General features: G+C 50.2%; 1 protein-coding gene and 1 non-coding gene across 2 annotated transcripts; both read right to left on the bottom strand.

Annotated features, from left to right (window-relative positions):
- Positions 1-8,592: 8,592 nt before the first annotated feature.
- PAQR5 (progestin and adipoQ receptor family member 5) lies at positions 8,593-47,333 on the bottom strand. The gene is made up of 8 exons (XM_029064644.1): positions 47,293-47,333; positions 28,501-28,700; positions 22,348-22,475; positions 21,058-21,263; positions 17,651-17,777; positions 13,034-13,130; positions 11,769-11,910; positions 8,593-9,271 (listed from the first exon to the last, which is right to left on the bottom strand). Exons 2-8 carry the CDS (start codon positions 28,552-28,554, stop codon positions 9,021-9,023), a joined length of 1,005 nt encoding a protein of 334 aa, XP_028920477.1. The 5' UTR covers positions 28,555-28,700; positions 47,293-47,333; the 3' UTR covers positions 8,593-9,020.
- MIR1409 (microRNA mir-1409) lies at positions 27,132-27,215 on the bottom strand. The gene has a single exon (NR_034883.1). It is a non-coding gene; the product is annotated as a microRNA mir-1409 (primary transcript).
- Positions 47,334-54,171: the final 6,838 nt, after the last annotated feature.

The following is a 54,171-nucleotide window of genomic DNA, read 5'->3' as shown; positions in this document are numbered from 1 at the left end:
ACTCAATCTCCATTTACAGATGCGGTAACTGTGGCACAGAGAAGTGGAGCGACTTGCCCAAGGTCACACAGTAGACGAGGCGGATGTGGGATTAGAACCCATGACCTACTCACTCCAAGGTCCATGCTCTATCCACTACACTATGCTGCTTCTCTGGATGTGTACATAAGTGCACCCCAGTGCTTAGAAAAGTGCTGGGCACATAGTAAGCGCTTAACAAGTACCAAAATTATTATTAGGATCCCAAGCCCTGAGTACAGTGCTCTGCACGATAAGCAATCCATAAATACCATTGATTGATTGATAAGGACTTATAGTGGACGGGGAACTTGTCTACCAACTCTGTTACATCGAATAGTCCCAAGAGCTTAGCACATTGCTCAGCAAACAGTATGCGATCAATAAATACCATTGATTGATAAATTGATAAGGACCATAAACTCCTAGACAGGGAACACATCTACCAAGCTTGTTACAGGGGACTCCCCGACGTTTTTAGTACTGAACTCTGTACACAGTAAGCCCTCGATAAATATCATTGATTGATAAGGACTGTAATCGCTCTGTGGGCAGGGAATGTGTCTACCAGCCCTGTTATATTGTACAATCCCAAGCGTTCAGTACAGTGCTCTGCGCACAGAAAGCGGTTGATCAATACCATCGATTGACTGACTGATAAGGATGCTGGGGCAGAAGGGAACAAAAGTTGTTACTTGATCCCATGCAAGGACCCTGAATCACTCACTCTGATGACTTTCCCCTTGGGTCCCAACTGGGGAAATTTGATCCTAAAAACAGAGTTCTATTTTGAATGTAGAAAGATCACAAAATAAATATATTTCAAGTCACCCTACATTTTTTTCCCCTAAAGCAGGAAGGAGGGGCTGAGGCCGTAGACACAAAGTGTCAAACAGGTTTAAAACCGGTTCTCCCTCCTTCTTAAACTGTGAACCCCATGTGGGGCGGAGACTCTGCCCCACCTCATTATCTTCTATCTATCCCAGGATTTAGTACAGTGCTTGACTCATGCTAAGTGCTTCCCAAATTATTTTGGTATTTATTATTATTATGCTTTTTGTTAAGCACTTATGGGTCAAGAACTGTACTAAGCCCGGTAGGTACAAGTTAATCACAGTTGGACACGGTCCCTGTCCCACATGGGACTCGGGGTCAAGTAGGAGGGAGGAGGTTTAATCCCCATCCTACAGTTGAGGAAACTGAGGCCCAGAAAAGTTAAGGAACTTGCCCAAGATCACGCAGCGAGAAATGAATTGGCAGAGCTGAGAATAGAACCCAGTTTGACTCCTTAGTCCCATGCTCCTTCCATTAGGCCATGCTGTTTCTCAAATAAATAGCACATCACAAATATCACTGTGGCCTAGTGGATAAGCGCAGGGGCTTGGGAGTTCGAAGGACCTGGGTTCTAATCCCAGCTCTGCCACTTATCTGCTGTGTGACTTTGGGCAAGTCACTTCACTTCTCTTATGCCTCAGTTCCCTCAACTGTAAAATGGGGATTGAGCCTGTGAGCCCCATGTGGAACAGGGACTGTGTCCACTCCGATTTTCTTATATCCACCTCAGCACCTAGAGCAGTGCCTGGTACATAGTGAGTGCTTAACAATTGCCACTACTATTATTGTCATTATTATTATTTTTAAGGCCATAAAATAGCTCTATTATGCCCTCCGATGTACAGGTGTTCCCCAGTGTAAGTGTTCAATAAATACTTCTCATTGACTGATCAGAAAGTATCCGGAAAAACATACCGAAGGGCCAAAATTTACAACTGCAAATTGTAGTTTGCAAATTTACTAATTACAAAATTACAACTTACAAATTTACAAAATTTACAGCTGTATGGAGTCAAGGGGACAATTTTAGTCTGACTTCCGTCCAACCCGAGTAGTTACGATATGTACGCTTGTCAGTCCCCTTTGCGGTTTGACTAAAAATAAAATGAGATACATTTAAACCATCAAGAAATATTCCCGTTCAGAATTTCCAGGAAAACATGGGCTCATTTTCCCTTACTGAACACTGCTAGGATGTTCGCAAGGGAATCTGTGAAGGAAAGTCAGTGGGTTTATATAAGAAAGATGTCAAACAAATTAATTATAATAAATAAAAAGTTTTAATTTTTCTATATACAGAAGAGTATACACAAAAACATGATTTAAACTGGAGGGTTATGTTTTTCCTCTCCAACGAGTATGAATCTTTAGGCCAGAAAAGAGTGGATTGAAGTTTGATTAATTTACGCATATAGGAGGTAATTGTTTGACCCAATTCATTTAACTAGGGTTCTAAGAATCTCAAAACATTCTTCCACCGATTGTAATTTCTTCATATCTTCAGAAAGTTGAATCGCTGGAGGTGAGAAACCTAAAAGAACCATTGTTCCTTCCTAATTTATCATTATTAATTTCGCCTACAGTAATACTCAATGAGCTCTGACTAAATGTACAGTGTATCACTGAAATGAACTCTCAAATGAGAGAAGTTGGATGGTTCCGTCAATCAATGGTATTTAATGAGCACTTACAGGGAGCACAGCACTGTACTAAGCGCTTGGGAGTTGGTTCCCTTGTCTGCAGTGAGCTTACAGTCTAGAGGGGTTGGATGGAAGGTGAATGACCCCCTGAAATCAAATTGAAGTTTTTTTTTTCAGCTCCGATACGGTAAATTGGAAAAAAGTCTTCACCAGCCATCTGCCCTCCTTTTCAGCTCTTTTTGAAACCTAGGTATAATAGCATCTTTACTGTATGCGTGGTATTTCTTCTTTAATACTCAAAAGTTCACTAATATGTATATTTTGGAGGAATAAACTCTAGACTGTGAGCTCGTGGTGGGCAGGGAACGGATCGACCAACTCCATTTTATTGTCCCCACCCAAGCTCATTGAGCGAGATAAGTGTTCAAAAAATTCCATTGACTGATCGATGTTAATTCCTATTGAACTTCTTTGTAAAAGAAATGCTTCCCAAAACTGTGTTCCGCAAAATATTTTTCAACCTTATTCTTTTAACCTTTATTCTAATATCTTCAAAAAGTTTATTTTGCACCTCAATGAGGTTACCATTTACCAAGATTGCCAAATCACAGAGACAGTCATGAAACACCTGGTATTTCTTATTGTTGATTTTTTTTCACAAGTTCATGCGCAAGATGAAAAGAAAATCACACCGTCCAACATCATATAGCTCAACAATCAATCAAACAAATCACCGATGATCTTTTGGCTAATTCCTGAGCTAAATAACTGTTAAAATCCGCAACAGTTGCTGTTGCATCTTTGGCATATTCTTGGTATTATTTCTACTACTGAACTTTTTTTCTCCGCAGGCTTCGAATTGGAGTAACTGTGAACAGAGATGGAACTTCTTTAAGACTGTTCCCCTCCTGAGGCAATACTGCTACCTATAAGAGAGCCTTGTCAATAAGCTGACCAACCCACCAAAAGTGACCAAAGGCTATTTGCAAGAGTACAGTACCTGACCCACCCCCAAAGCACCCGTTTTAAAATAATTTTTTTTTTAAAAAAAAGGTCACAGTGATCAGAAAGGAACAGATTCCAGCGTGATCTGACGTTCAGTGAGCAATTAACACAGTGAGGGGCTCTAAATTTCTACACTGCCTACAAACGCTGAGCCCAAGGCCCCCAAGGGTTTGGCAACACACTTTCTGTCCACTTTCCTTCCCTCCCTCATTCTTGCTTCCCTCTTTTAGAACATTCTCACTTGACTGCTCTCCCCCTCTAGATTGTAAGCTTGTTGTGGGCAAGGAATGTGTCTATTGTTATAAAGTACGCTCCCAAGTGCTTAGTATCGTGCTCCGCACACAGTAAGTGCACAATAAATACGATTGACGGCCTGACTACAAGTCTACTCACTGTGCCTCGATCTCCTCTATCACCTTCCTCCTGCCTGAAACTCCCTCCTCCTTCACATCCGGCAGACCACCGCTCTCTCCATCTTTAAACACATCTCCTCCAAGAGGCCTTCCCTGATTAAATCCTCCTTTCATCGTCTCCCACTCCCTTCTGTGTCGGCCTGACTTGCTCCCTTTATTCATCCCCACTCCCAACCCCACAGCGCCTATGTCCATATCTGTCATTTATTTATTTCTGTAAATGTCTCTGTCTCCCTCTCTAGCCTGTAGCCTCCTCGTGGGCAGGGAATGTCTCTCTCTATTGCTATATTGTCTTCTCCCAAACGCTTATTACAGTGCCCTGCACACAGTGAGCTCTAAATAAATATGATTGACTGATCCTACTAAAGTCCCACCTCCTCCAGGGAATCTTCCCTGACCAACCTCTCATCTCCCTGACAGGATTCCAGCCCAACTGTATCCCCTATGCCCTAGAATCCGTAGCCTCCTAAACACTTCCATAGTCATCACACCCACTCCCCTCACAGCACTTATGTACAGCTCTTTCAACACGGTTCATTTCCCTCCATTCATCTTATCAATCAATCGGACTTACTGAGCGCTTACTGTGAGAAGAGCACTGTTCTAAGCTCTTGGGAGAGCACGACGCCGAATCAGCAGGCGCGTTCCCTGATTACAACCAGCTTAACGTCTGTCTGCTTCTCCTGCTATACTATAAGCTCTTTGAGGGAGAGACGGAGTCCACGAACTCCACTGTATTTTCCCAAGTGCTTTGTATAGTGTTCTGCACCACGTCAGCACTCACTAAATACCGTGGATTGATTCTCCAAAGGAAGCCGGCGTAAACCATCCCTGCTTCCAGTGGCAATTCACCCCCTGGGGTGGTGGATATTGGTATTTCTGTCCCTCTGCTCTCTTCCCAGGCAGTCTACGGTCATGTGAAGAGGAGATAATAATAACTGTGGTATTTGTTAAGCACTTACTAGGTGCCAGGTACTGTACTAAGCACTAGGGTAGATACGCGATAATGAGGTTGGACCCAGTCCCTGTCTCACATAGGCTCCCAGTCTAAGAAGGAAGGAGAACAGGTTTTGAATTCCCACTTTACAGACAAGAAAATTAAGGCACAGAGAAGGGAAATTACATCCCACAGCAAGCAAGTGGTAGAGCTGGGATTAGAATCCAGGTCCTCTGACCTCCAGGCCCATGCGCTTTTTTTTTTTTTAATACGGTATTCGTTAAGTACTTACTATGTTCTAGGCACTTTATTAAGCACCTGGGTAGTTACAAGCTAATCAGGTTGGACACAGTCCATGTCCCACATAGGGCTCACATTCTTCATCCCCATTTTACAGATGAGGGAACTGAGGTACAGAGAAGTACAGGGACTTTTCACAGACAGCAGACAAGTGGCGGGGGCAGGTTGAGAACCCGGGTCCTTCTACCAGGCCCGTGTTCTACTCACTAGGCCATGCTCCTGCTCACACCACTAGGCCACACTGCTTCCTGTGCCCAGAGGAGCTGCCCAGCAACAGATGCATCATCCTTGTCCTGCTACCCTGGGTCTGACCCACTTCATAATGGTGATTTTTCTTAAATGCTACTGTGTGCCAAGCACTGTACTAAGCACTGGGGTAGATACAAGCTAATCAGGCTGGACACAGTCCCTGTCCCACATGGGGTTTACAATCCAAATAGGAGGGAGTAGGATTTAATCCCCATTTTACAGATGAGGAAACTGAGGCACAGAGAAGTTAAGAGACTTGCTCAATAATAATAACAACTGAGGTATTTGTTAAGTGCTTACTATGTGCCAGGCCCCGTACTAAGCACTGGGGTGGATACGAGCAAATCGAGTTGGGCACAGTCCCTGTCTCTCAAGGGGCTCTCAGTCTTAATCCCTATGTTACAGATGAGGTAACTGAGGCCCAGAGAAGTGAAGTGAATTGCCCAACGTCACACAGCCGATATATGTGGCAGAGCCGGGATTAGAACCCAGGTCCTCTGACTCCCAGGCCTGTGTTCTTTCCACCAGGCCACGCTACTTGTCAAGGTAAAGGGTGGGACTGGTTCCAGGAGGGACCCTCCTCCCTACAGAGCTCTGGGGCAGGGGGTTCCCATATCCCACTCTCCTGGGGCAAGGTCCCACCTGCCAGGCCCAATAATATACAAATCAATCAATCATATTTACTGAGCACTAACTGTGTGCAGAGCCGTGTGCTAAGCGCTTGGGAGAGTCCATTCCAACAGAGTTGGTAGAAACGCTCCTTGCCCATGACGAGTTTACCATCTAGATCTTTAAACTCCATTGCTTCCCCCTCCCTGTATTTCACTTTAATGTCTTTTTTCCCTGCTGGAATGTAAACTCTTGAAAGGCAGGGACCATGCCCACTGACTCCATTTCGCTCTCCCAAGCGCTTAGTCCAGGGCTTTGCGCAGAATAAGTGCTCCATGAATATTTGTGACTGAATGGAAAACTTTCTGATGTTCCGCTGGCCTTGGGGAAAAGCTAATTAAATTACAGGACTAACATCCTGTCTACCTCAACTCTAAGCCAAGATCAGGGTGTTTGTTTGTTTTTTAAAGAAAATACTTTCATAAGTCACTCTGTTTAACCTCTGGATGTCACTGGACTCACATGGCAAGCTTCTATCTGGGGAGTTGGGGCGATTGTAAGCTCATTGTGGACAAGGGACATTCCACCAACTCTCCCAAGGGCTCTGTACAGAGCTCTGTACATGGTAAGCACTTAATAAAAACCACTGATTGATTGATTGACTGAATAAAGACCAGGTCTTTCCACAAGTGTGGGAAGAAATGGGGGTCTTTGGCTTCTCTATCCCTTAATCCCGAGGGCCATTCCTTCTAGGGATCTTTTAAGATGCATAACTGAACTCACATCTTCCACCTCCCCACTCTGCCCCAACAGACAGGATTGTTCCAAGCTGTGACTTCTGCCCAAGACAGGGTCCTGCCATTTGGCATCCAAAGATGCCCAGAGGCAAGATGGGAATATATTTAAACCTTACAGGAGAAAAGACACAAAAAATTATTCTAAATAAATTAAAATAGATAGGTAGATCAGTGTGGCCTAGAGGAGAGAGCACGGACCAACGAGTCAGAGGGTCCTGGTTTCTAATTCCAGCTCCGCCACTTGTCTGTCGGGTGACCTTGGGCAAATCACTTCACTTCAACTTCTCTGGGCCTCATTCACTTCATTTCAACTTCTCTTACCTCATCTGTAAAATGGGAGTTTAGGTCTGTGAGTCTCTTGGGGGACAGGGGCTTTGTCCAACGTGATTAGCTTGCATCTACCCCAGCGCTTATTACAGTGCCTGGCACGTAGTGTGCTCTTAACAAATACCATATTGTGTGTGTGTGTGTGTGTGTGCATACATATACATATATAGATAGAATCTCTCTCTATCTATATATATCAGCAATTTATCCTGACAACCATTTTCTTCTACTTGTCTCCACCCTTAAATTCATATATTAAAAAACCAGTGCAATAGAGAAATCTTTCCACTCCTAACCCCTTCACTGAAAAATCCCCATCCAAAAGCAGATTCACCACTCCAACAAGGTTAGCGTGAGAGAGACAAACGGCATTTCAGGGGGCATTTTCCATGAAGAGCACTGCCATTTGTTAAGAGTGCTGCTCTGAAACCAAAATGAGGATTCCTCTCCTCCCCCTTCCTTCCTCCTGCCACCTTTATTTCGGTATCTATCCCTGTCCTTGTCTCCTATGTTGACTTTGTGGGAGTTTTTTGTTTGTTTTTCTGTGGCATTTGATTAGCCCTTATATGTGCCAGGCACTATACTGAGCACTGAGGTAGATACAAGTTTAACAGGTTGGACACAGTCCCTATCCCACAAGAGATTCACAGTCTTACTCCCCATTTTTACAGATGAGATAACTGAGGCACAGAGAAGTGAAGCGACTCGTCCAAGGTCACACAGCAGACGAGTAGCGGGCTGGGATTAGAACCCAGGTCCTTCTGACTCCCAGGCCCGTGCTCTCTGTCGCCGTTCCCTTGTCCCATTTATTCTTAGACTGTGAGCCCCTTGGGGCCAGGGAAACTGTTGAATTCTCATTTACGTAGTCTTTTCCACCGCTAAGTGAAGCGCTTAATAAATACGATTACTTTTTCTAGTACTACAAGTAATTGTGGTATTTGTTAGGCGTTCACTACGAGCCAATCACCGTACAAGGCACTGGGGTCATAATAATAATAGTAGTAATAATAATAATGATGATGGCATTTGTTAAGCGCTTACTATGTGTCAAGCACTGTCCTAAGCGCTGGAGTAGATACAAGCTAGTCGGGTTGGACACAGTCCCTGTCCCACATGCGGCTCGCGATCTTAATCCTCATTTTACAGATGAGGGAACTGAGGCCCAGAGAAGTGAAGTGACTTGCCCAAGGTCTCACAGCAGGCAAGCGGGGGAGTCGGGATTAGAAGCCAGGTCTTTTCCGACTCCCAGGCCCGTGCTCCGTCCACTAGGCCACACTGCTTCATGGACCTTCTTGTACCTAATGGGTAGGAACAAGATAATCAAATCGGACATAATCCCTGTCCCAGAGGGGACTCACAGTCTAAGGGGAGGGAGAAGAGGAATTGAATCTCCAGTTTACAGATGAGGGAACCAAGGCCCAGAGAAGCGAAGTGGCTTGGCCAAGGTCACCCAGAAGGCAAGTGGCGGAGCTGGGATTAGAACCCGGATCCTCTGACTCCCAGGCCCCTGCTCTTTCCACTAGGCCACGCCGCTTCTTCACTTCTCTACTACTCTAATGGGGATGACGCGACAGAATCGGCTTGAAGACCGGTAACTAAAAAAAACATTCTACCGCTTCTCAAAACCGCCAGATCGTATGTAGGAAATGATTTTAAAATGTAGGGGGGCTCTGCTTGGATGATTATTTTTTCTCTTTTGAAGCCAAAGATTTGAGGGTACCTCCTTACTTTCAAAGCAGTACGGCAGATTAAGGCATCATCAACTCCACCAACTCTGTTTTATCATCCTCTCCCAAGTGCTTAGTCCAGTGCTCTGCACACAACAAGCGCTCAGTATAGAGACCGCTGATTGACTGACTCATTGATCAAGTCGTCGTAAGTGTCCGGAAGCTCACTGCTTGGATTTCGGCTCTTTCCCCTGGGATTTTGGAGGCCGGTAGAGAACCTTTCTTGAGAAGAAACCGATGTTAACGACGCCAAGGAGGAAGCAGAGCCCCAAGGCGCCGACGGTGTGGGCGAAGGAGGGAGGGATGGAGCTGGCCAACAGCCACTCTTTCCTCAGCGTCATGTCCAGAAATAAGGCCTCCATCTGGATGTGCGTCCCGACGATACCACACACGTGAAACAGCTGGTGGCTGTGTCCTGCAACATACAAACACACAAACGGGAGACCCTTTCTGTAAGATCCGACCCCAAAAGGAGCCCCCGAAGCAGCGTGGCCTAGTGGCAAGACCCCAGGCCCCGGAGTCAGAAGGAGCCGGGTTCTAATCCCGTCTCCGCCACCTGCCTGCTGTGTGACCTTGGGCGAGTCACTTCAGTTCTCTGGCCCTCAGTTTCCTCTCCCAGAAAATGGGGAGTCAATATCTGTTCTCCCTCCTCCTTAGACCGTGACCCCCACGTGGGCGAGAGACTGCGTCCGACCTAATTACCTTGTCTCTATCCCAGCACTTAGAACAGTGCTTGGCACATAGTAAGAGCTTAATAAACACCACTATTATTAGTTGTATTTTTTTAATGGTATCTGTTAAGCGCTTACAATGTGCCAGGTACTGTTCTAAGTGCTGGGGTAGACGCATGGCAATCAGGTCAGACACGGTCCCGGTCTTACAAGGGGCTCTCGGTCTTAATCCCCATTTGATGGATGAGGGAGCTGAGGCCCAGAGAAGTGAAGTGACTTGCCCGAGGTTACACAGCAGTCAAGAGGCGGAGCTGGGATTAGAACCCGGGTCCTTCTGACTCCCAGGCCCGGACTCTATCCGCTAGGCCATGCTGCTTCTCAAGGAGTTCAAGAACTAACACTGCTCTGTCCAGCAGGAAAGCCTTCCGAATCTCCCTTGAGCTCTCATCACTAGTGAATTTCTCAGCACTAGTTTAGGTGGCTCAGACAGAGGGAAAATAGTTGTGTGACTCTTCTTCTGCGACTGTTTCTCCTCTCGATTCCTGAGAGCCGTAGGTTAGTGATACCCAGTGACTTCTGTGGAGGCAACCGTTTGAGGAAAAAGACTATATTACTATATACTTGGGGGAACTCATGTTTGACTCTGGAGTTTATAAACAACCAAATTTCAATTGTTCAGTTGTATATGTATTGTCCAGATGGCTTGCATTTTTCTCTCTCTCCTCCTCTCTCCTCATCTCTTCTTTTCTTTCTTCCTCCTCCTTCTTTTCTCTTCTTCCTGCACCTGTCTCTACTCTTCCTCCCCCTCTCCTCATCTCTTCTCTTCCCTCCTTTTCCATCTTCCTCCTTTCTCCTCTTCCTGCATCTCTCTCTGCTCCTCCTCCTCCTCTCAACTCTTCTCTTCCCTCCTTTTCCGTCTTCCTCCTTTTTCCTCTTCCTGCATCTCTCTGCTCTTCCTCCTCCTCTCTCATCTCTTCTTTTCCCTCCTTTTCTGTCTTCCTCCTTCTTTCTCCTTTCTGCACCTCTCTCTGTTCTTCCTCCTCCTCTTCTCTCCCCATCTCCTCTCTTCCTTCCTTTTCTGTCTTCCTCCTTCTTTCTCCTCTTCCTGCACCTCTCTCTGCTCTTCTTCCTCTTCTTCCTCCTCCTCCTTCTCTCTGAAGTCTCCTTTCACTCATTTCCAGGCTCAGTTGCTCTCGCTCCGTCCTCTAGGAAGCTATAAGAGGAGGTGAAACTCAAATCAGTCCAGTCAATCGGTTCAATATTGTCGATGGCAGATAGCCCTGGCAAGGGATCAGTGGGAGAAGAGGAAAACGGGGGGGTAGAATGATCACCTGGGGATTTTGTCCTGTCACCCCTCACTCATTCATTCAATAGTATTTATTGAGTGCTTACTATGTGTAGAGCACTGTACTAAGCACTTCAGATGACCCAGTAATAGTAGCAGTGATGTTATTTGTTAAATGCTTACTATGTGTGAAGCACTGTATTAAGCGCTGGGGGAGATACAAGGTCATCATGTTGGACACGGTCCCTGTCCTACACAGAGCTCACAGTCTAAGAAGGAAGGAGAAGAGATATTTAACCCTTATTTTACAGATGAGAAAATTGAGGCCCAGAGAGTAACTTGCCCCAGGCCACATAGCAGGCAAGTGGCAGATTCAAATCCAGGTTCCCTGACTCTCAGGCCCGTCCTTCTTTCCATTAGGCCACAGGGCTTCAGTTAATAAGGAGAAATAGGGTGGCCTAGTGGAAGGACCCCTGGCCTGGGAGTCAGAGGACCTAGATTCTAATCCTTGGCTCCTCCATTTGTGTGCCGGGTGACCTTGGGCCAACCACTTCACTTCTTTGTGCCTCCCTTCCCTCATCTAGAAAATGGATATTGAGACTGTGAGCCCCACATGGACAGAGACTCTGTCCAACTCGATTTGCTTGTGTCCACCCCTGCGCTTAGTACAGTGCCGGGCACAGAGTAAATGCTTAACGAATACCATCATCATTATTAACATTAGTATTTAGACACGCGGGCCAGGGATTGTGTGCAGCCTAATTAACTTGTACCTACCCTATCGCTAGACACATAGTCAGCATTTAACAATTATCATTAAAAAAAAAACAACTTCGACCACTCCGCCTGGGAGCCTTGGAGATGGACAGATTTTGGAACTCTCCTTCGGTGACTCTCAGACGTCAGACTTGCGATCCTAGACCTCCTCCCCCCACCTCGCCCAGCCAGGGGCTCACCGATGTAGTCAAAACGGCCGGGGGCGAGTCTCTCAGGCAGGTGGGAGGCGTAAAGGAAGCAGGTGAGGAGAGCCACCGCCGTGTGCTTCAGGTGGAAGTCGTTGGCCGCGTTCCTGGCGCTCTCGCCTGAGGACACCAGCAGCTGAGGAAGGAAGAGAGACAGGCGGCCCTCAGGTGGACGGGAAAAGGACGAGCCCCGACTGACCCCCCTCTTGCCCCTCCTCCTAATAAAGCTCATCGAGAAGCGTGGAATGTAGATCCGCTGCGTGGAATCCATCCATCCATCCACCCATCCATCCATCAATCAGTGGGATTGCTGGAGAAGAAAGTAGCCATGGTAATAGAAATGGTATTATCGAGCCACCGTCCGAATGCAGTGCACTGTGCTGAGCGCTGACTGAACAGGGAACACTATAGTAAGCTCTTGGGACTGAATTCGGCGCGTTATACTACTACTAATAATAATGTTGGTATTTGTTAAATGCTTACTATGTGCCGAGCACGTTCTAAGCGCTGGGGTAGACACAGGGGAATCAGGTTGTCCCACATGGGGCTCACAGTCTTAATCCCCATTTTACAGATGAGGTAACTGAGGCACCGAGAAGTTAAGTGACTTGCCCAAAGTCACACAGCTGACAAGTGGCAGAGCCGGGATTCGAACCCATGACCTCTGACTCCAAAGCCCGTGCTCTTTCCACTGAGCCACGCTGCTTCTCTAGCCACGCTGCTGGGACTGCGTGCAGAGCACTGCATTAAGTACTTGGGGCTGGGGAGAGAGAGTCTGTACAAAGCGCTTGGGAATGAGAGTGGCACACTGTACTAAGCACTTGGGACCACACGCGGCGCCCTATACTAAGCGCTTGGGGCTGAGTGCAACTCACCGAGCTAAGCGCTTGGGACTGTGTATGGCACACTGTATTAAGCACGTGGGACTGTGGGCAGCGAACTGTACTGGGCACTTGGGAGTGAATGCAGCATACTGTATTAAGCGTTTGGGACTGCGTGCGGCACACTGTACTAAGCCCTCGGGACCGAGTGGAGTCCCCAGAACTAAACGCTTGGGAAAGTCCAACGGGAGCAGGCCTGCAACTTTTGTTTGTCGGCTCCTTTCGAGGCAAGGGTCCGAAACCTTATCTGGGAATGAGCAGCGGCCCGTTCCTCCCCTCCTCCCCCCGAACGCGTGACCCCCCCCTCCTCTTGCCCACCCCCCCCTTCGGCCCCCGGAGCCCCCGGGCAAGCCCGGGGGTGCGGTAGAAGCGGCGTACCCTGTAGAAGACGGGGAGACTGTCCCACGTGTAGGGGTAGACGAAGGCCAGCGTGCGGAGAGCCTTACTGAGCCGGGGCCGCTCCATCTCAAGAAACCTGCACGCGGCCAGGGAACAGAGAGAAGCGATCGCCGTCAGGAGCCCCCCACCCCAAAAAGGGGCTCGCAAAGTCAAAGCTGCAGGGCGGGGACCTGAGGGAGGGCGGGGGGCTTCAACCCCATCGCCTTCGCTCCTGACAACCAATCCATCCTTGGCATCAGTCATTTATTCGATCATATTTATTGAGCGCTTACTATAATGTTGGTATTTGTTAAGCGCTTACTATGTGCAGAGCACTGTTCTAAGCGCTGGGGTAGACACAGGGGAATCAGCTTGTCCCACGTGAGGCTCACAATCTTCATCCCCATTTTACAGATGAGGGAACTGAGGCACAGAGAAGTGAAGTGACTTGCCCACAGTCACACAGCTGACAAGTCCCAGCTCTGCCACTTGTCGGCTGTGTGACTGTGGGCAAGTCACTTAACTTCTCTGTGCCTCAGTTCCCTCATCTGTAAAATGGGGATTAAGACTGTGAGCCCCACGTGGGACAACCTGATTCCCCTGTGTCTACCCCAGCGCTTAGAACAGTGCTTGGCACATAGTAAGCGCTTAACAAATACCAACATTAAGTGGCAGAGCTGGGATTCGAACTCATGACCTCTGACTCCCAAGCCCGTGCTCTTTCCACTGAGCCACGCTGCTTCTCTATGTGCAGAGCTCTGTACTAAGACCTTGGGAGAGTATAATAACAATAAACCAGACACATTCCCTGCCCACAATGAGCTTACAGTCTAAAGGGACGGTATCGATTGGGCCTGGAAGTCAGAAGGACCAGGGTTCTAATCCCAGCTCTGCCACTCGTCTGCTGGGTGACCTTGGGTAAGTCACTTCACTTCTCTGGGCCTCAGTTACCTCATCTGTAAAAGGAGGATTAAGACTGTGAGCCCCATGTGGGACAGGGACTCGGTCCAACCTGATTATCTTGGATCTACCCCAGTGCTTAGTACAGTGCCTGACACACTTAACAAATGTTTACTAAGCCCCCCTCGTCCTCAACCTCCCGCCCATCACCCCGACTCGCTCCTTTTGCTCTACCCGTCTCCCCCACACAGCACTCGTGTATAGATGTAAATATCTATAATTCTATTTATTTGGATCAGTGCCTCTTTACTTGTTTTGATATGTATATATCTATAATTCTATTTATTTATATTGAGGCTACTGATGCCTGTTTGCTTGTTTTGAAGTCAGTCTCCCCCCTTCTAGACTGTGAGCCCACTGTGGGCAAAGATTGTCTCTCTCGGTTGCCGAACTGCACTTTCCGAGTACTTAGTGCAGTGCAGCGTGGCTCAGTGGAAAGAGCCTGGGCTTCGGAGTCAGAGGTCATGGGTTCGACTCCCGGCTCTGCCACTTGTCAGCTGTGTGACTGTGGGCAAGTCACTTCACTTCTCTGTGCCTCAGTTCCCTCATCTGTAAAATGGAGATTAACTGTGAGCCTCACGTGGGACCACCTGATTCCCCTGTGCTTAGAACAGTGCCCTGCACATAGTAAGCGCTTAACAAATACCAACATTATTAGTGCTCTGCACACAGTAAGTGCTCAGTAAATCCGATTAAATGAATGAATGAAATGCCATTTAAAAAAAAAAAAGAAAAAGTGAGGTGACTTGCCCAAGGTCACACTGCAGACAAATGGTGGTTTTAAAACCACCTGTCTCCAGTTCTCTAGAGGAAACCACCACCCCCCACCGTGGCCCCAGCCCCCGACGCCCAAAACACACACACACCCTCTCTTGCTCTCTCTCGTCTCACTTCCTTTTTTCCCCGCCTCCACAAAACCTCAGGAGAACTGAGAAGGCTACTGCTCCAACGGACACGGTGGCCACAGTTGGGAGTGGACTCAGAGCGGCGAGGAGTCTGAAATCCCTGCCCCTCTTGCCACAGAAATCTGCTGACCGTTGTTTTGGTCTCTAAGTTGCCTTAGCGTTTCTGCTTCCTCTCTCCTTCCGCGTCTGTCATCTAGCCCTTCTTCCCCTTTTTATTATTGGACGGTGCCCCCCCCCCCCCCCAGCCCCGAGGGGCAGGGATCGTGCCTAATTCCCACCTGGGTCTGCTTTTCCCGGCGCTCAGTACAGTGCTCTGCAAACACTTAACAAATCCTACTTTTACCACGACCACCACTGCACGTCCTGTTCCTGCCTAACCTCTCTCTCTCTAGCCATCTCCTGGCCCTGCATTAGGCCTTTTCTTTCAGTGACAAAGAAAGAGTAAAAGGGGCAAGGTTCTGTCTCACCTTCTTTTCCTCCTCTCAGAAGAGGATGAGCAGAGACCGAGCCGCGATGTGAGCGTCGAGAAGGTGAAGAAAGAGGAGAGGATTCTGGATAATCTGTAAACTGGCTCATCCCTCTCCTCCATCCTCCCAGTAATCCAGGGATGATTCATTGTCCCTCGTCTCTCATTATTATGATTATTAAAAGCTTGGCTTGGTGGATAGGGCATGGGCCTGGGAGTCAGAAGCGGGTAAGTGGCGGGAGCCAGGACTGTAATAATAATAATGTTGGTATTTGTTAAGCACTTATTACGTGCAGAGCACTGTTCTAAGCACTGGGGTAGATACAGGGTCATCAGATTGCCCCACGTGAGGCTCACAGTATTCATCTCCGTTTTACAGATGAGGTCACTGAGGCACAGAGAAGTGAAGTGACTCGCCCACAGTCACACAGCTGACAAGAGGCAGAGCCGGGCATTCGAACCCATGACCTCTGACTCCCAAGCCCGGGATCTTCGAACTGAGCCACGCTGCTTCCAACACAGCCTGGATTTTAGCTATTTGTTTCTATCTGGTCCCTTCACCTTCTCTCCCTACTCCCTTAATACTCTGAAGATTAAAATAAGAAGTGTGAACCCAAGTCTTCTCACTCCCGGCCCCGGCTCCTTCCACTAGGCCACACTCGGGGAAGAGACACGTCCCTGATTAGCGTCTTTGAGGACGGTGGTCAGTTCTGCTGGGGTCGGCAGGGAAGGTGGCCTAAATGAACCGTCGAGCGCTTAGTAGAGTGTTCTGCACCCAGCAAGCGCTCAGTAAATATGAATGAATGACTGTTTCTGCCCGGGGGGGTGGGGAGAAGGGGCTCTTCAGCTGCCAGGGTGGGCCTATAAAAAATAAAGGGGAGAGGGGACGGGGAGAAAGGAAAGGGGAGAGGGGAGAGGGAGAGACACTGCTGCTAATGAAAGGGCTCAAGAGGCAAGTCACACCACTAGGGGGCTCCCGGCCAATTAGTAGTTATTAATAATAATAATAATAATAATGTTGGTATTTGTTAAGCTCTTACTATGTGCCGAGCACTGTTCTAAGCGCTGGGGTAGATACAGGGTAATCAGGTTGTCCCATGTGAGTCTCACAGTTAATCCCCACTTTGCAGAAGAGGTAACAGGCACAGAAAAGTGAAGTGGCTTGCCCACAGTCACACAGCTGACAAGTGGCAGAGTGGGGATTCGAACTCATGACCTCTGACTCCCAAGCCCGGGCTCTTTCCACTGAGCTACGCTGAGCGCTTACTATGGGCAGAGCACTGTACTAACCGCTTGGAAGAGTACAATATAACAATAAACTGAAACAGTCCCCGCCCACAACGAGCTTCCAGTCTAGAGGAGGAGACGGATATTAATATAAATAAGGCACGGCGTAGTGGATAGAGCACGGGCCTGAGAGTGGGAAGGTCACGGGTTCCAATCCCGCCTCCGCCACTTGTCTGCTGTGTGGCCTTGGGCAAGTGACTTCATTTCTCTGTCCCTCAGTTACCTCATCTGTAAAATGGGGATCGTGACTGGAGCCTGCTGGGTGACCTTGGGCAAACTGATTCACTTCTCTACTGAGAAATTACCTATTTATTCACATTAATGTCCTTCTCCCCCTCTAAACCGTAAGCTTGTTATGGGTCGGGGGGAGACGGACATTAATGTGAATAAATAATTTATAATTACCCCGAGCTCGTGTCTGATAATTCAGCTGCACTCTATTCTTCCAAGCGTTTAGTACAGTGCTCCGCACACGTAAGCACTCAATAAATACCATTGATTGATTGATCATAATCAGATAATAATCATAATGTGGTAATCGTTAAGTGCTTAAAAGATGCCAAACAATGTATTAACCACGGGGCATCTAGACTGTGAGCTTGTTGTGGGCAGGGTCTGTCACTCCTTTCTGTTGTACGGCACTTCCCCAAGCGCTCAGTACAGTGCTCTGCACATAGTAAGCGCTTAATAAATATGACTGTAAGATAATCAGGTCAGAAATAGTCCATGTTCCACATGGAGGCTCACAGTCTAAGCAGGAGGATTTAATCCCCATTTTACAGATGGAGGATTTGGGGCACGGAGAAGTGAAGTGACTTGTCCAAGGCCATACAACAGACAACATACAACAGCCCACCGGACCCGTGCGCTCTCCATTAGACCACACTGCTTCTCAACTGGACACGGCCTCTGTCCACATGGAGATGTAGCCCTGAGGAGGGGTCCGAGGCCCCCCAGCCCCCTGCCCCCTCTCCCCGGCTGCCTGGGTCCGGGCGGTACCTGGAGTAGCAGGCGAGGCCGACGCTGACCACGGAGTTGAACAGGGCCAGGGGCACGTAGCAGCGGTGGAAGGCGGACCGGACCCAGGAGTCCGGGAAGGCGTAGGCGCTGTAGGCGACGGCGGAACCTGGGGGCAGAGGCGGGAGGGTGTCACACGGGTGAGGGAGGAGCTCAGGCCCAAGGCTTCCACTCGCCTGGGAACCAGAGGCCGGCCGGCAGGACACCGAGAAAATCTCCGTGGCGTTCGGGGGTCGTGGCCATTGGGCTCTTTGGAGGCGCTTCCCCCTAAATGGAAAGGTTGGAGCAGCGCAGAAAGTCAAGGCTAAGAGAGGCAGCACGGCGCAGTGGACAGAGCACAGGCCTAGGGGCCCTAATCCCAGCTCCACCCCTTGACTGCTGCATGACCTTGAGCAAGTCACTTCACTTCTCTGGGCCTCGGTTCCCGCATCTGTCAAATGGGGATTGAGACTAGGAGCCCCGTGTGGGAAGGGACTGTGTCCAACCCCATTTGCTCGTGTCCACCACAGTGCTTAGTATGGTACCTGACACGTAGTAAGCACTTAACAAATACCATAGTTTTTATTATTATAATTATTATCCTGAGCGATGACGCACAGGTGACATCTCGCATGGTACGGGGCGGTGCCATGACATTATCATACTCGCCATTTTAAGGAAAGCCGCTGAATCGGCCCAGACTTGGAAAGTTTTGGCCCGGTCCCTCCCTCCCTCCCGGGCGGTCTTTATGTCCCTCTCCGGTCCCCGCAAATGTGGGCGTCGCTTCCGAGCCGCGGCACTCGGCGGCCAGAGTCGAGGAGGGAGGAGGCTGAGCGCTGAGAATAAAAATTCCGGATCCAGTGGAGACCACTACCTTATCCGTATGGGACGGGGAACGGAGTGGCCGATACCGAGAAGGTCCAGAAAGCCTCAGTTACCTCATCTGTAAAATGGGGATTAAGACTGTGAGCCCCACGTGGGACAACCTGATTCCCCTGTGTCTACCCCAGCGCTTAGAACAGTGCTCGGCACATAGTAAGCGCTTAACAAATACCAACATTATTATTATAACGCCGGATGCTAAGCCAGACTCATCCCGGTGCTCGCTGGAGAGACGCCAGCATGCGTGACCGAGGGAGGGTGTGACAGCCGGAGGGGTCAGGGACGAGAGCTGCCCACCACATGTCTGGGATCCAAGGGGAGAAATCCTTCTTGAAGGCGGGGGGCGGACCAGATGACCTCTTAAAGTTCCGCCCAGCACAAGGATTCTGCCTCCCTGGGACATGAAATAATAAATGGCTTAGTGGCTAGAGCACGGGCCTGGAAGTCAGAAAGTCCTGGGCTCTAATCCTGGCTCCATCGCATGTCTGCTGTGTAATCTTGGGTAAGTCATTTCACTTCTCTGGGCCTCAGTTACATCATCTATAAAATGGGGATTAAGAACGTGAACCCCATGTGGGACAGGGACTGTGTCCAACCCGCTTAACTTGTACCTACCCCAGCGCGTAGAGAAGTGTTTGACGCAGAGTGTTTAACGAGTTCCATTATTATTATTATAACTGTGGTATTTTTAAGCACTTATTATGTCTATAGTTATACTGTACTCTCACAAGCGCTCAGTTCAGAGCTTTGCACACAGTACGTGCTCAATAAAAATGACTGAACGAACAAATGTGCCAAGCACTGTTCTAAATACTAGGATAGATACAAGCTAATCAGGTTGGATGCAAGATCTGTCCCATATGGGCCTCACTGTCTTAATCTCCATTTGCCAGATGCTGTAACTGAGACCCAGGGAAGTGAAGTAACTCACCCAAGGTCACAGAGCAGACACCTGGCAGAGCCAGGATCAGAATCCACATCCTCTGACTCCCAGGCCTGGGTTCTATGAGAAATTTCTGACCAATTTTGGCAGAAATCCAATTCCTCATCCGGAAGAGGGAGGCAAAACCGGGCAGCTCGCTTAGAACAGAGGTTCCGGTTTGTTCCGAGACCGGCAGGTTCTCAGCCACGGTTCTCGGGGTTCTCCCACGCCCAGATCTCGGGGCCAGTTACCATTATCATTACTATTATTAATAAACACCATACCATAATAATTATTAATAATAATTGATTTCTGGTGACCATAATAACAACGGTATTTGTTAAACGGTTTCTATGTGCCAAGCAGTGGGATTGATACAAGATAATCAGGTTGTCCCATGTGGGGCGCACAGTCTTAATCTCAAATTTATAGATGAGGTTTTAGGCACAGAGAAAGTCCCAAGGTCACACAGCAGACAAGTGGGGGAGTCCTCTGACTCCCAAGCCCATGCTCTTTCCCCTAAGCCACATTGCTTCGATTATTAATAATAACAACAACTGTGATATTTGTTGAGTGCTTACTATGTGCCAGACACTCTACTAAGCACTGGGAAAGATACGAGTAAATCAGGTTGGACACAGGCCCTGTCCCACATGGTGCTCATGGACTTTATCCCCATTTTGCAGATGAGGGAACTGAGGCCCAAAGAAGTGACTTGCCCAGGGCCACACAGCAGACAAGTGGCGGGGTCGGGATTAGAAAGAGATTCTTCTGAGTCCCAGCCCCGGGCTCTATCGACTAGGCCACGCCGGTTCTCTACAGAGAGTTAGTAGTCCTTGAAAGGGTGGGGCCGGGCCACCCCTCAAGTGCCTACTGAGGCCCAGCAATGACACCTCTGAGAAAGGATCCTCACCGCAAGGTGGGCGGCCAGCGGGACCCGGTTTCCAGCTCCTCCGTCTTTCCGTCCGGGCCGCCTTTCCGTCCAGCATTTTGACTTTCGGCATCCCGCCTCCCTTCACCTGGCCTCCTGCCCCCGAGTGCCACGGCTCGGAAGAGGCGCCTGCATTTACGTGTCTGCAGGGAGAAGACCCCGACTCTGGAGAGAGGGCGGGGCGGGGGACAGGGCAGGGACAAACATTTGCGTTTCGAGCAGACGTATTTATTAAGCGCTTACTGGGTACAGATCACTGTACTAAGCATTTGGGAGAGTATAATAGAACAGTTCAAAATACTATTGAACAGTAAACAGTGACGTTCCCTAATTAATATGATTGACTGAAACTGTTTACTTGTTTTGATGTCTGTCTCCCCCACTTCTAGACCGTGAGCCCGCTGCGGGCAGGGATTGTCTCTCTCTGTTGCTGAATTGTACTTTCCAAGCGCTTAGTACGGTGCTCTGCACACAGTAAGTGCTCAATAAATCAATTGAATGAACGAGTGAATGAATGAATGAAATGACGAGAGCCGAGGCGGGAGATGTTCCAGCCCCGGGCTGGGACAGGAAGTGGAGAGAGTCAGTCCTGGCCCTCCTAGGCCCGGGCTTCAAGGTGGACGGGGTGATGGGAAGGTTGGGGGGCGGGGTGGATGGGGTCCACGTGACTCTTACCTAAGCCGAACAGATTGACGGCGCCGTAGTCAAAGAAGTAGCAGATGTGTCGGGCCCTGAGGGACATGGAGCTGAAGGTGTGAGCGCAGCTGGAGACGAAGGGGTACACGCAGCTGGTCACCATGTAGACCAGCAGGGGCCAAGAGTAGGGGTCATTCCAAAAGTCCAGCCGACACCAGGTGGATAGCAGCTTCCACAGGAAGTACCTGAGAGACGGCGGTGGTCTTCAGGAAATGGCCGAGCGGAGCGGGCCGCCCCTCCGGTCCCCTGCCTCGGGGGAGGACGGAAGGCTTTGTTTCCGGGCCCGTTTCACCTCAGGGCCCCGTCCGCCTCTCTCCCGGGGAGGCTGCCCCGGGTCTGCCCTAAGATCTCAACCGTCTGCACCTGCCCCACCCGAGCGCGCTACTCAGACGCGGTTCAGGCCGGGGTAGAATATGGAAGTCGGTAGATCTCTGACCGTCGCCTCCACTCTCTCCCTTATTCCGCCTGACGTCACGCCTTCCTTTTCCATTCCCGGCCCGCGGCTTGGGGTCCGCTCGGATCCCAGATCATTTTCTGCCCACAATCTGCCCCCATCTTGAGAGGATTACTTGTTTTCCTCTCTAGGAGAAGGCCCAGTCTGAGATCCTTCGGTCCCTGCGCTGTTCATCTCCACCCCCTCTCCCTCCAACTTTGCGCGGTCACTTTGTCCTCCGGTCTGATTCTCCAGGTCGTTCGCCGGTCCACCCGTCCAATCCGATGACCCTGGAAAATTGCACCAGCAGGGCTCTACTCTAGCACCTCGGGCATTATAATTATATGCTCTCCAGCAAGAAGCAAGCTCCCTGGAATTCCACTTGCTAGGCCCTCTCCTCACTCCATCTTCTCTCTCTTTTCTCCTCCTCAATCGGCTTGGTCCTTTTATAACTAACTACCTTTTGGGAACAGAGAGTAATAATAATAATAACAATAATAATAATCTATATTGGTTAAGGGCTTACTACGTGCCAATCACTGTTCTAACAGCTGGGATAGACCCAGGATAATCAGGTCAGAAACACAAGGGGCTCACAGCCTACGGGTATTGAATCCCCGTTTGACAGACGAGGAAACGGAGACGCAGAGAAGTGAATCACCTTGGTCCCCCAGGAAGGAGATGGTGGGGCTGGAATTAGAACCCGAGGCCGCTGCCTCCCAGGCCTACGTTCTTTCTACTAGGGTGAGTTTCTTCTCACTTCTAGGTACCACCCCCCCGTCTCCTCTCCGTTGATCTCTGTTAGACAGGACCTTGGGGGGCAAAATGGGACATACCAGGCAGGCAGGAAGTGGGTCCAGATGTTTAGCGTTTCATTTGTCAGCTGGAAAACGCTGAGGAGGCAGTCGGTAGCCGAACTCTGCGGGTGTCGGTAGCCAAAGATGATGCCTCGTTCGTGGAACACCTTCAGGAAAAGAATAACCAGACTAGTAGAAGGAGCACAGGACTGACAGTGGGTTTTTTTCTTTGGGGTTTTTTTTTATGGTATTTGTTAAGCCCTTAAATTCACTGTGGGCAGGGAATGTGCGTGTTTTTATGTAAATTGTTTTTACGAGATGTTCTTCCCCTTGACGCTGTTTAGTGCCATTGTTCTTGTCTGTCCGTATCCCCCGATTAAGCCCGTCAAACGGCAGGGACTGCCTCTATCTGTTGCCGACTTGTTCATCCCAAGCGCTTAGTAGATAGAGACGGTCCCTGCCGTTTGACGGGCTTACAGTCTAATCGGGGGAGACGGACAGACAAGAACGATGGCAATAAATAGAGTCAAGGGGAAGAACATCTCGAAAAACAATAGCAACTAAATAGAATCGAGGCGATGTACAATTCATTAACAAAATAAATAGGGTAACGAAAATATATACAGTTGATCGGACGAGTACAGTGCTGTGGGGATGGGAAGGGAGAGGTGGAGGAGCAGAGGGAAAAGGGGAAAAAGAGGGTTTAGCTGCGGAGAGGTAAAGGGGGGTGGCAGAGGGAGTAGAGGGAGAAGAGGAGCTCAGTCTGGGAAGGCCTCTTGGAGGAGGTGAGTTTTAAGTAGGGTTTTGAAGAGGGAAAGAGAATCAGTTTGGCGGAGGTGAGGAGGGAGGGCGTTCCAGGACCGCGGGAGGAAGATCACACAGCAGACACGTGGCAGAGCCGGGATTAGAACCCAGGTCCTCTGACTCCCAGGCCAGGCTCTTTACACTAGACGACGCTGGTTCTCGGAGGCAGTCGGGAGATTCGGGTTCTAATCCTAGCCACTGGCCTGTTGTGTGACCTGGGTCAGGTTACTTAACCACTCTGGGCCTCAACATCCTCCTCTAAAAAATGGGGATGAGATTATTATTTTTATAGTAGTTAAGCCCTCATTATGCCTCAAGGATTGTTCTAAGCCCTAAGGTAGATAAAAGTTCATCAGTCCCTGCTCTGCGTGGGGCTCACCGTTTAAGTAAGAGGGAGAACAGGTGCTGAATCCCCATTTTACAGAAGAGGAAACTGAAGCACGGTGAAGTGAAGTGACTCACCCTAGGTCATGCAATAGGGAACTGGTGGAGCAGGGATTAATAATAATAATAATAATAATAATAATGGTATTTATTAAGCACTTACAGGCACTGTACCCAGGTCCTCTGACTCCCAGGCCCTTGATCTCTCCACTAGGCCACGCTACTCCCCCACTCTCCCCTCCACCCCCACTTTCCGACCCCTGCCATTTGGGGACAGGAATCCCCAAATCCCCAAATCCCCAAATCAATCCAATCTGATTATTTTATCAGCCCAGCGCTTAGCACAATGCTTAAGACCTAGTATATGCTGAATAAATACCTCCCCTGTCATTCATCCCTCTGCCGCTGCCCATTCCCCATAGATCCCCAAGCTGGTTGTGAGCAGGGAATGTGTCTGCTTATTGTCATACTGTCCTCTCCCAGATGCAGAGTGCAGTGTTCTGCGCTCAATAAATACGACTGACTGACTGACAGAGGCCGCACTAGCCCCCACCCAACCACCCATCGATGAATACAGACCCAGTGCTCATTTTCCTGCCCACAGACATTTTTCACGAGCACTGGAGAAAACGGATAAGTGCCTCCACTAGCCATTAGCCATTAGCTTTCACCACACTTCGCCTCTGCCTCCTTTCGCCGAAGCGGCCAGCCAGAAACCAAACTGACTGACCGGCGTTTCTCCCCGTCCCCGTGGGCCTGGACTGGGCTCCCGCTAGCACCTGGATATTATGTCCCGTCTCCCAGAGGCCCTTAGGGCTGGGTTTATGCCCCATCCCTGGCCAAGGGTGTGGCCAGTTTAGTTTCGCGGTGTGGCATTAAATTGAGCTTTGTCGGGTTGGCTTCCTACTGCCTCTCGGGTTCCTCGGGAGCAGAGAACACGTCACTCCTTGACTCCAATTTCCCACGGCACCGAACCGCGGGGGCGCTCCGTAAATTCTAATACTACTGCCTCCCCCCCTTTTTTAATGGCATTTGGTAAGCGCTTACTATATGCCAAGCACTGTACTAAGCACTGGGGTAGACACAAGCCAGTGAGGTTGGACACAGTCCATATCCCCCTTGGGGCTCTCAGTCAATCCGCATTTTACAGATGAGGGAACTGAGGCTCAGAGAAGTGAAGTGACTTACCCAAGGTCACACAGCAGACAAGTGGCAGAGCCGGGATTAGAACCCGGGACCTTCTGACTCCCAGGCCTGTGTTTTATCCATTAGACCACGCTGTTGTAATTATTATTATTCTAATAATTACTTCTTTTTATTATTATTAGTCTGTGATTTGTTTGGGATTCTGCCCCAAGGCAATGTGCTGGATCTGATTCTTTGATTCCAATTAAAAACTGGAACGAGGAAAACCAAGCTTTGAATTTTGTCAAGGAACCATTTCATCCAACTCAAAGCATTCTCCGAGGAGCCCTCTTTCGGAACCGAAATGTCACGGAAGAGCTGTAACTGCCTCTTCTCTACGTGTCGGGCAAGTTTCTGAATCCTATTTCCTATCGGTTTCCGACGAGGGCGGCCGACATAAACTGAGATGCCGCAGAGCCGCACACGAGTTAAAGTGACGGTCGAACCGCTGCGATATCTAAATGCAATTACATTTTAATTGGAACCCTGGATTGTGTTTTAATTAGCTCATTATCTAGAGTGATTCTGATACAGTCCCTCCCTGCATTCTGGCACAAATCAGCTTCCCCATCTTATGATTCTTGAAAACATCACCTTATCCAGATCAACGAGTTTTCTAGGCTTTTAGGGAAGCTGATGACTTCATATCCTGGCTGCGGGGGACGAGTGGTTCAGTTTGAAGGAGAAAGGCACCAGTATTCTTCCTGGCAGGTAATTCTTCTCCCCTCTACCTGGATCTTTCTTCCAGGAGAAGCCTGGGCAGAAGCAGTGTGACTAGGTGGAAAGAGTATGGGCCTGGGAGTCAGAGGACCTGGGTTCTAATTCTGGCTCCACCACTTGCCTGTGGCATGACCCTGGGTGAGTCACTTCACTTTTCTGTGCTTCAGTTCTTGTCATGTGAAAATGGGAATAAAATACCTGTTTTCCCTCCCTAATAATAGTAATAATAATTGTGATAATTGTTAAACGTCTACTATGTGGCAGGCACTGTATTAACCACCGGGGTGAATTCAAGCAAATCGGGTTGAACACAGTCCCTGTCGCACTTGAAGCTCAGTCTTAATCCCCATTTTACAGCTGAGGTAACTGAAGCACAGAGAAGTGAAGCGATTTGTCCAAGGTCATACAGCAGACAAGTGGCATGGCCGGGATTAGAATCCAGATCCTTCGGACTCCCATTCATTCATTCATTCATTCAATAGTATTGATTGAGCGCTTACTATGTGCAGAGCACTGTACTAAGCGCTTGGAATGGACAATTCGGCAACAGATAGATGACGGGCTCACGATCTAACTGGGGGAGACAGACGGCAGAGCAAAACAGAACGAAACAAAAGCAAGACAACATTATCACGATAAATAGAATCAAGGGGATGAACAGCTCATTAACAAAATAAATAGAGTAATAAATAATATATACAAATGAGCACAGTGCTGAGGGGAGGGGGAGCAGAGGGAAAGTGGGCTCAGCTGAGGGTAGGGGAAGGGGGAGGCGCAGAGGGTGGAGGAGGAGCAGAGGAAAAAGGGGGTAGCTCGGTCTGGGAAGGCCTCTTGGAGGAGGTGAGCTCTCAGTAGGGCTTTGAAGAGGGGAAGAGAGTTGGTTTGGCAGAGGTGAGGAGGGAGGGCATTCCAGGACAGCGTTAGGACGTGGGCCAGGGATCGACGGCGGGATAGGCGTGAACGGGGGACGGTGAGGAGGTGAGCGGCAGAGGAGAGGAGTGTACGGGGTGAGCAGCAGTAAGACAGAAGGGAGGGTGAGGTAGGAGGGGGCAAGGTGATGGAGAGCTTCGAAGCCAAGCGTTGAGGAGTTTTTGTTTCGTGCAGAGGTTGATAGGCAACCACTGGAAGTTTTTAGCTGGGGGGGTCGTGTAACTAGTTAGCATGCCAGAGTCTCGTTCGTTATCGGAATCAGGCCCATCCTCTATCCTCCCAGGCCTGTGCTCTATCCTCTAGGCCATGCTGCTACACAGACGAGAGCCCCCTGTGGAAAAGGGACTGTGTCTGACCTCATTAACTTGCACCTGCCCTAGCGCACAGTAATAATAATAATGGAATTTTTTAAGCGTTTACTATGTGCCATGCACTGTTCTAAGCAGTGAATAATAATGGTATTTGTTAAGCACTTACCATGTGCCAAGCACTGTTCTAAATGCTAGGGAAGGTAAAAGGTAATCCAGTCCCACGTGGGGCTCGCGGTCTTAATCCCCATTTTACAGATGAGGTAACTCAGGCCCAGAGAAGTTAAGAGGCTTGCCCCAGGTCACACAGCAGACAAGCGGCGGGGCCGGGATTAGAAACCACGTCCTCTGACTCCCAAGGCCGGGCTCTTTCCGCTGTGCCACGCTGTTTCTCACGCCACAGTGCTTGGCACACAGCAAGAGCTTTGAAAATACCACGGTGATGATTAAGCCCGCTCTCTGTGGTTTCAGTGCTTTCGCTGCCTGAGCTGGAGCAGAGGGAGGCATGAGAACTTGAGTGCGCTGAAACGGCATTTCCTTATTCAGCGAGAAGAAGTTCCCTTGCCTCCCAAAGCCGGCTCTCGTGGAGTGATTTCACACTGAGGTTTAGTGGGGCTGATGGGCGGACGAACCACTACAAAGAAGACCTTTTCCAAGTCATTGCTGAGCAGTTTGAAGCCGTGAAGAGCAGCCCCGGAAGGCTGTTTTTCAGTCACATGTAACTAGTGACTAGAAATGAATTCCCGTCACCCACTGCATCCCAAGCCTCACGGCAGAGTCAGAAAGAGATTGAAAAAATTGTCCTTCTCCCTTGAGGAGAATAGCCGCGTCCAGTCTCCCCAGTCTCCCTTGTTCGAGTGAAAGCTCCTTGTGGGAAGGAACTGAGGCTTCACACGGGCCTGGGAGTCAAGAAGGACCTGGGTTCTAATCCCGGCTCCGCCACTTGTCTGCTGGGTGACCTTCGGCAGGTCACTTCATCTTGCTGCAGAGTGGTGTAGTGGATAGATCACAGGCCTGAGAGTCAGAAGGTCTTGGGCTCTAATCCCAGCTCCGCAACTTGTCTGCTAGGTGACCTTGGGCAAGCCCTTAACGCTCTGGGACTCAGTTATCTCATTTGTAAAATGGGGATTGAGAGTGTGAACCCCATATGGGACAGGGACTGTGTCCAATCCGATTTGCTTGTATCCACCCTAGCGCTTAGTAGAGTGCCTGCCACATAGTAAGCGTTTAATAAGAACCACAATTATTGTTATTATTCTCTGGGCTTCAGTTCCCTCATCTGTAAAATGGGGATTAAGACTGTGAGCCCTGTGTGGGACAGGGACTGTGTCCCTGCACAATTACCTTTTATCTAACCTGGTGCTTAGTACAGAGCCTGGCATATAGTAAGCATTTAACAAATACCACAATTATTATTCCCTTCTTTTTTGGTTATTTTTCTGGTATTTGCCAGGTGCTTACAATACGTCAACCACGGTACTGAGCGCTGAGGTAGATACAAGTCATTCAAGCTTGGACACGGTCCCTGTCTTTCTCATGGTCTAAGAAGGAGGGAGAACAGGTACCTAATCCCCATTCGACAGATGAGGAAACTGAAGCACAGAAAAGTTAGGTGACTTATCCAAGGCCACAGAGCACCAGACAAGTGGCGGTGCCGGGATTAGAATCCAGGTCCTCGGAGTCCCAGCCCCACGCTCTTTCCACTAGACCCCGCTAGTGGAATACCATCCTGGCTGGGAGCGGCCCCTGTAGCGATGCTTTTGACTGGCGGGAATGCCATCGAAGAAGATGGCCAGGGCCACGGTGGAGGCTTTTTGGGGACCCCGCTCCCCCACCCCCCATTCCTGCCACCCCCACCTACCTTGGGCATCTGGTCTATGTTGAAGGAGCGGGGGAGTTTCCAGGTGAGCACCATCTGGTCCGTGCAGAGGGCGGTGCTGTAGCTGGGGTAGAGGCCTCAGGAGGTCCAGCCTCTCTCCCGGAGGATCCAGTCCCGGCCTCCCCCCGCCGCAGCCAACGCCTGCCTGATCCGGTCCTCTCCCCGGCCCACTTCCTTGGGACCTAGGGAGAGCAGGGGAACAAACGTGAGATGCATCTTCAGCCATGGATGTGGGACAGGATGGTCCTTTTTTTTATGGTATTTGTTAACTCGCACTATGTGCCAGGCATTGTACTAAGTGCTGGGATAGATACAAGCTAATCACGTAGGACACAATCCCTATCCCACATAGGGTTCACAGTCTTAATCCCCACTTTACAGGATGAGGGAACTGAGGCATAGAAATGAGAGGCCTTGCCCAAGATCACCCAGCAGGCAAATGGCGGAACCGGAATTAGAAGCCAGATCCTTCTGACTCCCAGCCCACGGTCTTTCTACCAGGTCCGGCTGCTTCGGTAGCCCCACCTGGGCTACCTACAGGCAGTTTGGGCAACGCTGGAATTCCTTCTCCCGCCTTATAGATGTTGGTTGGCGGGACCTCCCCAGAGTCGGCTTCCAAGTGCTCCCTGCAGAGCCGAGCGCTGCGGAGACTCGGGTCGGGCACCGGTGGGCTGTCCGGACATCAGTGCAGGCCGAGGAGCGGCCCGGTCTACAGGAAAGAGCCCACACCTGGGATTCAGAGGACCTGGGTTCTAATCCTGGCTCTGCCACTTGTCTGCTGTGTTACCTTGGGCAAATGACTTCACTTCTCTGGGTCTCAGTTTCCTCATCTATAGAATGGGGTTAAAAGACCTGTTCTCCCTCCTACTTAGACTGTGAGCCCCATGTGGGATAGGGACTAGCCCTGATCTGATTATCTTGTATCTACACTAGTGCTTAGTACAAAGTAAGTGCTTAACCAAAACCACTGTCATCATCATCACTTAACTCCTCTTGCTGCTGTTTCCTAATCTGTAAGGATGAAATCCTACTCCTTTTTTTTAATGGTATCTGTTAAGTACTTACTATGTTCCAGGTGCTGTACTAAGCGCTGGGGTAGATACAAGATAATTAGGCTGGACATAGTCTGTGTCCCATGTGGGGCTCAGAGTCTTAATCTCCATTTTACAGATGAGGTAACTGAGGCACAGAGAAGTTAAGTGACTTTCCCAAGGTCACACAACAGCCCAGTAGAGGAGCAGGAAGTAGAACTCAGGTCCTCTGTCTCCCAAACCTATGTCCTTTCCACTAGACCATGCTGCTTCCCTAATGGGACAGGGACTGGGTTCAGTCTGATGATCTTGTATCTACTTCAGTACTTAGTACAGGTCCTGTCCCTTAATAATAATAATAATAATTATATATATATATATATATACATTTCATTGTCCACCTCCTCTCAGTCCTCAACTCCAGTGACCTCCTGCTTCACCCAAACTTGCACACTCACCAAGTTGAGCACAGAATTGATCTCAAAAGGCAACATGGTCTAGAGGAAAGAGCAGAGACATGGGGGTCAGAGGATGTGGGTTCTAATCTCAGCTCTGCTATTTGTCTGCTGTGTGAGCTTGAGTAAGTGACAACATCTCTGGGTTTCAGTGACATCATCCATAAAATGGAGATTGAAATTGTCACTCCCACGGGGGCCATGAACTGTTTCCAAACTGATTAGCTTGTACTCTCCCAAGTGCTTAGTACAGTGCTTTGCACACAGTTAAGTACTCAATGAATAAATCCACTAAAGCGCTTAGAAGAGTGGCTGGCACATAGTAAGTACTTTCCAGTGTCTAGAGCAGTGCTTGGCACAAAGTAAGTGTTTAACAAATACCATTATTATTATTATTGTTATTATTATCATTAACAAATACCATGTAAAAAAAGAGTCACATAGCAGGCAAGGGGTGGAGCCAGGATTAGAACCCAGGTCTCTTGACTCCCAGGCCCATGATCTTTCCACTAGGCCATGCTGTTTCATCACTTTGAGTGCTTAATACATACCATTACTACAGCTACCATCGCTCTAACAGAGCTGATGGGGGAATGGAGGGAGAGAGAGACAGATGGAGAAAAGAAGAAGGAAAATAGAGGGGGAAAAGGAGGGAGAGAAAAGAAATGGAGGGAGAAGGGAAAGGGAAGGCAACAGACTGCTCAAACATTTCTTTCCCTTTCCTAACTTGTCAGCTCACTCTCAGTCGCACGCTGCCCTTAATGTCAAGCACAAAACTGCTTTGACCATCAGCTCCTTTGCCTTGCGACACAATTTCACATGTGGCAAGCAACACCTTCTCCACCTCATGGCGGAGGGGATGTCAAAATCTCCCTGGAGTTCAGCCCATCAGTTCTTTTCCACCCAAACTTCTCCCACACTGCTCCAAGCACTTATCACAACTCGTCTCTACGACTGCATCGGCCTCCTCGTCGACCTTGCCGCCTCTTGTCTCTCCCCACCCCAGTCCATACTTCATTCTGCTGCCCAGATCATTTTTCTACAAAAACTTTCAGGCCACCTCTCCCCACTCCTCAAGAAACTCCAGCGGCTGCCTGTCCACCTCCACATATCCCCTTGATTCTATTTATTGCTATTGTTCTTGTCTGTCCGTCTCCCCGGATTAGACTGTAAGCCCGGCAAAGGACAGGGACTGTCTCTATCTGTTACCGATTTGTACTTCCAAGCGCTTAGTACAGTGCTCTGCACATAGTAAGCGCTCAATAAATACTATTGAATGAATGAATGAACATCAAACGGAAACTCCTGGACTTGGGCTTTAAGGTAGTCACTCAGCTCTGTCCTCCTACCTTACTTAGTTCATCATCTCCCACTAAAACCGAGCCCACGCTCTTGAGTCCGCTAAAGCCAACCCCCTTACTGTTCCTCGATCTCGACTCCCTCTCCCCATCAACCCCTCGCTCACGTCCTCCCTCCTGCTTGGAACGCCATCTCCTTTCATTTGTAACGGACCACCGCTCTCCCCATCTTCGAAGCGCTCTTAAAATCACATCTCCTCCAGGAAGCCTTCCCTGACTAAGCTCTCATCTCCCCCCCATTCACCCAGTCTTCTGTATCACCCATTCACTTGGGTCTGTACCCCTTTAGCACTTTGTAACTCACCCTGTTCCCCAGCCCCACAGCACTTCTATCCAACTCTGCTGTTTCCTCCTACCTTTATTTTTAATGTCTCTCTCTCTCTCCCCCTCTAGACCATCAGCTCCTCAAGGGCAGGTATCGTGTCTTCCGACTCTATTGCACTGGACCCTCCCAAGGCTTGGTCCAATGTTCTACACCCACTAAGTGCTCAATAAATACCACTGTTTGACTCATGCCTCCTGTAGGAGGTGACTTTTTAGGAAGGCTTTGAAAATGAGGATGCCCGTGGTTGTGCAATATTCAGATTCTTCCCTATCTTGCTTATGTACTTATCTTTAAATTACATATTATAGATTACCTATATTAATGTCCATGTCCCCCTCTAGACTGTAAGACAATAATGTAAGTCATCTTAGTTGTCTCGTTACCAGTTGGTTAGTCCCTGAGATATCATTCTCGATTACCGAACATGAACCGCTCCTATCAGGTCACGCTTTTCTTCCACCATGTCCCATGCTTTTACCCGGGAAGGTTGGCACATTCCGTTTGAACTGGGAAGTGTGCGTGTGTGGGGGTGTGTACGCACATGTGCCTGCGTGTGCATGCTCAGCGAGGCACCGGTGGTGTAACACAGGAGCAGGACAAGGCTTGACCTGCTTTTTCGGGACCAAAGTCAAGATCCGCCCTGGCTAGATCCCCGCTCCACCACTTAGCAGCTGTGTGGCTTTGGGCAAGACACTTAACTTCTCTGTGCCTCAGTTACTTCATCTGGAAAAGGGGAATTAAGACTGTGAGCCCCACATGGGACAACCTGATTACCTTGTATCAACCCCAGGGCTTAGGACAGTGCTTGGCACATAGTAAGCGCTTAACAAATAGCATCATTATTATTATCACTGGAGGACACGGGCCCATGAGGCGCTGTGAGGTCTGAAGCCCGGCTTCCTCTGAAGCGATGGGGTCTGAGGCAAGAGAAGGAGTGCTGTGGCCAGCTCACGGTTCCCGCAGGAGCGATGGGGTCTCTCAAGCAACTGAAGGGGCTCCGGGTGTGGCTCACGGCTCCTGCAGGAGCAATGGAGTCTGAGGCAAGAAAAGGGGCTGGCGATGGGCCCTTGTTCAAAGCTTCCTTAGGAACAATGGGATCTGAGGCACAAAAGGGGTGCGAGGCCCAGTTCACGGCTCCCTGAGGAGCGATGAGGTCTGAGGAAATACAAGGGGCGCCGGGCCTGGCTCACGGCTCCCTCAGCCACCTCCCGGGGCTCACTTCCCTCACAACAGATCAAATGAGCACGGGCTGCGTTGGGAATCGACTAACTCACCCCAGGCGTTGCCAGAGGCTCGGGCTAATCTCTGGGGCAGGCAGGTGGTCGGTCTGGGTCAGATGACCATTCAGTTAGCTGGGCAGGCAGGCAGGAGATCAGATGGCCACACAGGCAGGCTGATGGTCAGCCAGTCAGGTAGATTGTAGACTGTAAGCCCGCTTTGGGCAGGGAATGTGTCTACCATCTCTGTCACACTGTATTCTCCCAAGAGCTTAGTCCAGTGGTCTGCACAGAGTAAACACTCAATAGTTACCATTGATTGATTGATAGGTTATCAGGCAGTCAGGCAGCCATGCAACCAGACAATTAGTCGCTCAGGTAGCGAGGTGGCTAGGCAATCAGTCAGATGGTCAGGCAGGTGGTCAGATGGTCAGTCAGGTGGACAGCCTATCAGATGGATAGTCAGTCAGTCAGACAGTGAGTCCAATGCTTAGTCAGATGGTTTCGAGTCAGGTGGTCAGACAGTTAGGTGGTCAGGTAATCATACAGTCAGTCGTTGGTCAGGCAGACGGTCAGTCAGACAGTCTGGCAGTCAGACTAGCAGTTAGGCAGCCAGTCTGCCGGTCAGGCCCGGTCAGCCTGTCAGCCACTAAATCCATCATACAGGTGGCCAGATGGTCAGACAGGCAGGCAGGAGCATGGATTTATTAAGCAGTGACTGCATATGGGGCCCTGAACTCAAGTTACCATTTAATTCAGGAAACAGGACAGCTAGCATAGGCCAACTGACAGACCCATACAGAACTGTTGGAAACAGGACAGAGAGAACAGGCCGGCGGACAGAATCTAAACATGTGTGACCCAAGCAGAATTACTGGCAAAATGCACAGGACTCTTAGAAGGACTCTGAACAGGACCTCTGAACGTTGTTTCTACAGATGTATGAGGGATTACCAGAGGACTGGAATCTAAGAAGACCCGGAATAATGATGATGAGGTTTATTAAATACCTATGTTGTGCCAAGGTCCTGTGCTAATAATAATAATCATCATCATGGTACTTAAGGCACTCAGATTAGACGCAGGTCCTGTCCCACGTGGGCCTTCCAGTCCCAGGGGTCAGGAAGAGTGGGTCTATTACCCCACTGAACAGATGAGGAAACTGAGCTCCAGGGAGGTGAAGTGACTTGTCCAGGGTTTCAAAGCCGGCCGGTGGCAGAGTTGGGACATGAACCTTATTAAACCTCATTAAAATCCCATCTTCACCAGGAGGCCTTCACCAACTAAGCCCTCGATTCTTCTACCCCCCCCCCCCTTCTGTGTCACCTTTGCACTTGGATTTGCACTCTTTACTCACCCTTCCCTCAGACCCACAGAACTGATGTCCATATCCATAATTTGATGTCGGTCTCCCCCTCCAGATTGCAAACTCCTTGTGGGCAGGGAATGTGTCTACCCCCTCTGCTATACTCTACTCCCCTAAGAGCTTAGTACAGTGCCCTGCGCAAGGTAAGAACTCAATAGATACCATGGATCGAGTGATTGATTGAACCCGGGTCTCCTGATTCCCCATCTCACGATCTTTCCACTAGGCCACGCTACCGCCCGCAGATTCCAGACATGTTCCAGAAGGAGGGCATGTGAGTCAAGACGGGCGACGCGTCATTGAGCTCTGGCCCACCTGGGCACAGAACGTCCATCATCACAAGCTCCTCTGTGGACCGTAAGCTCCTTGTGGGCAGAGATCACGTTTACTGACTCTGTTATTCATTTATTTAATCTATTTATTTATTTATTTATTTATATTAATGTCTGTCTGCCCCTCCGACTGCAAACTCGTTGTGGGCAGGAATGTGTCTGTTGCTATACTATACTCTCCCAAGCACTTAGTACAGTGCTTTGCACACAAGTAAGCGCTCAATAAATATGATTGAATGAAGGAATGAACTGTTACATTGTATTTACCCAAGCACTTAGAACAATGTTCTATGCTTAGTAAGTATCGATTGATTTTTCTTTAAGTGGTATTTGTTACTATGTGCCAGGCACTGTACTAAGCACTGGGGTGCTAGTCAAGCTAATCAACAAGCTAATCAAGTTGGACAGTCTCGGTCCCGCATAGGGGTCCTACTCTTAATCCCCATATTACAGATCAATCAATCAATCAGTGCTATTTATTGAGTGCTTACTATGTGCAGAGTCCCATACTGTTTGGGAAAGTACGATATAACAGAGATGGTAATAATAATAATAGTATTTGTTAAGTGCTTACTATGTGCCAAGGACTGTAAGGTAATCAGGTTGTTCCGCACGGGGCTCACAGTCTTAATTTTACAGATTTTACAGATGAGATAACTGAGGCATGGAGAAGTTAAATCACATAGCAGACAAGTGGCAGAGCCAAATTAGAACCCATGTCCTCTGACTCCCAAGCCCGTGCTCTTGCCACTAGGCCATGCTGCTTCAGTGGTTGACACTTCCCTTCCCACAACCAGTTTACAGATGAGATAACTGAGACACAGGGAAGCTAAGTGACCGGCCCAAGATCACACAGCAAACAAGCTGATGAATAATAATAATAATAATAATTGTGGGTTTTGTTAAGTACTTACTAGGTGCCAGACACTGTACGAAGTACTGGGATGGATATCAGCAAATCGGGTCCAACCCAGGCCCTGTCCCACATGAGGCTCACAGTCTTAATCCCCATGGGAAGCAGATGGGGAAGTGGATAGAGCATGGGCCTGGGAGTCAGAGGGTCATGGGTTCTAATCCCGACTCCGCCACTTGTCTGCTGTGTGATCTCGGGCCAGTCACTTCACTTCTCTGGGCCTAGGTTATCTCATCTGGAAAATAGGGTTTGAGATTGTGAGCCTCATGTGGGACAGGGACTGCATCCAACCCAATTTGCTTGTATCCACCCCAGCGCTTAGTACAGTGCCTGGCATATATTCATTCATTCATTCAATAGTATTTATTGAGCGCTTACTATGTGCAGAGCACTGTACTAAGCGCTTGGAATGTACAAATCGGTAACAGATAGAGAGGGTCCCTGCATATATTAAGTGCTTAACAAATACCATAATTATTATTATTATTCATTATTTTACGGATGAGGGAAATGAGGCCCAGAGAAGTGAGGTGACTTGCCCAAGTTATATAGCAGACAAGTGGTGGAACTGGGATTAGAACCCAGGTCCTTCTGACTCCCAGGCCCATCCTCTATCCACTACGCCAGTACCAACCACTGGGACAGATGCAATCATAATAATACTAATAACAATAATAATGATTGCAATTACAAGTAGAAGAGTCTGAATTAAAACTCAGGTCTCTCTGACTCTCAGGCCCAGTTCTTGACACTAGATCTTGCTGCTTCTTGGTACCACCCGAAACAATCAGATCAGATAGGGTCTCTGACCCACTCAGGAACCACCGCCCGAGAGAGACGGGGGAACAAAGTATTGAATCTCTATTTTACGGATGAGAAAAATGAGGCTCAGAGAAGTCGAGGGACTTGACCGTGGTCATCCGGCAGGCGAGTAGCGGACCAGGGATTAGAACTAGGGTCTCCTGACTTCCGGTCTTGTGCTCTCCCTACTGAGCAACACGGCCTCTCACATTTGCAAAAGCGACCCTGTCCCAGAGACCAATATTTTTCAGACCCATCCTGAGCTCTCCCCTTCTCCACCTGCTGAGCTTTTTTTTTAAAATATACCCGACTGAGGCAGGCGGAGCCCCAGGGGATCTGGGGAGTCTAGGCCCCGTCGGCTCCACCCTGCTCCAGAAGGAGCCTCCCCGAGGAGCACAGAGTGCCCGAGAGGACTTGGGGCCCGGGCCGGTCCCAGCCGGTCCCGGCCGGTCCCAGCCTGTGCTGTGTTTTTCCATAAACTTGGCCCGGCTCCGATTTGGTCAACCTGTGAAGACGCCTCCTGCCTGAGTAATGCATGGGTGAACTTGGGAGTTCTCTCCGGTGGTGGTGGATGGGGCAGTGGAGATGGGGTTGGTGGGTGGAGGGGTGGTCCCGGGACCACCCCGTCCCCTCCCCCGTCCCTTCCCACATCGGGCCCCGCCGGGCTGAGGGAAACACATCTGGCTCCAGCCTGGCACAGGTCAGGGGGCCTGTTACAAAGGTCACTGAGGGCACTGACAGCCTTAATAGGTGGAATGTCAGCGGCCCCGGGGGGGTTCCAGCCTCAGACTGGTCCAACTCGCCGAGACCCCAAAGCCCACGTGAGGGACACGCTTCTCACCTCAAAGGAGGCCAAAGCTGGGGCCTAGCAAGGTAGGGCAGTAGCCGGGCCTCTGTTGGCCTTCACTCTGGGCTTCTGCTCCTCCTGCCTCTGCACACTACTGCCTTTTCTTTTGACTTTGCATACTTGGCCCCGATTTTTATGCTGCTTTGTAGTATTTTACCGGGTCTCTTCACCTTCTGCGTCTGTTGGCAATCCTCCCCATCCCCTCTCCGCCACCTCGCAGCCTTAGATTTTGAGCCCCTGAGGGCCAGGGACTATGTCTGACCACCCCCTCCTCCCCCCTGCCCCGGGCCTTCCTTCCTCCCTCACACTTAGTCCAGCGCTCTGCACAAAGTGGGGGCTTAATAAATACTACTGCTTTTAATACCACTACTGTTATATGGTATTCTGTTATATGGTATTCTATATACTGTTCATTATGTTGTACTGTCTCAAATGCTTAGGACAGTGCTCTGCACCCTGTAAGCGCTCAATAAATACGATTGGCTCACTGACTGGCCCCCTCCCACCCTCCCCTCAGCTGGGGAGGGAAGGGGCACGTTCTCTTTCATTCTGAAGTGTCAGTCTGCCCAGGTTGGTGTGGACAGCCAAGGAGCTTTTGCAAATCAGGGGGAAGCAATCCATTATGAGACCTTGGAGAAGCAGTGTGGCCTTGTGGAAAGTGCATGGGGCTGGGAGCCAGAGGACCTGACTGTGTGGCCTTGGGCAGGTCAATTAACATCTCTGTCCCTCCATTTCCTCATCTGTAAAATGGGGATTCAAAACCTGTTCTCCCTCCTGCTTAGACTTCGAGCCCCGTGTGGGACAAGGATGGGATCTTGACTAAATCTACCTGAGAGCTATGTGCTTGGAATATAGTAAGCGCTTCACAAATAGCACAATTATTATTATTTCAGCAGAACGCTTGCCCCAGGCAGCACTGCACAGTTCAGAGGAGAATATTCACTCTTGTGGATTTGATCGCCTCTAGGCCACTTCTTGGCTGAGCTCGGATCCACTTTGGCTCTGCTCCATTCAAATCGATTCTGGTCCCGCTCCTTGTGGAGATCGCGCTGTCCATCTCCCCCATTAGAGTGTGATCCCCCTGTGTGTCCTCTGTGGTGAGCTATCTCTATCTCGCCGCCGACCTCTCGTCTATGTCCTGCCTCTGGCCTGGAACGCTCTCCCTCCTCATATCCAACAGTGACTCTCCCCCCCTTCAAAGCCTTATTGAAGGCCCATCTCCTCCAAGAGACCTTCCCCGACTAAGCCCTCCTTTCCTCTTCTCCCACTCCCTTCTGAGTCACTCTGATTTGCTCCCATTATTCACCTCTCTCTCAGACCTTTTTGCAAATATCCATAATGTATTTATTTATATTATTGTCCGTCTCCCGCTCCGGACTGTAAGCTCAGTGCAGGCGGGGAATGTGTCTGTTACAGTGTTCTCTCCCAAGCGCTTAGTAAAGCGCTCCACACACAGTAAGCACTCAATAAATACGATTGAGTGACTGAGAGCTACTGTGAGAGCAGAAGGCGCTCGATAAACCCCGCCACAGCTACTACTGTGACGTAGCTCCTTATCTTCCCACCCAAACCCTGCCCTCTCCCTGACTTTCCCATCACTGTAGATGGCACCACCATCCTTCCCGTCTCAAAAGCCCGTAACGTTGGCATTATCCTCCTCTCTCTCATTCAACCAACATATTCGATCCGTCACCGGATCCTGCCGGCCCCAACTTCACGGCATCGCTAAAATCCACCCTGTCCTCTCCAACCAAACTGCTACACGTTAATACGATTACTCATCCTATCCAGCCTAGATTACTGTGTCAGCCTCCTTGCCGACCGCCCAACCTGTCTCTTCCCACTCCAGTCCATACTTCAGTCCACTGCCCAGATCATCTTTCCACAAAAACGTTCAGGACTTGTCACCTTCCCCTCATCAAAAATCTCCGGTGGTTGCCTATCCGCCTCTGTATCAAACAAAAACTCCTCATCCTGGCTTTAAACCAGTCCACCACCTTGCCCCCTCCTACCTCACCTTGCTTCTCTCGTTCTTCAACCCAACCTGCTTATTTTGCTCCTCTGGTGCTAACCTTCTCACTGTCCCTCCATCTCGCCTGTCTCAGGCCTGAAACGTCCTCCCTCCTCAAATCCGCCAGACAATTACTCTCCCTGCCTTTAAAACCTTATTGAAGGCACATTTCCTCCAAGAGGCCTTCCCAGACTGAGCCCCACTTTTCCTCATCTCCCACTCCCTTCTGCATTGCCCTGACTCTCTCTCTTTGTTCTTCCTCCCCCACCCACCCAGCACGACAGCACTTATGTATAGAGCTGTAATTTTATTTATTTGTATTGATGTCTGTCTCCCCTCCTCTAGACTGTGAGCTCATTATGGGTGGGGACTGTCACTGTTTATTGTTGTATTGTTCTTTCCCAAGTGCTTAGTACAGTGCTTTGCACAGTAAGCACTTAACAAAAATGACTGACTGAATGAATGAATGAGTGAAGGAGCTGAGCTGGGGGAAGGGATGTGGTCTCAGGCCCACTGAGCAAGGGGAAATGCCCGGAGGGGCAGCAGGACAGTAGGTAGGCCGGAAAGCAGCCTGGAATTCTATGGAAAACCCAAGCCGTGGGCGTGGGGCAGGGTGGAGTCCTGGCACCTCTGTCCTTTTCCTTTGTGGTATTCGTTAAACCCTTGCTGTGTGCCAGGCACTGTACTATGCGCTGAGGTAGAGACAAGCTAATCAAGTTGGTCACAGTCCCTGCCCTGCAGTCCTCACCCCCGTTTTACAGATGAGGCAACTGAGGCCCAGAAAAGTGAAGTGACTTGCCCAAGGTCACCCAGCAGACAAGGGGTAGAGCCGGGATTAGAGCCAGATCCTTCTGACTCCCGGGCCCGGGCTCTATCCGCTAGGCCGCACTGCTTCCGCTGGCTCGGTGGGCTCGGTTCCCACTCTGGGTCAGGCAGGTGCCTGAGGGGCCCACCCATCCACCCGGTCTTTTAGACTGTGAGCCCATTGTTGGGCAGGGATTGTCTCTATCTGTTGCCGAATTAGACATTCCAAGCGCTTAGTACAGTGCTCTGCACACAGTAAGCGCTCAATAAATACGATTGAGTGAATGGCTCCCCCAGATCAAGGATGAGCGGATCCTCACCCTGCCCCGGGCCCCACGCTCTGTCTCCCTGCCCGCCCGGTGCCCCAAGGTCATGGTCTGCCCCCACTCACCCCGCTGAGGTCCTGGCATGCACGAGGGCCAGCCAACGCCCCCGACACAGTGGACCCCGACCACTGGAACCCAGTGGGTACGAGCGCCGGCTGAGGCCCCCCAAAATGGTGGACCCCGAACACCAGGACCCAGTGGGTGTGAGCCCCCAACATGGTAGACGTGGAGAGCCAGGTTTTGACGGGCACAAGGGCTGACCGAAACCCCCAATTCAGTGCGTTCCAAGCCCCGGGCCCCAGCGGCCACGCCCCAGGGCCCGACGGGCGCAAGGGTCAGCCGAGATCCCCGACATGGTGGATCCAGAGAGCTGGGCCCCAGTGGGGACGAGGACCGACCGAAGTTCCCAGCATGGTGGACGCCGAGGGCCACGGGGGCTGGCCAAAGTCCCCGACATAGTGAACCTTGAGAGTCAGGGCCCGGTGGGCACGAGAGTTGGCCGAAGCCCCCAGGACAGTAGACCCCAAGCCCAGGTACCCTGCGGACACGAGGGCCAGCCAAGGTCCCTGACACGGTGGATCCCAAGCCCTGAGCCCCAGTGGGCACGAGGGCCGGCCGAAGACATCTACACAGGGGACCCGGAGTCCCAGGCCACTTGGTCTCAGCCGCCTCACCTGCCACGGGAATCCAGCCGCCCCAGGGACCGGACCCCCACGTTGAACCGAGGGCCCCGGTGGGCCGCGCCGGCCCAGGCTGGCCAGGGACCCGGGTCTCCGCTCCCCGGGAAATCGGGCCAGCCGCCAGCCCCTGGGAGAGACGGACCTGGCGAGGGACGGGGGGCATCGCTCGTGGCCGCGGATCATCGCCCGTCCGGGGCGTCCATTCCAAGTCGTGGGAAACGTTTCCGCCGTTAATGATTACCTGGAATCTGACTTACCCGGGCCTGGCGGCACGGAGGCAAGGCGGGGGAGACCGGTCGGCTGTAAAACGGATGGCAGAGCAGCTCTGCATAATTATGAGCAAATGGAAGGGAGAGAAAGCTGCGGGAACAACGTCGCGATTGTGTGCGCTCCCAGAGGCTGGCTGCGGCCCCCGGGGACGGACCGTGCCGCTCCCAAGGCCCCGCGCTCCTCCCCAGTCCGCCCCCCACCCCCACCCCCTGCCCCGGGGAGCGGGGGGTCACTGAGGGCCGACTCGTGGGGGACAGGAACTGGCTCGGTCTAGTGCGAAGAGCTCAGGCCTGGAAGGCGGGAGACCCCGCTTCTGATCCTACTCCAACCTGCCGCTTGTCTGTCGGGTGATCTGGACCAAGTCTGCCTCTTCTCTGGGCCTCAGTTTCCTCATCTGCAAAATGGGGATGCAAAACCCATCCTCCCACCCCCTTAGACGGTGCAGTCCCTGGGAGACGGGGACCGAATTTTTTGTTTTTTTGCTTTTTAAATGCCATTTGTTAAGCTTTTACTATGTGTCAAACATTGTTCTAAGCGCTGGGGTAGATACAAGCTAATGGGGTTCGCAGACTTAAGAAGGAGGGAGAACAGGAGAACAGAGGCATGGAGAGGTGAAGTGACTTGCCCAAGGCCATACAGCAAGCATCTGGAAGAGCTAGGACTACAGAACAGAGGTGCCCCGATGCCCAGGCTCGTGGTTTTTTCACTAGGCCACCACTGCTAGCGTGGCTCAGTGGAAAGAGCCTGGGCTTCGGAGTCAGAGGTCATGGTTTCGACTTTTGGCTCTGCCACATGTCAGCTGTGTGACTGTGGGCAAGTCACTTAACTTCTCTGTGCCTCGGTTACCTCATCGGAAAAGCGGGGATTAACTGTGAGCCTCACGTGGGACAATCTGATTACCCTATATCTCCCCAGCGCTTAGAACAGTGCTCTGCACATAGTGAGCGCTTAACAAATACCAACATTATTATTATTGTTCTCCATGGGGGGCAGCGGGCACATGGGCCTTCCACCCCTGGGCCCTGAGGATCAGGCTGCCAACATACTGTGCCACCCCTTTATCTCGCATCCGCCCCGGTGCTGAGCACAGCACTGGGCCCATAGGGGAGAGCATCTCAAATATCCCAGTCATTAGTAGAAGATCTCAGCCGATCTAATGAATAGGTCCTGCAAGCTAGGACGTATTTCTGAGTCACGATAATGGTTATAAAGCCCGAACCTAGCCTGCGTGTTTGCCCAGCACCTCCTAAGAGCCGATTAGCTCGTCTAATATTTGCATTTCTAGAGCATTATCTGGGGATTATTAATAATTAAAAGCTCGAATGTATTCGCCGTAATCACGACGGATGAAGTCTTTTGGCTTCTAAACGACCGGCGACAATCTCCTCAAAAATTCGGTCAACGGCCCGGCTGTCGCAGCGCCAGGCTCAGCGGGGTTAGCGGCAAGGACCTGGACGGAGAACTCGCTCGGACTGGGTCCAGACGCCAGGCTGGGGGGAGGGCCTGGGCCCGCGGGAACAATCCCGACGTACGACTCTGAGCCCGCGGGGCCCATTTCTGAGTCCGGGGCTCCGGGTGAGCTGCCTCTGCCGCCCACGCATCAGCGGGTTCGAATCAGATCTCCGAGCGGCGGACACAGAGGGCCATTGTGGGAGGAGAACGGAGCGTCCCCATCTGCGAGAGGGCGAGGCCAGGGTTTGAGGGGGGCGGAGAGGGGAGGGTCGTGGGAGAGGTGGTCCCCAGCCAGCTCGGGGTGGGGCGGGTTCTCCAAGTCTCCAGCAAGGGATAGGTCTGGATATCCTCCCTCCCCAACATTCATTTATTCATTCAACATTGCGGGCAGGGAATGTGTCTGTTTATTGTTTTATCATCCTCTCCCAAGCGCTCAGTGCAGTGCTCTGCACACAGTAATCACTCCATAAATATGACTGAATGAGTGAGCACAGGCGAGGGCAGTGTAAGGATCCACTGGAGGGAGTCAAGGACACACGGTCCCAATGGGAAGCAGGCCATTTTTTGGAATGGTATTTGTTAAATGCTTACTATGTGCCAGGCACTGTACTAGGTGCCGGGGTAGATACAAACAAATCGTGTTGGATAGAGTCCCTGACCCACATGGATCTCGGTGTCTTAATCCCCATTTTACAGATGAGGGATCTGAGGCCCAGAGAAGTGAAGTGACTCGCCCCAGGTCACACAGTAGACAAATGGCAGGGTCGAGATTAAAAGCCAGGTCCTTCTGACTCCCAGGCCCAGGGTCTTTCCTCAAGGCCCTGCTGCTTCTCTCTCATCGGCTGCAGGGCACCGTGGCCGATCGCTAGTGGGCACGGCCACCCCACGGGCCCCTCCGGAGGCTCGGGTCTGGCGGCTGACGGGGCTGGAGGTGGGCTGGGAAGGTGGCCTGATGGGGCAGGGTCCCGGGCGGAGAGGCGGGAGACCCGAACCCCACCTGGCCGGGTCTGCTCCTGACCTGTGGGCTCCAGCGCGGAGCCCTGAGAGGGCATCAGTCACCTGTCACGGGCCTCGGTCTTCCCAGGTGTGAAATGGGCAGACTGTTCACAGTCCACCCTACCGGCCAAGGAACGCTTACATGCACAGGCGAGAGCGTAGCTGGGAAACAGAGAGAGAGGTCTTTGAAGTGCGCAGAGAAGGAATATCAAGTTCTGGACCCCTCAACAATGGATCCACAGTCGAGTGGCCCTCGCCCAGAATCTAAGAGGAGGACAGATCACCCCTCTGGTCTCTGGGGCCTGCTGCTCTCCACAACCCCCCAAAATCTCCTGGGACAGACCCCGGAGAGAAAGGTTGTCCCCGGGAAGAATCCTTGAGCTTGCTCTCCAGACTTCCCCAGTTCTACGACTGACGGGGGCGAGGTGTCCGCCAAGGCCAAGATGCTGGATCCAACCTCAGGTCTCTCCTGGGGTATGGGGTCAGGAACGGAATGGGGGATTGGCTCACTTGGACTGGTCCTGTGGCAAATCTAATCCCTGGCAAACGGCCCTGCTGGGACTCCGCTTCCCAGCAACGTGAGCAGGAAGACTCTCGATCTCTTGGTCCTCAGCCAACCTTCTCTCTGTCCCTCCTTCCCTCTCTCCCTCCCTCCCTCCCCATCATCAGACAGATCACGGCCCTCCACACACTCAAACCCCTCCTCATTTGTTCATTCAGTAGTATTTATTGAGCACTTGCTGTGGGCAAAGCATCGTACTAAGCACTTGGGAGAGTATAATAGAACAACAAACAGAAACATTCCTGCTCACAGTCCTCCAATACTACCTGAGGAGCCGGACTCGGGATCCCTGCCCCTGGCCTAGCGCAACAGGGGCAGTTCTCAGACCCCCTTCCTTCTCCCCATCCTCCCATTCCCTCCCCGCCCCCCACCAGCAGCAGCTTTCCGAGCCCCTTTTACATGACCGGAGTGGGGAGAAGCATGTGTGGAGGTGCTGCAATCAACCCCAGACTGAGAGAACCCCATTAATCACTGAAGAAGGAGCCCCATTAATCAATCGATCGTATTTACCGAGAGCTTTCTATGTGCAGAACCCTGTACCAAGCACTTGAGAGACTACAATACAATTAGCTGACAAGATCCCTGCCTATAACAAGCTTACAGTCTACAGTAATAATAACTATGGTATTTGTTAAGCGCTGACTGTGTGCTGGGCACTGTACTAAGCGCTGGAGTCGGTACCGGCTAATCAGGTTGGGCACAGTTCCCATTATTGTTCCACTAGAGCTTGGAAGCCAGTGGTGAGGAATTCGTATTTGATGTGAGAGGAAATGGGGACACCTGTGACGGGTGGAGAGAAGAATAGCTCTTTGCGGGCAAGGAAAGTATAGGCCGACTGTTATACTGTACTCTCCCAAGCACTTAGTAAAGTGCTCTGCACCTAGGAAACACTCAGTAAATACCACTGATTGATTGAACACCGAATGGCGTCTGACAACGATGATCTAAGCAACAGATCAGTAAGGGGCAAGGAGTGGCCAGGCTGGGAGACCAGCTCAACCAACGGCTATTTACTGAACATCCCCTGAGGGCACAGCTGAGGACTGAGTGCCTGGGATCCACCACAGAGCATAAATGGCTCCCTCTCTTCAAAGACCCTACAAGCACGGATAATGCAAATCCACAGATAACCCCAAAACCGAGTTCAGCATCTCAGCCTCCTCTCCCCACAGAGTCCCCTCCCCAGAGGCAACATTTGAGTTCTCTCTCTCCCCTCTCCCAGGGCTGCCTTTCCCCCACCGATGGAGGGGCCTATGAGGAGGGAATTGGCCAAGAGGAACAATCATAGCAGAGCAATAGGGTTCCCCGCTGGAAAATCGAGAGGTGGCCGTTGGTAAAAGCCACACAACCCAGAGCTCCTCCCCAGCCCTCGCGGCGGTCTGAGTCAGACACCTCCACTGAGAGCCGGAGGGGATTTATTCTCCTTTTTCTTGGTGAGGCTCTGTTTACCCTCCAGCACCAAAGTCCCCCGGGGGAACATATTTCTGGACGGGCGTTGGAAGGGAGTTGCAGATTTATCAGTCGATCGATTGAGCGTTTGCTGTGTGCACAGCACTGTACTAAGCACTCGGGACAGTACGATAGAACAACGAACACATTCCCGGCCCACAGAAAGCTTACGGTCTAAAGGGGAAGAGCCCGGAATGATTGATTTGTGATAGCAGGTCATTTACTCCTGCAATAACTGAATCCAGGCAAAATGCATTATTCGCAAGCTCCAAAAAGAGGAAATAAGGGGCATTTGAAATCAGCTCCATGAATGTGCAGCCTCAGCCTAGTTCTTTATTTATTCGGAGGAAGGGACTTCCCCATTCTATACCCCCCCACCAACCCCACAAATCTCCACCCTAAATGTGGAGTTGATCCATCACAACCCAGCACCTCTGGGATTTGGTGTTTAGTTCTCTCTTCCCCTGGACATTCGGGGTCAATTCGAGCTTTTGGGGGCATAGTGTTTTGGGTGGCAGAGGTGGGGAGATTACCAGACAGCTAACCCTGCCAGTTCCTCTAACTCCTCCCTTGGCTCCTCTGTTCTTCAGGAGCGTGCTTTTCACTGCCTTTTATCAAGAACGTGTTTGGGGGTGGGGATGTTGAGGTGGCTTCGAGTTTATCCCACTGGATTCAGCCCTGTGATCCTTCCACTGGGCCACACTCCCTCCCTTTTTAGTAATAATGATGGCATGCATGAAGCACTGCCTATGTGTCAAGCACCGTGTTAAGCACTGGGTAAACACAAGACAATCAGTTTCTGTCCCAGAGAGATCTCGCTGGCTAAAGGGGAAAGAGAAGACGTATCGGATCCCCATTTAACAGGTAAAGAAACTGAGGCCCAGAGAAGTTAAGCGATTTACCCAAAGTCCCACAGCAAGGCAAGTGGCAGAACTGGGACTGGGCAGAAGAGGCTTCAAGCTTATCAGATTGGACCCAATCCTCTGCTCTTTCCACTCGGCCACACTGATTCCCTTTCTAATAACAACCATGGTGTGCATTAAGCACTTTCTGTGTGCTAAGCTCTTGGTAAACACTGTGTGACCTTGGGCAAATCACTTCACTTCTCTGTGCCTCAGTTACCCCATCTGTAAAATGAGGATTAACTCTTACTCCCTCATACTTCGACTGTGAACCCCATGTGTGACAGGGACTGGGTGCAACCTGATTAACTTGAATCTACCCCAGCGCTTAGAACAGTGTTTGGCACATAGTATGTGCTTCAGAAGAACCATGATAATGATTATTATTATTATTTCCATCCAACGTGGGATTCACAGGCTAAGAATATACATTAATGTATTTACTTATATTAATGTCTGTCTTTCCCCCTAGATTGTGAGTTTGTGTGGGCAGGGAATGTGTCTGTTTATTGTTCTATCGTACCCTCCTGAGGGCTTCGTAGCGTGTTCTGCACATGGTAAGTGCTCAATAAAGGCAACTGAATGAATGAATCAATCAATGAACGAAGGGAAAGCAAGTACTGAATCCCCATTTTTCAGATAAGGAAACCAAGGCCCAAAGAAGTGAGCTGACTTACCCAAATACCCACAGCAGGCAAGTGGTGGTACCGGGATTAGAGCTCGGATCTTCTGATTCCCACTCTCCGGGCTCTTTCCACTAGGCCAAGCTGCCTCTCCCTTCCTATCTCAGATTAGTAATCAGTTGGCTCATCCATCCTCCGGGTCCCAGACCGGAGACTGGGTAGAAAGCGAATCTCTCACTCTTCCGCCCTCCGTTTTCCCACCTGCGATTCAGAGTCGCCAGAGCCTGACTACTTCAACTCATTTGCACTTTAGAAAATGGCCACAGGGGTGGGGATCGGGGCTTTGGTTTAACGTTAATAATTAGACTTTGCATTGACAGACTGACTTTTCCTATGCCAGGCCCGGCATTTCACACTCATTGTGGAAACTTCCAAAGAGCCTCTGACAACCATAACCCCGGTCAGCCTAGCAAGCGGGCGGTGCTATCCTGGTGACAGGAATGAGGCGTGAGGCCCAGAGAAGCCACCTGACCAGACGGGGACCCGCAGAGAGTCGGGGCTGAACCCGCATGACCCCGCTGGTCCCTCCCATCGCTTCTACTACCACCTCCATGCGGATGATTCTCGAATCTCCATCTCCAGCCCTGATCTCTCTTCCCCTCTGCACTCTCTCATTTCCTCTTCCCTTTAGGAAATCTCTAATCTCGCCGACACCTCAAATTTAATACCCCCTAAAAAGAACTCCTTATCTTTTCACCCAAGCCCTGTCCTATCCCTGACTTTCCCATCACTGTGGACAGCGCCACCATCCTCCCTGTCTCACGGGCCTGTAACCTTGGCGTTATCCTCAACCCACCTCTCTTATCCAACCCATGTATTCGCTCTGTCACCAAATCCGGTCGGTTCAACCTCCTCCACATGGCTAAATCCTCCCTGTCCATCCAAACTATCATGTTAATTCAACCACTTATCTTATCCTGCCTTGATTATTGCATCCTGCCTTGATTGAGCCTCCTTGCTGACCTCCTTGCCTCCTGTCTCTCCCCACTCCAGTCCACACTTCACTCTGCTGGCCGGATGATTTTTCTACAGAACCACTCAGTCCAGGTTTCCTTCTCTCCTCAAGAACTTCCAGTGGTAGCCCATCCATCTCCACCTCAAAGAGATACTCTTTACCATCAGCTTTAAAGCAGTCAATCCCTTTGCCCCCTCCTACCTCACCTCACTACTCTCCTACAACCACCCAGCCCTCACACTTCGCTTCCCTAATGCCAACTTACTCACTGTACCTCAAGCTCCTCTATCTCACTGCCGACCTCTAGCCCACGTCCTGCCTCTGGCCTGGAACACCCTCCCTCTCCATATCCAACTATCACTCTTCCCACCTTCAAAACCTTACTGAAAGCACAATTCCTCCAAGAGATCTTCTCTAAGTCCTCATGTCCTCTTTTCCCACTCTCTCTTTCCATCAACAAATGGTATTTATTGAGCTTTTACTGGGTGCAGAACACTGTTTTAACCACTTGGGAGAGTCCAATACAACTGAGCTGGTACATACGTTCACTGCCCATAACAAGCTTAAGCTCTTACTATATGTACCAAGCACATTAGAAAGCCCTGAGGTAAATATTTGATAATCAGATCAGATCCAGTATAGCTCCTCTCCCCCATTAGCTGACACACTTCACTACTCTAAAGCAATTTACTCACTGTTGCCTCAATCTCATCTGATCTCACCACTGATCCTTGCTGGTGCCCTTCAAACCCACACACTGCTCTCCCCATCTTTAAAATCCTTCTGAAAGCCCATCTCCTCGCCTATCCCGCCGTCGACCCCCGGGCCACGTCCTCCCGCGGTCCCGGAACGCCCTCCCTCCTCACCTCGGCCAAACTGATTCTCTTCCCCTCTTCAAAACCCTACTTAAAACTCATCTCCTCCAAGAGGCCTTCCCAGACTGAGCTCCCCTTCTCCCTCTACTCCCTCTACCACCCCCCCTTCACCTCTCCGCAGCTTAACCCTCTTTTCCCCCCGTTTCCCTCTGCTCCTCCCCCTCTCCCTTCCCATCTCCTCAGCACTGCACTCGTCTGCTCAACTGTATATATTTTCATTACCCTACTTATTTTGTTAATGAATTGCACATCGCCTTGATTCTATTTAGTTGCCATTGTCTTTACGAGATGTTCTTCCCCTTGACTATTTATTGCCATTGTTCTCGTCTGTCCATCTCCCCCGATTAGACTGTAAGCCCGTCAAAAGGCAGGGACTGTCTCTATCTGTTGCCGACTTGTTCATTCAAAGCGCTTAGTACAGTGCTCTGCACATAGTAAGCGCTCAATAAATAATATTGAATGAATGAATGAATGAAAAGAGGCTTTCCCTGATTAATGACTCATCTCCACTTCCTATTTATTCCCCCTCTCTTCCCACTGTGCCACCTCAAAGTACCTAAGCATTTAGGTACTTCCCTGCTAATCCCTAGTGCACTTCTGTACATATCTTCATTACTTCCCCCAACCTGTAATTTATTTTCCCGTCTACCTGCCGCGCTAGACTGCAAATTCCTTGAGGGCAAGGATCATGTCAATTGAATTCTTTTGTACTCTCCCAAATGTTCTTACAGTATTCTATAAGTAAGTGTTCAATAAATACTATTGACTGATTGTTTTACTGAGGAGAGAGACAGAGGGAGGAGAAGGAGTGAGGCAGAGAGAAAAAAAAAGAGAAGCTAAAAAGGCTGAAAAAGATGAGCCCTGGGAATGAGGGCAAAGAGTGTGATTCAGGGTGAAGAGGCCAGGGCTGCCAAAGTCAATCAATCAATGCTATTTATTGAGCACTTACTATATTCAGAGCACTGGACTGAGCTCTGAGGGAGAAGTTGATAGAGAAAGGTGGGTGAAAGAGGCCGGGAAGATTGATCTAAGTTGAACAGACTCAGGAAACATTCATTCAATCAATGGTGTTTATTGAGTGCTTACTGTGTTAATAAAAGGGGTGATGATCAGGGTCGGGGGTAGACTCGATTAAGGGGCGACCTGATCAAATTCAAAGTCTGACGACAATAGACAATAACAAGCGAGATCGCTAATATAGCAACATGCTACAGTAAGGCACACTACAATAGTGTTAATAAGCAGGCGATGACCAGGGTCGGGGGACGAGCCGACCCTACCCAGTCAGACTCAAAGTCAAGCGGCCAGTGGCCGAGAGAGTCCCAGAGCTCATTCTTCACTCCGCTGCCCGGCTCATCTTCCTGCAGAAATGATCTGGGCATGTCACTCCCCTTCTTAAACAACTCCAGTGGTTGCCTATCGACCTCCGCTCCAAACAAAAACTCCTCACTCTAGGCTTCGAGGCTCTCCGTCACCTTGCCCCTTCCTACCTCTCCTCCCTTCTCTCTTTCTACCGCCCACCCCGCACGCTCCGCTCCTCCGCCGCCCACCTCCTCGCCGTCCCTCGGTCTCGCCTATCCCGCCGTCGACCCCTGGGTCACGTCCTTCCGCGGTCCCGGAACGCCCTCCCTCCTCACCTCCGCCAAACTGATTCTCTTTCCCTCTTCAAAACCCTACTTAAAAATCACCTCCTCCAAGAGGCGTTCCCAGACTGAGCTCCTCTTCCCCCTCTACTCCCTCTGCCATCCCCCCAAGAGGCGTTCCCAGACTGAGCTCCTCTTCCCCCTCTACTCCCTCTGCCATCCCCCCTTTACCTCTCCGCAGCTAAAGCCTCATTTTCCCCTTTTCCCTCTGCTCCTCCACCTCTCCCTTCCCATCCCCACAGCACCGTACTCGTCCGCTCAACTGTATATATTTTCGTTACCCTATTTATTTTGTTAATGAATTGTACATCGCCTCGATTCTATTTAGTTGCCATCGGTTTTTACGAGATGTTCTTCCCCTTGACGCTGTTTAGTGCCATTGTTCTCGTTTGTCCGTCTCCCCCGATTAGACTGTAAGCCCGTCACACGGCAGGGACTGTCTCTATCTGTTGCCGACTTGTTCATCCCAAGCGCTTAGTACAGTGCTCTGCACATAGTAAGCGCTCAATAAATACTATTGAATGAATGAATGAATACTGTGTGCACTGTATTGAGCGGTTGGGAGAGAACAATTCAACAATGCTCAAATACATTCCCTGCCTGCAGTGGGAGCCCCATTCTTCAGTTAGTGAAATGTGTTACACTCCCCTAGACTGTAAGCTCACTGTGGGCAGGGGATATGCCCGCAAAATTGAACTCTCCCAAGCCCTCGGTACAGTGCTCTGCACACAGTAAGCGCTCAATAAATACCACTGATTGATTGATTGTTGCATTCAGTAAGAATACCCTATAACTACTATCTCTACTCATTCATGGGGGTGGTCCAGCGAGGAGCTTGCTAGTCACTAGTTAACAAGCTAATAATACTAATAATGGCATTTATAAAGTGCTTACTATGTGTTAAATGCTATTCTAAGTGCTGGGGCAGATTCTGGTTAATCAGGTTGGACACAGTGCCCCCCCCTTTTTTTAATGGTATCTCTTAGCACTTACCATATGCCAGTCACTGCACTAAGCGCTGGGGTAGATACAAGATAATCAGATCTGATACAGTCCCTGTCCTATGAGGGACTCACAGTCTAAGCAAGAGGGAGACCAGGCATGGAATCCCCAATTTCCGTCGTGGAAACAGACACACTGAGAAGTTAATAGGCTTGCCCAAGGTCACCCAACCAGCAATTTGGTGGAGCCAGGATAAGAACTCAGGTCCTCTGACTCCCAGGTCCGGGCTCTTTCCACTAGGCAACACTACCTCTTGACAAGTCGCTTCAAAGCGACGACCCAATTCTTCCTGCCATTAAGTCCCCGGGGGGAAGAACGCTGGGGCGGGTTGTTGTCTGATTAACCTTTCTTAAGAAATATTAACCTCTGCATGTTGCAACAGATGCACTCATCCATCAGCCAGAAGACAGGATCCCCAAAGGGGTTCGGGAACACCGACCACGTGGCCGCTTAGACAGGTGGACTTCCCTTCAAGGTGGCCCCCTGGGTGGCGGAGGGGACAGAAGGGGTGAGTCCAGGACCCCTGGTTGCCCATCCTCCTTCACATCAAAGAGAAACTCCTCATCATTGGCTTTAAAGCAGTCCATTACCTTTCCCTCTCATTCATTCAATAGTATTTATTGAGTACTTACTATGTGCAGAGCACTGTACTAAGCGCTTGGAATGTACAAATCGGTAACAGATAGAGACAGTCCCTGCCCTTTGACGGGCTTACAGTCTAATCGGGGAAGACAGACAGACAAAAACAATAGCAACAGATAGAATCAAGGAGATGCACATCTCATTAAAACAATAGCAAATAAATAGAATCAAGGTGATGTACATCTCATTAACAAAATAAATAGGGTCTCCTATCTCACCTCGCTACTCTCCTACTCCAAGCCAGCCCGCACACTTGGCTCCTCTAATGTTAACCTTCCCACTGTACCTCCATCTCGTCTATCTCGCCGCCGACCCCTCGCCCACGTCCCGCCCCGGCCTGGAACACCCTCCCTCCTCAAATCCTACAGACAACTACTCTCCCTCTTTCAAAGTCTTATTGAAGGTACACCTCCTCCAAGAGGACTTCCCTGACTTTCCTTTTCTCCCACTCCCTTCTGCTTTGCACTGACTTGCTTCCTCTGATCTTACCCAATCCCACAGGATTTATGTACATATCTGTAATTTATTTATATTAATGTCTGTCTCCCCCTCTAGACTCGTTTGGGGCAGGGAATGTGTCTGTTTATTGTTATATTGTATACTCCCAAGCGCTTAGTACAGTGCTCTGAACACAGTAAGCTTCCAATAAATACAATTGAATAAATAAACAAACCAGGAAAAAGCAAAGCCAACATCAAAGTGGTAGCTCTTCTTATTAGTTCATCTTAGAACTAACGCCTCTTCTATTACTTTATGGTATTTATTAAACGTTTACTATGTGCCAGGCACTGTTCAAAGCACTGGGGTAGATACAAACTAATCCAGTTGAGAAGTAGCATGACCTACTGGAAAGAGCACGGGTCTGGGAGTCAGAGGACCTAGGTTCTAATCCCGGCTCTGCCAATTGCCTGCCTATTCTTAGGTGAGCCACTTAACTTCTCTGTGACTCGGTTTCCTCAACCGTTAAATGAGGATTCACTAAATATTCATCCATTCATTCATTCAATCATATTTACTGAGCACTTAGTGCAGAGCACTGTATTAAGCGCTTGGAAAATACAATACAGCAATAAAGAGAGACAATTCCTGCCCACAACAGGCTTACAGTCTAGAGGGGGGTAGACAGTCATCAAAACAAGTAAACAGGCATCAATATAAATAAATAGAATTATCTCCCGCCTACTTAGGCTGGGAGCCCATGCAGGACAGGGACTGTGCCCAACCTAATTAACTTGTACCTACTGCAGCACTTAGAACAGTGTTTGACAAATAGTAATAGTTCAATGAATACCATAAAAAATAAGAAGAAGAATAAAAAAGACACAGTCTTGAAGATGAGTCTTCGTCGTCGTCTTACAGGTGAGGGAACTGGGGCACAGAGAAGTGCCGTGACTTGCCCGAGGTCACACAACAGACAAATGGTGGAGCCTGTATTAGAACCCGGGTCCTCTGACTCCCTGGCCCGGGCTCTATCCAGTAGACTACATTGCTTCCTTTGCAGAGTCAGTCAAAACCGGTCCACCCGTGTCCATCAGAGACAGCAGCCTGAAGGACAGGTTCCCCCCAGGAGAAATGGACACATGGTCCCCCAGGCCTGACTCCCATGGGGATAGACAACCCACTTCTAGACTGGAAACCCTTCGAGGGCAGGGATCGTGACTTCAACCACCAGTGTTCTCTGCCGAGTTCAGCACTCGGCACGTGCTCAATAAACAGTCTTGGTTGACTCCTGTCCAAGCCTGGCCTCCCTGGTGGG

Source organism: Ornithorhynchus anatinus, chromosome 5 (assembly GCF_004115215.2).
Source record: "Ornithorhynchus anatinus isolate Pmale09 chromosome 5, mOrnAna1.pri.v4, whole genome shotgun sequence".
Taxonomy (NCBI): domain Eukaryota; kingdom Metazoa; phylum Chordata; class Mammalia; order Monotremata; family Ornithorhynchidae; genus Ornithorhynchus; species Ornithorhynchus anatinus.
This window is presented reverse-complemented; position numbering and strand designations above follow the sequence as displayed.

What these genes read in the sequence shown, in the direction of transcription:
- PAQR5 (XM_029064644.1), bottom strand. Translation starts at nt 28,554, where the DNA reads ATGGTGCTCACCTGGAAACTCCCCCGCTCCTTCAACATAGACCAGATG. An exon ending in GGCCTCGCCTGCTACTCCAG is followed by an intron (nt 13,131 to 17,650) that starts GTACCGCCCGGA and finishes GGCCGCGTGCAG; the next exon opens with GTTTCTTGAGATGGAGCGGC. An exon ending in GTCTCCCCGTCTTCTACAGG is followed by an intron (nt 11,911 to 13,033) that starts GTACGCCGCTTC and finishes TTCCTTCCTCAG; the next exon opens with CTGCTGGTGTCCTCAGGCGA.